Consider the following 64,043-nt stretch of genomic DNA (forward strand, 5'->3'; position numbering starts at 1 on the left):
TTTGGTTGGTTTTTATTTTGTAAGCTTTTCCTGGTTTATTGCCTGTGTGTAGTGGTAGTGGCACCAGCCACTGGTTCTTTACAGGTTTAGAGAGACTCAATAGTGCCTTTAATGAATTGAACTTTCAAGAATATGAGCAATATCATCATAATCTTACCCCATAGTCTTTTTTTTTTTAAACTTACTGTGGAAAATTTCAAATACATTCAAACATAAAGAGAATAATATTTTTTTCCATATACCCATCATGCAGCTTCAAATCATTGTCAACTCATGGCCAATCTTGTTTCATCTGTACATCCGCCACTCACCCTGGATTATTTTGAAGCAAATCCCAGACATCAAATTACTTCATAAATATTTCAGTATGTAGCTTTAAATGGGTTTTAAAAAGTTTAACCACAGGACCGTTATCACATTTAAAGAAATGAGTAACTCCTTAACATCACAAATACCCAGTCATTGTTCAAATTTCCCTATCTCATAAATGTTTTACATTTTGTTCAAGTCAGAATCTAAATACAGTCAATATGTTGTTGGTTGGTGTGTGTTAAATTTCTGATAATCTCCAGGTCTCCTTCCTGCTCCCTCTTATGTACTTTTATACTCTGTCACTTTTTCTTTTTCCCTTGCAATTTATTTCTTGACAAAATAGTTTTTCTAAAGAGTTCCCACGGTTTTGGTCTTGCCAATTGCTTCCTTGTGATACCATATCCGTCCATGTATATCCTATAAGTTAGTGTTTAAACCAATATGGTAGCCACACACAGCTGTTGAGCACTTGAAATGTAACTAGTTTGGGATGTGCCATTACATAGATGGCTCACATTATGTTTCTATGGGATAACACTGATCTAGAAACTTGATCACATTTAGATTGGAATTTTCCAGCAAGAATATTTCATAGATGTGATGTGCGCTTCCATTCAGGAGGCACTAATGTCTGGTTGTCTCTTTTTGTGATGTTAGCAGCCACTGATAAGACCTAGATTCATGAATTCATTGGGGCATTGAAAAATAGAGTTTAATTGTCATTCTTCAGTTATTAGCTGGAATACTTCTAAAAAGAGAAACTTCCCCTCATCAACTATGTGATCCTGGAGTACAATTTATATAGAAAAAGCAAGAGATAAATACTTGGTTCTCTTTATTTATTAGTTTTCAAAATAATGACCTGGTTCCCCACCATCCTCTAACGGTAGCCAGTGAGTTTTGTTTGTAAGTATAATTATGAGTTTGGATCTTATATTTTTTTGGTTCATTGTTATCTTTATTATCTAATCTTTGGCCAATGGGAGCCTCTTCAGCTAAGCTCCTGAGTTCCCACACAATCCCAGTATTCTGTCCCAAGCTTCTCACATACATTTCCTCCCCCAGACCTGGGATCTATCATTTCTCCAACAAGCCCTGGTTACTCTTCAGTGGAGAAGGTATTTACAAGACTACAGCCGGCATGATAGGAGTGCTTGTTATTGTTGGTCGATTCTTGTTCCTTTCAGTTAACAGAACCAGGAACTCCAATTGTGTTGGGCCTTCAGCCCTTTTCTAAATCATGTCTTTTTTATACATTTACTTAAATTCTTCATATATAGAACATGAATGAATGGAAATAGAGAAATAAAATCATTCATAGACTAACCAGAAAGTTAACCAATTATATGTTGATTCATCATATCCTATATGCAAGACTATTCTTTAATTTCCTAGGAGGAGAGACCCTGGCCTTGTGAAAAACTCTAACAAAAGCATATATTTTTAATAAATTAGGTAAATACAGGAGAGATTAGAAGGCTATGAGAGAAATAGATTAGTTATATGTTAAATACTAAGGGTACTAAACCCAAGTAGCTGAGTTTATGATGTCAAAGAATTTGCTGCCACAAGCTGAACAAATTAATCACTCTAAAACCATTCATGTTCCTATGTCCACGTGACGTTTGTAACAAGAAGCTTAGCGAGGATTATACCATCTGTTGTAGCAATTCACTTCTACCGTGCTTTGAACACAGGGAAGTTCTGGCAATTATAAGGTAAGTACAAAGTATATCTTGTTCCATTTAAATAAGTATAATATGCTATATATAAACAGAATGTGAATGCTATGAAGTATTAGTAGTGATTTGGAGAATAGTGATTAAATGGGACATTTCCAACGAAAAATGTTTTTAATGCTTAGAACCAATAAACTATTCTCATATAATGAGCTACTTACCTTTGTGTGAATCCACACAGTAGTTCCTGACTTGCCACATCTGGCCACCCGTGAAGAATTTGTTTCCAGTGGAGATTCCATTTGCCTTTTGAAATAAACTTGGTTTCTGATAGTCCCTGAAACAAACTTGAGGTCTTTGAGGCAAGTGGTGGTAGAGGGCATGACCATGCAGAACAATAGACGCTTTGCTCAGCTTTATTCATCCATGCCTGTCAGAATCTGGGTACCAGGATTTGAACTGTTCTTTGGGAAATGGTCTTTAATTTGCCATTTTCCAGGTACTGCAGTTAGATGCTAGAGACATAAACAGGAAAAAACAGGATTCCTGCCCTCCTGGAGTTTGAGTCTAGAGTGGAGAAGCTTAATGATTGATTATACAGATAGTCATTAGTTATAGTTGTGGTAAGTGCCACAAGGAAAAGTACTTCCTAACCAGTTTACATTTTTCATTGTCCAAATATTGAAGTTCCTATTGAGGCTAAGCAAAATACCAAATACTCCCTAACCTCATAGAAAATACAGGTTATGAGGAAGACAAATATTAATCCAGCAATCATTAAAAGTATGCTGAATGCTTTGAAGGAAAGGCATAGTTCTATGAAATGATGAATTAGGATTTTTTTTCCAAACAGAGTTCTGTAATACATTTAGGTGAAATAATAGAAAATATCTATGTAACATATAGTAATGGTAAGAGTCATCATTATTCATTTTGCATATGTATATGCTAGGTCACCAAGTGTACTATGGGTCACAGTAAAAAAAAGAAAATTCTAGAGTGCTGGCATGTATCTGTAGTCCCATAAATAAAAAATATTCCTGAAATCCACCATGCTAGGTAAACCTAACCAAGTTTGGGGGTCAGGGAAAGCTTTTTTGAGGAAGTGATGTTTCAGCTGAGCTCTGAAAAATGAACAGCTCTTAATATAGTTGGGAAGAGACAGGGAAGAACACAGCGAGTATCTGAAACAGCATATGCAAAGGCTCTAGTGGGCCAAGGGACCACAGCAGTTGAAGCTAGCACGGCTGGAGTAAGATGGGCGGCGAGGAATCCGGGACCAGACATTGCAGAGCTTCAGAAGGAGTTTAATTTTTATTCTGAAAGCAGCCAGGAGCCATTGAAGGGTTTTAAGCAAGGAAGTGGCTTTAGTTCTGTGTTTTGAAATGATCTCTCTTGCCTTGGCATGTGGAACAGAATTGTAATAATAGAGCATGTGAAGATACATGCAGGCCAGTTGTCCAAGTGAGAGATACTCTAACAGGGGCTTGGATTCCCATGGTAACAATGGAGACAGCATGACGTGTCTGGAGTCAAGAGGTTTGAGAGATAAAACTCGGCATCGGTTTTGAGATGGGTGATGGCAAAGGAGAAAAAAGTGTCAGGGGTGACACTGGTGTACCTGGCTCAATGTCACCATTCCTTGAGACAAGAAACCGTCTGGTGGGGAGAAGCAGTTTGGGAGAGAGAAAAATCAATTCACTTTTCATATGATGAGTTTGAGACAGCTTGGGAGAGATGCCTTGTAGGCAGTTGTGTTTATGAGTTTGCTCTCAGAAAAGAACTAGAGAATTTGTGTGAATCATTGGTAGGTAATTGAAGCTGTGGGCAAGGATGAAGTCATTTAGAGAGTATTAATGCCATTGCCTGGGCTCCACCTAGACCAATTACCACAACTTCCACCCACCCCACTCCCAACCCCTATGCTCAGATGCAGCCAAATGGGCACAGACCCATGCACTGGTGTTTGAGAAGTCCTGAGTTACAGTCTGATGAAGCATGCACAGCCTTGCTTTGCTAAAGTTCCCACCCCACCCTACACCCTCAGGCCTATTGCAAGCTTTCTCTACCACCTACTGAATAGTCAGCACTCTTCCTAAAGCTCAAAATCCTCCCCCACTGTACTCAGGCGCACCGCCCGCCCCTTTCAATCTTGCCTCCCACTGCTTCCCAGCACAGATCGCTCACTCGCTTGAGTCAGCAGCTGCTCATCCCCTCACTCTGCAGCTTCCTGCCTCTGCTGCCTTGCTCAAGCTCTCCCTTCCCTGGAGTCTTGCTGTCCATCTGACCCTTTCCCTGCTCACAGACTGCTCCAGGGTCCAAGTCAAGTCCCATCTGTTTCCTGAAGCTTCTCCAATTCCCATAAGGATTAGAACACTCCTTTCCTCTGGAGAATGTTATCACTTAATGCTCTGTACCTCTCAGTTCGTACTTAGCACTCGTTGAGAATATGTTCTAATTAGATCATACCTTTCACTGTAGCCCTTGCCGTTCTTAAGAGATATGTTGCCAGAATCCTCAACCTCTTAAATTATTCCCAAAGCAAGTATAGGGCTAAGTGAAGAATGCCTACTAGGATGCAGATGCTGGGTGGAAGATGGAGGAGACGGGTGCCCTATACCTGCTAAGTAGATAGGCAATTCACACCTGGTCTCAGTAGAACTATGGCCCTTCCCCATAGCTCAGAATTCAAATGATAGCTGAAAATGTGAATAAATAGATCTGAGAATGCCAAAACTTGCTGAACTTTCCTGTGTCTCCTATAACACCCTCTACGTTCCCTTATAAAAGAACTGGCTGACGAGGGAGATAATTTATTGGTTACACTGGGACCTGCCTGATCCTGTACCATGAAGGCAGCATGAAGAGCTGCTTCCTGACATGCAGTGAGACTGGCTCCAGGCGCGGGGTGGAGAAGCCTGCTGAGTCTTAGGTACAGTAAGACACTGACAAGAACAGGCAGCTGGGGGAGGAGAGGAGGGAATTAAAGGATTTGCCCCCTGCCTTCATTTGACCTGTCTGCACTCAGATTACCCACCCTGCCTCTCCACATGGTGCTCTCATGTGGGGAAAAGGATGACCGCTGTGACCTCAGGAGCAGGGCTTTGCGTCATCCTGGCAGGGGTGACAGATTGTGTTGAGCCAGATGCGCTCCCTGGTAAGCCTGATTGTTTGCAGAATGCCGGACTGCAGCCAGGAGTCTAGATTTAATTATATATTCTAGGCAGTCAAGAGCTTAAATTCTATGTGAATGAGTTTTTTCCTTTTTTTTTTTTTCCAATGCAACAGGCTTAATATTTAATGTGGTTTAAAGTACATTAAAAATCAAATTCCTGGCTGTTGTATGACTAAACTAAGAACAGATACTATACTTGATCTTAGCCAAAAGGCCAAGAAGTGATATGTGAATGAGTTTTTAATTCTTGGATTTTAGCTTTAGTAGATACTGTTGACTAACACTAATTGACTTTCTTACCAATAGTGTATGAGAGTTACAGATGTTCCACATCCTCATCTTTTTCTTTCTTTCTTTCTTTTTTTTTTTTTTTTTTGAGACAGAGTCATGCTCTGTTGCCCAGGCTAGAGTGCCATGGCATCAGCCTAGCTCACAGCAACCTCAAACTCCTGGGCTCAAGTGATTCTTCTGCCTCAGCCTCCCGAGTGGCTTGGACTACGGGCATGTGCCATCATGCCTGGCTAATTTTTTCTATATATATTTTTAGTTGTCCAGATAATTTCTTTCTATTTTTAGTAGAGACGGGGTTTCGCTCTTGCTCAGGCTGGTCTCGAACTCCTGAGCTCCAACGATCCGCCCGCCTCAGCCTCTCAGAGTGCTAGGATTACAGGTGTGAGCCACCGCACCCGGCCTCCACATCCTCATCACACCATTTTAACCATTCATGGTTGTATGTGTGTATAGTGGTGTCTCATTGTTTTATTTTGCATTTCCCTGATGACTAAAGAAGATATACAACTTCTATGTTTATTGGCTATTTGGATATTCTCTTTTGTAAAGTGCTTATTAAAATCTCTTACCTATTTTTTTTTTTTTTTTGTTTTTTTTGAGTCAGAGTCTCACTCTGTCACCCCGGCTAGAGTGCAGTAGCATCATCATAGCTCACAGCAACCTCAAACTCCTGAGCTCAAGTGACCCTCCTGCCTCAGCCTCCCAAGTAGCTGGGACTACAGGCGTGTGCCACTATGCCTAGCTAATCTGTCCATTTTTTGTGGACAGGGGTTGTCTCTCTTGCTCAGGCTAGTCTGGAGCTCCTGGCCTCAAGCAATCCTCCCACCTCAGCCTCCAAAATGCTAGGATTATAGGCGTGAGGCACCACACACAGCCTATTTCTTATTGTTTGTAGAAGTTCTTTGTATATATTGGATATAAATCCTTTTTCAGATAGATGTGTTGCAAATATATTCTCCCACTCTGTGATTTGTTGTTTTGTTCTGTTGTGCTCTTAATGGTGTGTTCTGAAGAATGGAAGTTCTCAACTTTAATATAATATTATACAATTTATCAGTATTTTCCTTCATGGTTAGTCCCTTTTGCAACTTAAGAAATGTTTGCCTATTCCAAGGCCATGAATATAGACTCTCATTTTGTCTTCAAGTTTTATTATTTAACCTTTCTCATTTAGATTTATAGTCTGCCTGGGATTGATTTTTGTGTATGATGTGAGGTAGAGGTTAAGATATTTTTTCCCCCAGGTAGATATCCAATTGATTCAGAACCATTTATCAAAAATATCTTCCCTTTCCTACTGCTCTGCAGGGCCAATTTTGTCATAAATCAAGGATCCCAATATGTGTGGATCTGTTTCTGGACTTAAGTCTTCCACTATGTTGCTTCTTCAAGAGTGTCTTGGCTTTCCTTGGCCCTTTACATTTCATTTAATTTTAGAACTAGCTTGCCAATTATACCCCCAAAATGTGATGGAATTTTAATACATGGGATCTATAAATCAATTTGGGGAGAATTGATATCTTTAAAATATGGAATTTTACAGCCCTTCAATATGGTGTGTTCCTCCATTTAATCTAACATTTTATAGTTTTCTGTGTAGAGGTCTTGTGTTAGATTTAGTCCTAGGTAGTTGATGCTAATATAAATGGTATCTTTTTTTTTTTTTTTTTGAGACAGAGTCTCGCTTTGTTGCCCGGGCTAGAGTGAGTGCCGTGGCATCAGCCTAGCTCACAGCAAGCTCAAACTCCTGGGCTTAAGTGATTCTACTGCCTCAACCTCCCAGGTAGCTGGGACTACAGGCATGCGCCACCATGCCCGGCTAATTTTTTCTATATATATTTTAGTTGGCCAGATAATTTCTTTCTATTTATAGTAGAGACGGGGGTCTCGCTCTTGCTCAGGCTGGTCTCGAACTCCTGACCTTGAGCGATCCACCCGCCTCGGCCTCCCAGAGTGCTAGGATTACAGGCGTGAGCCACCACACCCGGCCAAATGGTATCTTTTTAAAATGTAAATATCTAATGAAATTTTTAGAAGATACTATTTACATGGTTTATTGTTTGTACATGGAGATATAATTGATTTTTAATATTGACCTTGTATTCAATGACTTTACCAAATTAACATATTAATTCTAAGAGTTTTAGTCATAGATTCTTTTGGATTTTCTTCATATAGTAATGTCATCTATAAATGATAGCTTTATTTCTTTTTTCCCAATCCTTATTTTTTATTTTCCTTCCCTTTTTGCACAGGCTAGTACCTCCAGTGCAATGTTGAACAGAAGAAATGATGGAGACATCCTTGTCTCATTTCCAATTTTGGGAATATCTTTCAGTATTTCACCATTAAGTGGGATGTTTGCTATAGATGTTTTAGAGATACTCTTACGTTAAGGAAATTCCCTTCTGTTCCAAATTTGCTAAAAGGGGTTGTTTGTTGTTTCTTAAAATCATAAATGGATATTGATTTTATAAAGCATAAAAAAGTATCTGTGGAGATATGTAACTATAATTTTTCATCTTTATTCTGTTGATATTTATCTTTATTCCCATTGATTGACTTTGGAGAGTTAAGCCAATCTGTCGTTCCTAGAATAAACTCAACTTGTCAGGATTGTATTATTCCATCCATAAGTATTTTTTAGAGACAGAGTCTCATTCTGTTGGTCAGGCTGGAGTGCAGTGGTGTGATCATTGCTCACTGCAGCCTTGAACTCCTAGGCTCAGCGATCCTCCTACCTCAGCCTCCAGAGTAGCTGGGACTACAGGCATGCGCCACCATGCCCAGCTAATTTTTTTATTTTTTGTAGAGACAGGATCTTGCTGTGTTCCCCAAGCTGGTCTTGAACTTCTGGTCTCAAGCAATCCTCCTTCCTCAGCTCCCCAGAGAGGTGGGATTACAGGCGTGAAACAATTATTTATGTCATTATTTTTTTATCTACGTTCCCGAGAGGTTGGCTTCTAATTTTCTCGTCAAGTTTGGTATCAAGGTTATGCTAAAATTCAAATGAGTTAGAAAGCATTCCAGGCTGGGCATGGTGGCTCATGCATGTAATCCCAGTGCTTTGGGAGGCTGAGGCTAGAGGATCACTTGAGACCAGGAGTTCAAGTCTAGCCTGGGCAATATAGCAAGACCCCATCTCTACAAAAAAAATTTTTTTTTAAATTAGCCAGGTGTGGTGGTACATGCCTGCAGTTCCAGCCACTCAGGAGGCTGAGGTGGGAAGATCCCTTGAACCCAGGAGTTCGAGGTTACAGTGAGGTATGATCATACTATTGTACTCCAGTCTGAACCACAGAGTGAGATCCTGTCTCTAAAAAAGAAAGAAAGAATGAAAGTATTCCTTATTTTCTTCTTCTCTGGAAGAGTTTATGTAAATTGATGTTATTTGTTTCTTAGACATTTGGATGACCACTCTTATGATGCAATGCTTTAGAACTAGTGTTGTGGACCATGTTTTGGAAAACGGTGGTCTAGATCATGACTTAAATATGAAAGTGTCAATTCCTGTCAGTGTGAATGCTCTTGTTTTTATTCATTTCCTCCCTTATGCAGCACACCTTTCCTTTCCAGCTGTGTGGGGCTCAGCTAAGTGACCACACAGGACAGCAGTGAGGCCATTTGAGACCTGAGCCTGGTCCTGGGGACTTGACAATCTCTCCCTGCCACCAGGTGACCTGCCCCAGCCCCGCTCAGCCGTCTCCACACTCCTCTGACAGGATGAACGCCCTCGACGGTGTTCCCTTCAAGGTGCCCAAGGGCTTTGTGATAGACACAGAACCTCTCCCTGGGCCAGAGCTCAGTGTCCTAGCCTGCAGGGAGCTTCTGCTGGGTTCCATGGTAAGTGTGTCTTTGTCTACCTCCTGGGTCTGTGGGTTTGAAGCTGAGCTCCATGGAGCCTTGTTCCTTGATTTTAAAGGGCAGCTAGGCCTGTTATACAGTCTATAGAGTTTGGAAATAACCCAATAGAGGAAAATGTGTTTCATGAAGAAGGCTGGTGGCTACGTGATGAGGATTGTTTAGTGGGTCTTGTTTTAAGCTTAGGATAATTGGGAGGCTGCCCCCGTGAAGTGACTGAAAGTCATTGCAAGGATGCTCCAATTCCTCTCTTCCCTATCAGCCTGCTGCCATGTCTAAAATTCCACGATTAGAATCATTTCTTTGGGCTCAGACACTGTCTCTGGAATCCCCTGTTAAAATGCAGACAGTTACGTGGGATGCATTAGAAGGGATTACTATTCCACAGCCCCACAGCCCATCTGCCCTGGAGGTGGCCCTGATACACCTCAGGGACCCACACACTGGGATATGCACACTCCCAGGGAATGCAGTCATATCACAAGTGACCTCAGGATAAAAGTGATTAAACTTCCTGAAGGTTCAAGTTTACTTGAAGATTTAGGGGGGAAACCTATTGCATTTACATTATAACACAGATATATCATGGGGTAGGATGTAAAATTTGCATGAATTTAAGAAAATCAAAGAACAATATTGCAAGGAGCTGGAGCTGGCGTTGGCCCCTTGGGGCTGGGTCCTCAGACTCTTGTATATTTACTCTGCACTGTCTACAGGGTACTTCGCAGAAAAATTTGCGAATCTGGTTTGGCTCTCACTCATTTTGCCTATGAGGAAGCTGAGGCCCAGGGAAGAGAAATGATTTTTCAAAGGTAGTGGTGGTGATAAGACTAAAACCCAGATCCTGACTCCAGGTCATTTCATACTAGCTAAGAGTAGGACTGGAATATGAGAGATACAGGGCAGGTAAGGTTTGAAGGCAAAAAAAAAAAAAAAAAAAAAAAAAAAAAGGCAAGGGGTGGCTGTTGCAGGGAAGTCAGAAGCAGAGATCAGTCCATCAAGAAGAGACCTGGGGAGGGGCAGGTGGAGGAGCTTGGGTGGCCTGGCGGTGCACGGGAAGACGGTGCAATTTTGCTTCATCTGCAGACCCTAGAGTTGCGCTGAGGCTCCTCAGGTCCGGGGTTTCCAGAACGGAAACAAGCTTTGTAAAGCTCAGAGCACAATGTCCAGGGACCCATGCTCTGTGGGGCAGGAGCTCTCACTCTCCCTGGCAGCCTGTGCTGTGGGCTCATATTCCCACACACGGCTTTTGTTGTTGAGAAGGGGAACGTGCTTTACTAAGCCTGCAGTAGAGGTGGATTATCACAGCTTTTCCCTCCCTGCTGAGCTCAAGCCACGCTGAGAAGAGGCTATTCTGAAGGTTACTTTTCCTAGAAGCAGAAATGGACAACTTTCTGCCAAGGCCATGCCCACATGCTGACCCTGGCTCTGCCCCCTATGCTTGGGGTGGGCAACTGGTTTCCCTTGAGCCTGTTTCCCTTCCTGGGCCTCCATTTCTTTTACTGCTGGGCCAAACTAACAAATAGAAAAGCAGGGGACTCCAAATATGATTTACAGCCTCCCCTGGTCAATCCTGTAGCTTCACCAGGATGTATTCCCAGCATTTGGAACTTGAAAGATGTTACCCCACAACAACGTTATAGACAGTAGTTAGATTACCAGATCAATACACAGTGGCCTAAAGGGAAAAAAACAGCTACCATTTATTTATCTACTGTGGACCAGGCCTGTGCTAGGTGCTCTTCATACATTTGCTCTTCTCTCCTTTTTCATGATGATCCTTTTAGAAGGTGAGTATTCCTATACCACAGCTCAGGAAACCAAAGCTCCCGCCCAAGTGACCCACAGGGCCACATGGCTTATGAATGACACAGCCAGGATTCCAGCACTAATCTGTCAAACCCCAAAGCCCATGTCCATTTCCTCTGCCCTGTTGCCTTCCCAAGAAGCCCTTCCTTCCATAGTTAAAGCTTCAATAGGCCTCTTGTTTTCATAGTTTCCATTTAATTAATTTCCTTTTTTAAAAATTTAATTTTTTTGTGGTTTTAAACTTAAAATTTTTACATATGTGTGTAAAATGGTATAGAGCAGACGTTGACAAACATTTTTTTGTAAAGGGCCAAATAGTAAAACTCTGTGGCAATGACTTAACTCTGCTGTTGTGGGGAGAAAGAGACATAGGCAATACGGGTGGTTATGGCTGTGTTCCAATAAAACTTTATTTACAAAACAGGGTGGGGTCAGTTTGGCCCACAGGCAGTTTGCCTACCCCTGGTTGAGTGAAAAGCCTCCCCCTGATACCTTCCCATCTGCCCTGTTCCCCACCTCCACCCCCTCCCTGGTGACCTGTTATTCATTTTTAATGCATTCTTCCAGAGATTCTTATTTGTATATATAAGCAAATACAACTATTTCCTCCTTTCTTATACAACAGGTAATATTTTATATATAATATTGTTGATTTTTTTACTTAATATATTTTAAGATCTTTCTATATCAGTACATAGAAAGCTGCTTCAATTTTGTTTTTCACTGCATAGTATTGCATTATATAGATATATGATATTTTATTGAATTAGTCCCCTCCTGATGGACATTTTGGTTGTCCCCAGTCTTTTTTTTTTTTTTTTTTTTTTTTTTTTTATTTTACAGAATCAAAGAGTCTAACAGTATATCTTGTTAGATACAGTATGTCCTCATAATGTATACATTATTTCTTGTACAATGATATGAAATAATATGGGAAATATTCATGATAAATTATTAAGTGAACAGTGCAAGTTAAAAACAATAGTTTCATATTTTTTTCCCCACCCCCCCTTTCCCGAGTCAGCACCTTCAAATGTTACCACTCCCCAAACGGTGCGCAATGCACTCATTGTGTAGGCATACCCCCATCCCCTCCCCCACCCCCCTTGTCCCCAGTCTTGACATTACAAACAATACTGCGGGGAACCATGACTACATGCAAATGTTCTTTTGAATTTGTGTGAGTGCATCGCCAAACTGCCCTCCATTGGCTGTGCTGACTTACATCCCAGCTGGCATTGCAAGAGTGCCTTTTCCTCCCAGCGCCCCGACAGGGCGTCAGCAGACTGGATATGCCAAGGGATAATAAGCAAGTGGGATCTCAGTGCAGGTTGTTTTCTTTATTGTTGTCCTTTTTTATGATATTTTCTCTTCCTTTTTCTTTTTTATGTTTCTCTTACTGTCTCTTGTCCTTGATGCAGGGTCAGTGTAGTTTTAATTTGCCTTTCTCTCCTGATGAGTGAGGTTTAGCAGTTTTTCATACGTTTAGGAGCCATTTGTGTTTTCTTTTCTGTGGACTGCCGTATCTTTTGCCCATTTGTCTGTTGGACTGTTGGTCTTTTTCTTATCTATTTCTCAGCACTTTGTATTAGTGAAGTTAGTCCTTTGTCTGTGACGTGAGTGTTAGTTTGTTACTTGTCTTTTGACCTTAGGAATGTATTTGCCATGCAGATTTTGTGTGTGTGCGTGTGTCTGTGTGTGTAGTAGAATTATCTTTTTTTAAAATGGCTTCTCAATTTTGATCCAAAGTGAGAAAGGCTTTGTCCTCCTGAGATTATAAAGGTTTCTCTCTTGTTTTTTAATAGTACTTTTATGGTTTCATATCATACATTTAAATCGTTGATCCTTTTGTATATATGTACAGTGTGAGAATGGATCCAACTTTTTTTTTCTAGCTAGCTAACGTTATTTATAGACCAATGACTTCTTTTCCTATTTCTTGAGATGCCACCTTTATTATATACTAAATTCCCATATATTTTAAGATCTATTTCTGGACTTTCTACTACGTACCTTTAGTCTGTCTGTGCCAGTACCATAGTTTTAATTATTGAGGTTTTATAATATATTTTAACATCTGGTAGGGCCAGTTACCCTTATTTATATTTTTGTCCCCAGAGTTTTTCTGGCTAGCCTTGTTTTTCATATGAACTTTAGAATCATCTTGCATAGTTCCAAAATCAAGTGTTGGTATTTTATTGGGTCTTTGTGTCTTTTTATCCCTCTAAGACCCACTGGCTGTCTCTTGTTTTCTTGGGCTCTTTCTCTCCAAGTATGCCTCGTTAGCTCTGAAGTTGTCTTTTTCCCTCCTCTGTCCTTCACAAACCTCCTATTTTGTTCCAATCTCTTTCCCTAGCCATTTATTCTGCACATGCTTACAAATGTTCACTCTGTGCCAGGCCTGCCCTGGGCCTTGAAGATACAGAGAAGAATAAGACATGGTCCCTGACGTCAGGCAGGAGTCCCACTGGAGCAGCTACCGTATGCTCCTCTCTCTGAGGCGGGGTCCTGTTGGGGTCAGAGGGGCCAGTGCCTATGATCTAAGTGTCTCAAGTGTCTATGCCTATCTTTCTACCTACCTGTCCCCCACTCCCAAACACCACTTCCCTGAGCCTCTCTCTCTTAACTGGCCATGGTACAGCAAATTGCCTTTAATTTTTTTTACATTTTTATTTATTTTATTTTTTTTTTTTTATTGAGACAGAGTCTCACCCTGTCACCCCGGGTAGAGTGCAGTGGCATCATCATAGCTCACTGCAACCTCCAACTCCTGGGCTCCAGCAATCCTCCTGCCTCAGCTTCCTAAGTAGCTGGGACTACAGATGCACGCCACCACAGCCAGCTAATTGTTCTATTTAGTAGAGACAGGGTTTCACTTCTGCTCAGGCTGGTCTCCAACTCTTGACCCCAAGCGATCCTCCCCCCTTAGCCTCTCTGAGTGCTAGGATTACAGGCATGAGCCACTGAGCCCGGCCAAAAATTTTTTATATTTTTAATGGAGTTTTATGTTTTATGTTCTTAGTTTTAAAGGTAGGAAACAGGAATATTTTATTTGCCTCATTTTATAAACTGTCAAGTTAGATTATGTGGACTCCAGATTGGTTTTTTAGGTGGCCTGATAAGTAGTGGAGAAAGCACTGTGGTCAGGTGGACAGAGGAATACCAGCTCCGCCACTCACCACCAACCTGTCCGCTAGCAAATGAAATTTTCTGAGCCTCATTTTCATAATCTGGAAATAGGAATGACAGTAGAACATACTAAGTAGATAGAGTTCAACAAAGATTAGCGATTATCACATTTCCTGGGCCCCAAAAGAACCTGGGATAGCAGAAAGGGTATGGGGTCAGGGATTACTCCATAGGGAGGTTTGTGTGCCTGGCCGCCCTCGACGATCTCCAAGGTGACTGACTATTCAGTGACAAACAGTACTGGGCTCCCGTGAAAGCTTCTTTGCTAACAACAAGTTTTACTGGAGAATTTTTTAAGCAGCTGTTGTTTAACCACAAACTGAATGGCAAAGGGATTTAGATGTTGGATTCCACTACACTTCATTCTAATTTCTCACTTTGTCCTTCATGCCAGAGTTTGCCATTAAACTGTCATTGATATCAATCGACCACAGTGTTGGCTAAAACCGAGGGTGGGTGCGGGCTGCGATGGGTGCCCGGGGCTCAGAATCGGAAGCAGTCCAGGCCTAGGCAGTCTTTGGCTGAACAGGGTGCCCCAGGTCGGGGATTAGGGATGCGCCCCTGGGGTTCTGGTTTGCCCCCCTCAGCCGGCCTTATGTCGTTGCCTTCTCTCCGCAGCATGACTTCAGCCTGGAGAGGAGGGCGCTCTTCTGGGTGGAGGCCGCCGTCTGGGGACCCTGCCCATACCAGTGCAGTGACCCGGGGACTGCATCAGCCCCTCCGGCTTGGTTCTTGCTGGTCAGCCCCGAATACGGGCTGGCGCCTGAGCCTGCCGCAATCAAAGACCCGGAGGCTGGACCCCAGGAGTGGCCTGAGGAAGAGGAGGAGGACGGGGAGGACGAGGAAGAAGACTCCTCTGCCAGCGAGGAGGAGCCGGGCCCCTGCGACCCCCAACCCGGCTCCCCGGCGAGCTCCGGCCCCGGCCATAGCCTGGGCTCGCTGGACGTGCTGCGCGGCCTGAGGTCGGAGCTGGCCGGGGCGCGGCGGCGGCTCTCCGAGGGCAGGCTGGCCGCTCGTCCCCGCGCCCTCCTGCACCGCTTCCGGGGCCACCGGGCGCTGAGCCTCTGCTCCGGCCCCATGACACCCCCGGGTCCCGCGCCCCAGCTCCCCAGCGCCTCCGAGCCGGCCCCGCGGCCATCCACAGCCGGCGCTGTGCCCCCGCTGCGGAGCCACGAGCCCACAGTCGTGGTGAGGACGCCGCCCGCCCTTCTAGGGTCGCAGCTCAGCAGCCGAGGCCCCCATAATCTGGGTCCCCAGCCGGGCCCGCAGCCTCGTCCCCTCCTCCTCATGCTCCTTCCTGCCTTTGCCTGCTCCCACCTGGGCCCTGTAGCTCTGTCCTTCCCGCGTCCCTTTGCTTAGATGCTCCCTGTTCAGAGGCCCCCAGTCCCTCCGTTTCCCGTCGTGGCTGCCTTGCCTTTAGCCTTTATTAGGGCGCCTGTCACAATGATTGTGATTATCTAGTACCTGTCTGTCTCTCCTACTGGAATTTGAGTTTTAGGGCGGGGATTGGATCGCAATTCAAATTTGTTCCCAGAGCAGACTTGACCCATAGGGGGTGCTCCGTGAACGAATGTTGAATGACGGCGACTGAAATCAGGGCATTCCCGCTCGGAGAGGTTTGCTGCAGGCTGGTGAGCTGGAGGCTCTGTCAAGGAGTGCCCACCGCACAGTCACTTCCTGCCAGACACTGGGCTGGGACAGAGAAGGTCAAACCCCAGGGCAAAGAGAGTTGGCCAAGGGGGTGTGGGACAAGGCCCTGCACTGAATAGTGGGGTGGGTGTTGAGATGGATAAGTGAGGGCTGCTGCAGGCTGGGAAGGCTTCAGGATGGAGGAGGTGAACCCGGAACAGCCAGCCGGGAGCAGAACTGAAGACAAAGAAGTTTAAGGCCCCTCACATTGTCCCCTCCAAGGTCTTGTATTAATATTACCTAATTTTTTAAATTCATAATTGTCCTTTTTCTTTAAAAGATCTCTTCCAAATTGTATGAGTATCAGACTCCGCAAAACCTGGATCCAGAGCAGATGGGGGTGGGTCAGGCTCAGTAGCAGAAGGTGGCAGTTGGGCATGGCTTTCTGTCCCCTGGCAGCCCCGCAGCAGCCCAGGAGATGCTGCAGAGTAAGGCCAAGGTGAAATTCAATCCAAAAGACAGAAGAAAGTTGAGAGCTGGCTTTTCCTCCTCACTGGTGTGTGAGCTTAGGCAAGTCACTGAGCCACCCCTTCTCTGCCTGTGAAGTGTGCCAGCAACGCTTCCCGCAGTTGTTTAGAGCAAATGTGGTGGAGGAGGAGAGGCTCTGTGAGCTGGACGGGCACTGCCGACATCAAAGACCAGATATTGATACTGGAAAGGCTCTTCCTGGGTCAAGATTAGTTCAACTCTAGCAACAGCCCTGTGGGAGGGATGGGACAGTATTCTGTAGATAGGAAACTGAGGCAGAGGGTGGCTAAGAATCTTTTCAAGGATACAAGAGTAGACTAAGCTCCTACAATTGGTTATTGTCCACCCTGGAGGCTATGGACAGAGCCCAGGGCAAGTTGACGGCAGGGAAACCCCTGAGAAGAGGGGGATGGGTGGGAATTCATATCCCTCATGTACTCACTCCGGCCTAGGAGCCAGGGCAGCAGCTGGGCTTTCCTTGGGAGGAGGGGACAGGGTGAAATGTTCAGGGCCAGCAGAGGGGGGCTTCCTACAGGAGATGGGTTGGCTAAACAAACTGAAATGCCTTCAAGCCACCGTGCTTAATCCAGGGTCTGTTTGGGTCTCTCTAGCACCAAAGCTGAGGGGGTGGGGGGTGCCCAGTTCCTACCCGGCTCCATGCCCTGCCAAACCCCAGCACAGCCAAACTCAAGAAGGAGGGTCTGGCTGGGAAGATCCACCCCTGGCCTCCCCTCACTAAGTTGTGGGATAAAAAATTCCTGTGAATAGGGTTCAGGTCCCAAGCCCATGTTGCTTATCAAGTCATTAACTTCTCTGAACCTTCATTTCAATATCTGTAAAATGGGATAATAGGATGGACCTATCATATTCCTTCTGCAGGGTGTTCTAAGCAACAGATGACATGTTAGCATTTGCTGACAGTCTCTGTGTGCCAGACCCTTGATAACCCCTTTTCTCACACAGTCTTATTTAAGCCTCATATCAATTCTAGGAGGTAGCTTCTGTGGTTGCCTTCGTCTTGCAGATGAGTAAACTGAGTAACCAGTGGGGAGCAGGGTCTGCAGGACTCCATGCCCTCCACAGTGTCAGCTCTTACTCTGTATAGAAAGGGGTACCCAAAGGCACCTTTTAAAATGTCCAGCCTGGCCGGGCGTGGTGGCTCACGCCTGTAATCCTAGCACTCTGGGAGGCCGAGGCGAGTGGATTGTTTGAGCTCAGGAGTTTGAGACCAGCCTGAGCAAGAGAGAGACCCCCGTCTCTACTAAACATAGAAAGAAATTACATGGACAGCTAAAAATATATATAGAAAAAATTAGCCAGGCATGGTGGCACATGCCTGTAGTCCCAGCTACTCAGGAGGCTGAGGCAGGAGGATTGCTTGAGCCCAGGAGTTTGAGGTTGCTGTGAGCTAGGATGACGCCACGGCACTCTAGCCCGGGCAACAGAGTGAGACTCTGTCTCAAAAAAAAAAAAAAAAAAAAATGTCCAGCCTGACTGGGTGTCACCTCCTGTGATAACTGACATGTCCAGCCTGTCTGAATTTCAGTCCCTCAGCCCGTACACCTGCCTGCCACCTCCTGGGGAGGCACCCCAGCCTCTCAACACACACAGATCACACCCTGATGCCACGGCTGACCTGCTGTCCGCCCTGAGCCAAGAGGAACAGGACCTCATCGGGCCAGTGGTCGCCCTGGGATATCCCCTGCGAAGGGCCATCGTGGCTCTGCAGAAGACAGGGAGGCAGAGCTTGAGCCAGGTGAGTGGGGGACCCGGAGCTGAGGGGCTGTGAAGCTGGAGCCAGGTGAGTGGTCACGTGGTTTTCATCTTTAACCTGAAGTTTTGTTTCCTTCTAGAGGCAGAACCCCAGCCTGGCTTTAACCAGGAGGGTTTATAAGCTTCTAGACCCTAATGCTGCCTCCTCCACAAGATTTTATCAGGACTCCCCATGCCCACTTGAGAAGTCTTAGCATTCGACTCCTGTCCTGAACCCTGCCCCAAATACAGGGGGACTGGAGTTTGGACAATCAAGAATCTCTCCAGAACTGTCCAACAGAACTTTCTGTAATGAAAGAAATGTTTTCTATCTGTGCTGTCCAAAACAGTGGCCACTAGTCAGGTGTGGTTACTTGGAATGTGGCCAGTGTGATTGAGAAACTGAATTTTAAATTTTAATTGTAATTAATTTAAATTTAAATTCAAATAGCTACATGTGGCTAGTAGCTACCATATTGGATGGTGCAGCTCTAACCACTTCCCTCAACAAATAGTTTATTCATACCCACATCCCTCTTTCTCCCTTTTCATTTACCCATCCATCCTCTCGTCAAGAGTATTTCTTGGGCACTTCCTGGGTGTTTATATATAGCTAGGAGCTACTGGGAAAACCAAGGTACATAAAAACTAGTGTTGTGGGCTGGGTTCCTCAGAAAGCAGACTCAGATGGAGCTTGGCATGCAGGAGTAAGGAGGCCCTTGGGATCAACTCCTGTGGAAGGGAGGGGACCAAGCAGCAGTGGTCAGAGGGAGAAGTTGAGCAGTAATGCGGGCCAGTGACAGCGTCAGCCAACCCCACAGCTCTGGAGCATCTGTGGCCTTCAGAGTTGTCCTAAGTGGGGCTGAGATGGTCAGGCCTTTATTCCCCTGCCTCAATCAGGCATTGCATGGGAGAAGTGGATCTCTGCAGTTAAGGAGATCCCTGGAGGGTATCTCCCAGTTCTCAGCATTTGGGGCAATAAGTCCTTCAACGAAGGGGTATCTGGAAGGTACATTATAGAGTCTATCACACCAGGTTCTATTCTTGAACAGTTTACTCTATTGGAAGAATGGTGGACACTCATGGTGACCTCAGAGGGTAGCACTCCAAGTCACTCTGATGTTTGGAAGCAGATCTTGATCCTCAATATAAGCCAAGAATGTGACAGCACCTGCAGGGGAGTGAAGACCTCCAAAGTGCCTTTAAAAAGGTGCTAATGACAAGATGCTAGGGAGTAGAAGGGATATGAGGGCTACAGGGGTGTTTCTGTCATCTATTGCTGTGTAACAAACCACCCCAAAACTTAGTGGCTTAATATAAAAACAATTTATTTGCTCATGATTCTCTGGATTGGCATTTTTGGGATTGGCTCAGCTATTTGGCTCTTCTGCTCATCTCACCTGGGGTCTCTCGTATGGGTAGTTTGGTAACTCAATTGGGGTTAAATGGTCTAAGATGACCTTACTCTCAGTCCAGTGGTTGGTGACACTTGTCAGGGGTCACATATCTCCAGCAAGCTAGCCCACTTAGTTCCAAGCATGCAAGAGTGAAAGGTGCAAGGCCTCTTGAGGCCTAGGCCAAAACTATACACAGTCACTTCTGCCTTATTCTATTGGTCAAAGCATGTCTTAGACCATCCCAGATTTATTTATTTATTTTTAATTTTAATTTTTTTGTGAACAGCAAAAGATACAAGATTTATTTATTTTTTAAAGACACAAGGCCTTGTTATGTTGCCCAGGCTGTTCTTGAACTTATGGGCTCAAGTGATCTTCCCACCTCAGCCTCCCAAGTAGCTGGGATTACAGGGTTCACCGCCATACTCACTCACTTTGCTTCCAGATTTAAAGGGTGGAAAAACAGGCTCCACCTCTTGATGGGAGGGACTCCAGAGAATTTATAGCCATTCTCAATTTACCACAAGGAGGTTCCAGTGATCAAGAAAGGCTTCATTAACCACATTCCCACAGCTGGAAAAAAGAAAAGAAAAGAAATGGGCTTGTTGAAGTGGCAAGCATTGAGCTGGACTTCAAGAATAGATAAGATCTGACTTTGAAGGAAGGCGAAGAGATGACATTCCAGGCAGGAGGGACAGTGTGACCAAAGGAGCAGAGGCAGGAAGGAAGTGTTTGGGAGGCCCTAATCTGAGCAGTCTCGCTGGAGGAGAAGGTGCATGAGGCGGGCTGGGGGGAATAAGACAAGGGGAATTGTGGGCAGACCAGGGTGCCTTGAGGGCTGGGCTGAGAATTCGGTCGATGATCCAGTAGGCAAAAGGGAGGCATGGAAGGACTGACTGTGAGCAGGAGGGTCAGGAGGTGACATTGAATGCCATTGCCTGCACTCCCATCCTTCCTCCTGAATGTAACATTCCCCTTTGCGGTGCTTTTTTTTTTTTTTTTTTTTTTAATTTCAGCATATTGTGGGGGTACAAATGTTTAGGTTATGTATATTGCCTTTGCCCGACCCAAGGCAGAACTTCAAGTGTGTCCACCCTCCCAGATGACGTGCACCACACCCATTAGGTGCCTTAACAGAAAGATCAGCTTGGCTAATTTTTAAATATTTTGTAGAGGTGGGGGTCTCACTATCCCCCAGGCTGGCCTCAAACTTCTGGCCTCAAGCAATCCTCCTGCCCCGGCTTCTCGGAGTGCTGGGATTACAGGAGTGAGCCACCGCTCCCGGCTGGTTGCTATTATTATACTTTCCTGACCACTTTGCAGATGAGGAAACTGAGGCCAGGGAGGTTCATACAGCCAGTCAATGGCAGCACTGGGGTTCAGGCCAGGCTGGTCCAACTCTGCATCTTGGTTGCACAGTGCTTTTTCTCTCATTTTCTGTGTGAGAACCTCCTAGGACATCATTCCAGGCTGATAGGAGATTTAAGAGCAGATGTAAAGTTGCTCCTACCTTACGCTGCCACTGAAAAACCAGGGCCTTGGCTAGGAAGCTGGCCAGGAGGGCTGTGAAGGGCCAGGTGCACAGTGGGGTTCTGACATGTCTCTCCAGTCCTTCTAGGCCCTGTGACAAGGCTGCGGTCTCAGGCCATCACGGTGGACTGGTCTGAAGATCAGTAAGAGGCAGCACAGGGCACTGGGCTCCCAGCGGGTGGGCTGGAAGGATTTCACTGCATTGGGAACACTGTGTTTCCAGATATAGACTGGCCACCTGCCTGGCCCCCTGGATCTCTGGCTGGCCTTCTTCCCCAGTGGGCAGTCGGGCACCAGGCTCCATCTCTCCTCCCCCACCAAATAAGTTTTTCTTTCCATTCTATGAAGTTCCATTAACTGAGCAACTCTTTTGGGTTCAGATTCCTTCTCCCATTGAAAGGCACACACTGCAGTAAATCCTTTTTGGCCAAGATAAACAACAGATGGCCCAGGAGGGAGGACATCAGGTGATGGAGACAGGGTCCTTAAAGTCCAAGAGAGGAAAGAGACACAGAAGAGAAGCTTTGTCCGTCACTCCTTCCTTCCTGCCACAAGGCTGGCTAAGCAGCAGAATCTTAACAAATGCAGACTCCCAGGCCCCATCCTGAAGGGTCCCAGTGGGTGGGCCCAGGGGCCTATAATTTTAAAAGATCTGCAGATGGTTCTGACATCCAGCCTGGCATGGCCCAAGGTCAGCTGTCCCTGCTCAGTGATTCTTAGCCTTGGGTGCACACTAGAATCACCTGGAGAGCTATAAAAATCCCAAGGCCCAGTCTGCCCCTAGACCAATTATATCATACCCTTGGAGGTGAGGCCCAGGATCAGTAGTTTTAAAACTCAGAGGTGGCTGCAGTGAGCACTGAGGCTGAGAGCCGTTGCTGTGGGTGAGTCACAAGGTGAAGAGAACATCCAACATCTGCCCTTCCTGCCCTCCTTCTGAAGGTGAAGGTTTTCCCTTAGAAAACCCTGTCCTCTAGCGCCGGCTCAAAGCCCTCCTCTAGCAGCTGTTGCCTCTGATGGACAAGGCATTAAGAGGTTAGGCAGGAGATCTGGGCCTTAGTCCTGCACCCCTGGGCAAGCCACCTGCCCTGCCTGGACCTCAGCTTCCTCAACTGTGAAAGGAGCGCTTAGATGAATGGTTTTCAGAATGTCCTCAGAGCAAGGTCCAGGTGTCGTGGGCAGTACCTCCAGGCAGCAGCACCGGACTCCAGGCTCCCATGCCCCCTGGCCTCAGTTCTCCCAAAGCAGCTCTGATCTTATCCTGTTATTATTGAAGCTTCCTTGAGCTTGGACAAGCAGTTGAGGAGCTAAAACAGTTTGAAAACGATTAGTCTAGGTGATCCATGCTTTCAGCCCAGCTCTGAAGGTCTGCAGAAACCCGACCTGTTCCTTCTGCACGCACATCCATAATTCTTACCGTCTGGAGCCTTCACTTGGCACCCAGTCCCCATAAATCCTGCTCTGATGTGCCTGGCACTGATGTTGTCCCGTATCTGGTTTATCTCCCCCACTACATTGAGAGTTCCTTGATATAGTTCTTCCTTCATTTTATAAACACAGCATGCATTTATTGAGCTGCTTCTACCCGCCATGCTGGGTGCCGGAGACACGGTGGTGAACAAGACACAACCTCTCCCTCATGGAGGGAGAAGTTGGTGGGTGGGAGAGATGAGAAAGCTTAAGAGAAGCAATTACGAAGTGAGACGAGCTGTGCAGGGGAAGCACAGGGGACAAGGACTGAGGGGCAGGGAAGGGGCCTTGGCTGAGGGGGCCGCATATGCAGATGCCTGGCGGGGGTGAGGGGGAACTGAGGCTGTGGGCAGGTGAGCAGGGTTTTGTGCCCCGGCAAGGAGGCAGCTCATTATCCTGAGGGTAAAGTGGCCCCTGATGACTTTAACAGGTTTCAGGCCTGCAGCCCTTCCCAGCACGGGGACAGGACTGCTGCGTCCTAGGGGCTCAGGGAGTCCCAGATGACAGAGCTGTCTGGGGGTGGGGTGGGGGTGCACGAGTGTGGATGGGAGAACAGGCCAGGGCGAGTGGGTGGTGCAGGTGTGCAGGAATACCTGGGGTGGCAGGTGAGACACCTTTGTTTGAACCCTGTCTTGCTCCCTACTTAGGCTCTGTGGACACCCTAGCCCACCCTGACAGCCCTGTTCCTGGATCCCAGCCCCCAGCTTGGGACAGGTGGTGAGGACCCACTGTCCACCTGTCCCCAGATTGTCAGAAGAGGCCTCTGTTCCTCTTCTGTTGGTTGCATGAGGTGGGCTGCCCAGTGAGCCTGCCCGCCCCGCCTGCTGCCCACACTCCTCTCACCACCCCTTCCTCTCTGTCCCCTTCCCGCCCAGTTTCTCAGCTACCTCAGCGCCTGTGACCGGCTGCTGCGGCAGGGCTATGAGGAAGGCCTGGTGGAGGAGGCCATGGAGATGTTCCAGTTCTCCGAGAGCCAGGTCAGCAGGGCCTCCTGCCAGGGCCCCAGGGGCCGGGAGGGCTGAGGGTGCTGCACGACCCTGGTGGCAGAGCCAGCCTGGGGCCCCGCAGGAGAAGGCCTGCCTGCCCCGCCCTGGGGAGAAGGAGCCGGCCAGGGAGCTGAAGCATGGGTGAAGGCGGGAGGAACAGAGGAAGAACTGGAAGAGGTAGAAGGGAGACAGGAGGCGGAGGGGAGAGGGGGCTTTGTTTTCTTTAACTGAGTCAACACGGCAGGTATTACTGAATGTCCACTTTGTCAGACACCCAGATAGGAGCCACGGGCAGCGCAAAGATGCTTGAACTCTCTACTCAGGGAGTTTGCCGCCCACCCAGAATGCATGCAGGTGTGTGCCCAACAGTAAATTCTAAGTGCCCGATAGACGCTTGGAATCCTGTCTCAACTGGCAGAGTTCTTCACAGAGGCTGAGGGGACAGAGGAGTGGGTGACATGCCCAGGAGGAAAGAGGGAGCAGAGGGGAAGTTTCCAGCTCCGGGGTCAGAGGAGAAAGGCAGGCAGAGGCTGTGTCGTGGGCCCCCGGCAGTGTCTGGGGCACAGACAGCTCCCAGGCTGTGCACGCTCTGGGCACCGATGTGCCACCTGCCTCTTCCTGCCCCAGCGCCAGAGCACAGCGCCCAGCGGGAGGGGTGGCAGTGCAGCTGGGACAGAGCCCCTGGCCAGGCTGGGCTTTCTTTCCTTGGGAAAGGAAGGTGCTCCCAGGATCATGTCACCTGGCCTGGCAGGGGGGACCACAGCTTGCTGCGACTAGGCACAGCAGGCGCTGGGGCGCGGGGGCTCCCCAGGGCTGAGGCCAGGCCTCTTAGAGCCCCCAGCGCCCTCCTTGCCTCCTCTTCCCCAGGCAGGGGAGTTCCTGCGCCTCTGGGAACAGTTCAGCGACATGGGCTTCCAGCAGGACCGGATCAAGGAGGTGCTGCTGGTCCATGGCAACCGCCGAGAGCAGGCCCTGGAGGAGCTGGTGGCCTGTGCGCAGTGACCGCTGGGCACTCCCCAACGCCCGGGCATCCCCGTCCAGGGCCAGACCTGGCAATCCATCCTAACTGTATTATTAAACCAAGTAAGAATAGCAAAGCGATGCACGTTATTCAGTATGAAAACGCAAACAATGCCAAGGGGGAGTAAACACCAAAAGAATCAGCTGGAAAGAGTTGAAGGTGGTTGCCTCTGGGGGGCTCAGATGGGAGAGCAGGACAAGGAACTGTGTTTTTCATATAAGCCTTGTAAAACAACCTGTATTTGACTCTTAAACTGTATGCATTAGTACCTTTGATGTTAAGAAAATTAAAACAACTGAATGATGGACAGCTCTTCTGAGTCCTGCTGGAACCTGGTCTTGGTGTGGAAAGGACATGGAACTGCAGGTCAGAAGACCTGATTTCTGATTTTATGTCTGCTCCTGTCTGGCTCAAGGCCTCTTTGGGCCTCAGTTTCCCCAGGAAAAGTTCTGAGATTTGACAAGGTCAAAAGTTTCCAGACCTGGCTGCTATCCATTATAGTCCCTGGGGAGTTTGTTAAAGAGTCCCCGGCTCCAGCCCCGGATATTCTGATTCAGAAAGCTCAACTTGGCAGCCTCCAGGAATCTGTTTTGTTTCATGCAGGAAGCTCTCTGGGGATTCTTCACAATGTAACAGGCCCATGGCCAGCGTGTGTGACCCTCAGGACCAGCCAATCTGGGTCCTCTTCTGCTCTGACAATCTGTGGTCCTATGTCAGTCTTTCCTCATTTGGGGGGTAGGGAGGTGGGGACCAGAGTTGTCTCCAGTCACCCCAGGTCTATCCTTTAGAGGCCCCCAAGGATTGAAGGGACCTGTTTCTGGAGGGCTGGTGAACTCAGGCAAGCAGAGGTCAGAGCCCAAGACACCGAAGCCCCGGCCCTTCCTAGCTGGCCCTCTGCAAGGACCGATGGCGATTAACACAGAATCAAAACCTCTCGGCCCCTCCACCCTGAAAACAGGGCTGGACCTGGAGCTCAGACCTATAAAAAAACAAACAAAAACTTGCACATTTCTCAGGGCTTCAACCCCACCAAGCTCAATGCCCGCTAACTTGAAATCACATTAAAAATATTCTTTGGCCTTAAAATTTGCTTTGAATAACATGCAGGCAATGCAAAACTATTTGAGAAAATGGGCAAGATGGCATAAAGCTGGTCATGTGTCTGTTGCCCAAAATAAAACTACCCTTGGAAAAGACAGCAACATTAAAGTTTAATTCCTAAAATGCAATGTTAGGTCCTCAGCTATTATGTTTATGATAAGGCAATCTGGCCTCAGTTTGCCACTTTGACCGGTTGGCAGGCCTTCACCCGCTCATTACTCCCATCCTTCTCCCACCTGCTCCAAACCTTTCCATTTTTAGAAAATTATTGCTTGTGGCCGGGCGCGGTGGCTCACGCCTGTAATCCTAGCACTCTGGGAGGCCGAGGTGGGCGGATCGTTTGAGCTCAGGAGTTCGAGACCAGCCTGAGCAAGAGCGAGACCCCACCTCTACTAAAAATAGAAAGAAATTATATGGACAGCTAAAAATATATATAGAAAAAATTAGCCGGGCATGGTGGCGCATGCCTGTAGTCCCAGCTACTCGGGAGGCTGAGACAGGAGGATCGCTTGAGCTCAGGAGTTTGAGGTTGCTGTGAGCTAGGCTGACGCCACGGCACTCACTCTAGCCTGGGCAACAGAGTGAGACTCTGTCTCAAAAAAAAAAAAAAAAAAGAAAAAAGAAAATTATTGCTTGAAAATGAGAAGATGGGAAAATTAGTTTCAAATATTTTTTATGAGGCACAATAGTGTGGTAGTTAGAGGCAGGGACTCTGAAATCAGATCTGAGCTGAAACTGCAGCCTTATCACTAGCTAGCTGTGTGACTTTTTGAAAGTCACATAACCCATCTGTGCCTCAGTTTCTTTTCTCTAAAACTCAGACGCTGAAACTTTCCAACTGTGATGATTGAGTGGGATGGCACACAGGAAGCCTGTGGTATGGTATCTAGTTGCTATTTACTTATTTATACGTATCTATACCCTTCCCCATCCCATAACCACTACTGCCTTTACTCTGATCGTCCTCATCATTGTTATGGTCAACAAATCTTCAGCATTTATAATCCAACTTGGAAAATCCAGGAGAACCTGTCCACGCTTGACTCAGCCTCTCTGGTCAGCAGGGTTCAAGAAGGTGGCTGGAGCAGAAGATTCTGGGAGTGCTGCCTGGGAGAAGGGCAATCTCTACAGCTAATATTAAGGGTCAGGTGGCTGCCTTGGTGGCTTCTTGAAATAGCAGATGACACACTCAAGTGACCTGAAGGAGTGATCTGGACAAGGTGGCCCCTGGAGATGAGGCCAGGAGGATGGTAGTGTCCTGGCTCCATGCAGCACACCGAGGCCTGGCCCAAGCGTGTAGCATGAAGAACATCCTGTCTCGGTTCATGCTCTCCCTTCTGGCCGCTATACTCTATCTCCTCTTCTGTGTCCCCATCATGTTCCCTCAGAGGCCAGTGCCAGCAGGTTGACAAAGGCCTCCCGACTGGCCGGGTATCGTGGCTCACGCCTGTAATCCTAGCACTCTGGGAGGCCGAGGCAAGTGAATCGTTTGAGCTCAGAAGTTCGAGACCAGCCTGAGCAAGAGCGAGACCCCGTCTCTACTAAAAATAGAAATTATCTGGACAACTAAAAATATATATAGAAAAAATTAGCCGGGCATGGTGGCACATGCCTGGAGTCCCAGCTACTCGAGAGGCTGAGGCAGAAGGATTGCTCGAGCTCAGGAGTTTGAGGTTGCTGTGAGCTAGGCTGACGCCACGGCACTCACTCTAGCCCGGGCAACAGAGTGAGACTCTGTCTCAAAAAAGAAAAAAGACCTCCCAACTGACAGCAGGGATGTCTCCTAAGCCATTTCAGGCTGAGACCACGGGTTCTTTGTGTGTTCCCTTCCCAGGGAATGTGCCCTCAGTCTAGTTGACCCTCCACCTCTGTATTAGAAGGACCCTCATGATTACCTTATGTCCACCAGGCTAATCCAGGATAATCCCACATCTTGAGGTCCTTAACTTAATTACACCTGCAAAGTCCTGTTTATCAGAGAAGGTAACATATTCACAGGTCCGAGGGATTAGGATGTGGACGTCTTTGGGGGGCCACTAGGCAGCCTACCAAAAGAGAGGCACTGCTTAACCCCAAATTATACATGACTAGTGGCGGGATTTCAGGCAATCACGTAAGGGAGTTTTGTTGTGTCTTGTGTTTGCATAATACAAGGGACATTTCTATTTTAGGACAGAAGGACAGCAGAGCAACCCCCCCCCCCCCCGTGTGGCCCTCTGAGCTTCTACTCTAATAGCTGCGGTGCAGGTGTGGCAGCCCCTCCCTGAGTCGGGCACGGCTGGGCCCTCGCTGGCCCTCGCTGGCGGCTTGAGCAGATACAGCTGGCACCACTCATCTCTCACCTCTGGTAGGAGCCTTGGCTGCTCTTGCTTCGATTTGGCTTAACCTTCTGCAGCTGACAGCAATCTCCTGGCACCGGGAGCAGGGCTGGCTGAGGGGCTGCCAGAGGCTCCTCTCAGCCCTGACCCTTCCACTCTGGGCATGGAGGAGGGGGACACACTCTCAGGTCACAGCTGGCCTCCGAAGATCATGTGGAGAAGTCAGGCGCCCCTTCCCTATCCGGGACCCTCCTCCCCTCTCAGCCTCCCCTAACCGCAGTCTGACCTCCAGCTGCCCTGTCCTGTTCTCTCTGGAGACTGAAAAATTCCTTTGTTGACCTCTGCGGGGAAACCATTGCCTTCTTTTTCTTTTGAGACAGGGTCTTGCTCTGTTGCCCAGGCTGAAGCACCATGGCTCCATCATAGCTCAGTGCAGCCTCCAACTCCTGGGCTCAAGTGATCCTCCTGCCTCAGCCTCCTAAGTAGTTGGGACTATAGGCACTTGCCACCATACCCAGCTAATTTTTTTAAAAAATTTTTTATTAGAGACAGGGTCTTGCTATGTTGCTCAGGCTGGTCTCGAGCACCTGGCCTCAAGTGATCCTCCTGCCTCATCCTCCCACAGTGCTAGCATTACAGGCGTGAGCCACCGCACCCGGCCCCATTGCCTTTTAAAAGAGGACTTTGGGAGAAGGCAGTGCCCACTTCAGAATAATGGCTCATAAGTGATAGGGTTTCAAGCACAGCAAAAGCTGGCGAAGGGAACGGGTGACGATCCATTGTCTCTGCGTCAGACCCACTGAGAGGAGGACTTGGGGCTTCAGGGAGCTCAGGGACGGACCTGTCCTAATGAGGGCTTGGGGAAGGCTTCCAGAGCCCCTCTTCGGTACAGGACCTCCTGGCGCTGCCCCCCTGCCCCGCCCTGATCCCAAGGGCCAGGCCCTTGTTCCTACACATGATGAGGTTAGAAGAATCTTAAACAACGAAGACTCTCCCAGAAACTCCCTCTCTGTCACACACACTCTGTCTTCAGCAGGAGTGAAAGCCTGCCACAGGCACTATCTGGAGGGCGTTTGGGGTATGTGTGCCTTCATGTTGGGGACAAAGGTGATCCTGAGCAGGGCAAAAACTGATCACTTAGCTCTACGCAAGGGCACTGCCCACTCAACCACCACGTCCTTTGTTAAGCACCTACTCAGCCTGAGCTGGTCCCTCTGAGAAGAAGCTGCCCTGAGTTCCAGGTGCTGCAGCCCAGTTGATGAGCCAAAACGGCCACCAAAGAGCCATTCATTTACTGCTTCTGTCGCCCTGCAAACCTTTATTGCACACCCTACCAGCTGTGGAGAAGGTGGGATGGAGCACAGGAAACGCCTCCGCCCTGGAGGGAGCTGAGAGCAGGTCGGTGCCTGTGCTGGTGGACACAGTGGAGGTGGAGGGTCAGGCAGGCTTTGGCCCAGTGAGGGCCTCTGGAGGTTGCGCTCTGCCAACTCCCCCCATGGAATGGGGTCCTAGCCAGGCACCCCTGCGGGCTCCACACCCAGCCCAGTGGTGGGGCACCCACCCCCAGCCCAGCCTCACACTCCCCTGGTGGGTGGCCCTCCCTCCTGCCCATTCTCCTCCTGAACCTGTCCTTATAAGGCCACCCACTCAGGAGACGTGCGTTCTATGTCCTCTGGGTAGCTGCCCACACAACGTCATCTGCTGTTTTACAGCTCGAGATTTTTAACCTATGATTTTATTTTGTTGTTAAGAAAATGTTTCCAGGTTGAGCAGAGACATTAACTGGGTACCAGATGAGGACAGAAGGCTGGAAGCCAGGGAGCTGGGGACAGCCCCAGGGCATGGCTTAACCACAGGTTCCAAGCACCCCCAGCAGCCAAACAATTTCAAGAACTTCAGCAGGCCCTGGGCTGCCCTTGTCCCCTTATTCTTAAGTGACACCTAGTGTTCTTGTTCTTGGGGGAATTACCCCTCCCCCTGCTGTGGGCCATCTTAGTGTGTTGTTCATCAAAGTGCCTTGTGCTCTCCTGACCAGGGGGTAGGCACATGTCACCCACACAGAGTCAGTCCGACTCTGGCCTGGAGCCCTGGAGTCCTGAGCACACTCATTCTGCCTGTGGCCTCAGTGGGACTGTGAACAGCTCCTGCTGCTGGGGCCCCTGTCCCTTTGCAGCCAGGTGCTCTGGCCTTCCCCAAGGCCTTCCAGTAAGATCCTGCTCTCCTGAACTTAGCCAAGGGAGGTTTCCCTCGCTGGCAGCCAAGCCACCCTGCTGGATGCAATGAGAGCACGAGTGAAGGCAGCGGCCAAATGGGTCAGAGTGTGTCCTGACCCCTGCGAACCCAGAGAGAGGTCTAAGACCGTAAACCTGGATGAAGGACAGTTGCCCCCCACAGGCTGCCAGCAGGAGGTCTGGAAGCCCTGGTTCTCACTAAGGGCGTCTGTCCAGCGGGAACTTACCCTGTGGTCCTGTAACTGCGGAAGGGGCTGCCTCCTTCCTGCTACAGTGAGCCCTGGGGGCAGGGACTGAACCTGGCTTGTCTCTCTGCCGCTGAGCCTGGCCCAGCCTGTGGTCAGAGGAGGTGCTCAGAGGGGTTTGCTGGATCAAGAATCGGGAAAGGAGGGAAGGAAGGCAGGAGGGAGACCCAGGGGAGTTAGCCCTGAGGAGTGGCCCGTGCTGAAAGGGAACTGCCTTCCAAAGAGCTTTCACCGAATTCTCAGGGCAAAGACCTGCCGGAAAGTATTGAGGGAGCTCCAGGTACTTGGCATGACACTATTAGGGAGGTGATTTCGGGGCACAAAGGCAGCCCCCCAATCCTTAGTGCCCAGCCCCTCAGAGCCTGGAAGGACTGCAGGGCTGGGCCTGGAGTTAATCTGCACAGGCCCCTAGTGCCCAAGGAAGGGAGGGAGGTGCCCCCTGGCTCATGACCCCTGTGACGTGCTCCTTCTGGATGGCAGCAGGGCAGAGCAGAGACAAGCATGGGTCATTGTCTCTGAGCAGGCCAGAAGCAGTGGCCACACTGTGAGGACCAGGCTGAGCGCTGGAGAGAGGAGCGGGTGCTGCTGGCCAAGGATGCCACCACCCCTGCATCTGTGAGGAGAAGCTTTGCTTTGTCACCCCAACCCCAGGCCATGTGCAGGCAGGTGGCCAATGAAATGGCCTACTGGCAGACCAGAGGTGTTTGGGGACTTCAAGGTAGGAGGCTGAAACTAAGAGAAGCATCTTGAGCTCCCCAGGAGTTCAGGGACCTCAGTTACAGGGCTGAGGCCCAAGGGTCGTAGGGATGACACCCTCTCCACATCTGGATCTGTGGTGGGAGGGCCATCTGCACAGGCCAGGGAGGACTCACGTGCCGGCCCCTCCTCCCTCTGCCAGAGGGAGCACTGTCCCATGTCCCTAAGGTGGTAAGGGGCCAGGGGTTATATTCTAGACACAATGCTGTAATTAGGAGGAATGGTGGGACATGCTTTCAAGGCCAAAATCTCCTCTTTGGGGCTCCCAGACGCACCAGGTAGTCACTAATTGCCTTCTCCGTCTGAAGCCAGACCTACGCTATTGCCAAGGTAATCCACTCGCCTGAGGGAAGAGAGCTCTCTGACCCTTACTGTGGGCCCTTACTGTGGGCCAGGCACTGCCCTAGGCCTTTTCTGTGCACGACCTCACTTAGCCTGTGAGTTTAGGCTGAGTTTAGTCTCACCTGAGACTCAGAGAGGTCAAACAACTGCCCAAGATCACACAGACAGAAAGTACTCAAACTGAATTAGAAGCCAGAAAGTCTGAGTTAGCAGCTGGAGCATCCCTCCCACTACACCGGCTCCCCTCACGACGAGCCTGCACGCATGTCCCCTCACCTGACCCCACAGCCAATGTATGCATTGACACATCTGCAATGACGGATGCAAACGTGGGCTCAGAGAGGTGAGACAACCAGCCAATGTCACCCAGCAAATGGATGGCAGGGCTGGCCCTGGAGCAAGGGTCTCCAAAGCTCCCCCTGGGCCCACCCCTTGGATAAGCCTGGTAACGGGCAGGTCTGGCCAGGGCAGTAGAGAGCCCGACCCTGCCTAGAAGCCGGGGCTGCAGGCCTGCCTGGCCCCGAGTTGGGAACGGCAGCAGAGTGTGCACCCTGGAGCTCATGGATCTGGTCCTGTTTCCATTCCCAGCCACTCCTCAGAGAGCGTCTAAAGGCCAATTTTTTCCCCTCAAATTCAAGTTGCTTGGGAGGCAAAGCCCCCGCTTCCGGTCACTGAGTCACCTCCTTTACCCGTAAGACACTCTTCTGGTTCCCATCACTGTGTAATCAGGCCAAGGCACTGAGATGGACGTTTTCCAGTATCCTTTCCTGTGCCCGAGCCAAGCCACTCAGTGACGGATGCCCAGAGAGCTGAGGGTCAGAGGGGACAGGGCACATATCCAGCATGGTCTTGGCAGGGAGGAGATGGCACACTCCAATCAGGTCATCGGAGGAGAGCTGAGGAAAGAGGCTGTTTACACAGGGGGGAGGGCCCCTACAGGGACGGTGCAAGGCTAGTGACCCCGGGACTCTCATCACTCCTGGGCCTGAGGGAGAGGGAAGGGGGCGGCCACCACGGCCTGGAGACTGAGACGGCTGCACGGAAAGGGCCACCTGACAGGAGCTGGGACTCAGGTCAGTGAAGGAAAAAAGGTCAGCACAAGACGACCCTGCAGGGAGGGAGCCGGGAAATAAGTCCCCTGACCTCACACTGCTCCCGCCTCCCACCTCCTGCTGGTGCCCCCATCATGGAGCGTATTCATGGGAGCCAGTGATGTCACCCGAGCAGGCAGCCTCCGAGGCACAAGCAGGGGGAGGAGCAAGAGTGGATCTGGAGGGACAAACAGGAGCAGCACAGGGCTGGATGAGGGCCTTGGTGTCCGACACAAGCAGCCTCTCTGTCATCCTCACCTGCTCAAAGGCTCGCTGTGGCTCCCCACTTCCTACAGAGTAAAGCCCAAGTTCCCCCGCCTGGCACTGATGGCCCTTCACACTCAGACGCCAGCTTCTCCGGCCCCACAACTACAGGTGCTTCACAGAAACTGCACGCCGGCTCTGTATAAAGAAGTATTACTGGCCTGGCGTGGTGGCTCATGCCTGTAATCCTAGCACTCTGGGAGGCCGAGGCGGGAGGATCGCTCAAGGTCAGGAGTTCGAGACCAGCCTGAGCAAGAGCGAGACCCCTGTCTCTACCAAAAATAGGAAGAAATGATTTGGACAGCTAAAAATATATATAGAAAAAAATTAGCCGGGCATGGTGGTGCATGCCTGTAGTCCCAGCTACTTGGGAGGCTGAGGCAGGAGGATCGCTTGAGCCCAGGAGTTTGAGGTTGCTGTGAGCTAGGCTGACGCCATGGCACTCTAGCCAGGGCAACAGAGAGAGACTCTGTCTCAAAAAAAAAAAAAAAAAAAAAAATGAAGTATTACCGTCATCATCTCCATTCTATAAAGAAACCAAGTTTGTCCAGGATCACACAGCTGGGAAGTGATGGCACTGGAACATGAAGCCAGGTCCCCCCGGCGCCTAAGCCCAGGCTTAACCGTTCTGCCCCCCTGCCCCCCTGAGTGATAAGCACAGACTGCGGGAACGGTGTCCGTTCGGGGGACCTGCGCCTTCCCCACAGCAGGGGTCTGTCATAAGGATGGAGGGAAGCAGTGTGGAGAGCGAGGACTGCGTATGCTGGCCTGTGGGTTCTCACTGCACCCTGACGGCAGCACTCTGGGCTAGGAGCTGTCATCTCTGGTTAGTTGAGACACCTTAATTTCAGAAAGGTTAAGGAATTTACCTTACCCATGCTCAAACAGCAGTCCCCGTCAGAGCTGGGGTTGGACTCTAAAGCCAGCCGGCTGGCGGCTGGCAAGCAGGACTGCCCTCTGCGGAGTGGCACCCACGAGCCCCTCAGGCCCTTGTTTCCACCCCAATCCAGAGCTGTTTCCCTCGGAGCACCCGAAATGCCCTCTGCTAAGAGGACTTTGGGGTTAGGAAGGTCTTTGTTAAGACCCCAGTTAGAATGAAAATGTCACCTGGAAAGAGAAGCATACTGGGCAACGGCTTCCAGCCTCCCTTAGCGTTGGCAAAAGAGTGCGTGCACGCGTGTGTGTGTGTGTGTGTGTGTGTGTGTGTGTTTACACGCGCATGCGCACACATGTGAGCTTTAAGGGCACAGGTGCCCAAATACCACCATTAGAAAGAAACTCCTTTGTTTCTACCTGCTGAATCAAAGTCGAGTGCTGAAAGAATGGGCCACCGCATTGCTGTGTGGCTCCAGGCAGGTTGCTTGGCCCCCTCGACCTCATGTTCCTCCCCTGTGCGAAGAGAGGGGTTGGACTAGATGCTTATGCCCTGCTCCCAGACCCCATGGCCCAGCAGAAGGCCCCCTTTACTTTTGTTAGTGGCTGAGACACCAGAGAGAGGGACTCCCCCTTTTCGTGCTTCCTTACTCCAGCTAGGACAGAATCATGAGGGCCACAGGGGACACTGCTGGGATGAGACCTCCTCCACCGGGGTCCCCTCCTATGCCCATCGTCCATGCTCAGGAGCAGCCTGTCTTCCGACAGCTGTGTCTCCCACCAGCACAGTTAATTTGCTGCCATTCCTGGGAAGTGACAGCAACTTGAAGGAAAGCAATTAGGATGAAAAAGAGGCCCAGCTGCTTGGGGCCAAAGGAAAATAAACAGAGCAGCCCTGTGTGTATTCCACGGCCAAGAGGAGCAATTCCTCACAGGATGATTAGTGTTTCCAATCCCAGCCTCCTCCCTTCCCGTGGAGGAAGGGAAGTGACCCACAAGTGGCTGCTGTTCCCAGAGCCCACTCTTCCCAGGGTGGACCTGACAGCTCATCACCTCCTCAGAAAAGTCTTCCCTGGCCACCTACCCAACCCCCACAGCCCTGCCAGAAATGATACCCCTCTCCTCCGAAATCTGAGGGCCTTTCTCTGTACCTCTCCTATGGGGTTTCCCTTGATTGACTGATCGATTGATTCATTCATTCGTTTTTTTTCAACAGACATCCATTAAGCACCATTCATTCATTCATTCAACAAGTATTTCTTAAGCCCCTACTATGTTCTAGTCGCTGTTCTGGGTCTTGGTGATACAGCAGTGAACAAAACACACAGAAATCTCTGTGCTCGTGGAGCTCAAATTTTAGTAGGAGGAAACAGACAATGAACCAGTGAAAATGTAGCATGGAAGATGATGTTGAAGCTATAGAGGAAAATAAAACAGGAAAAGGCAGTAGGGTATGCAGAGAAGGGAGGTAGATTTTAAGCAGGGAGGTCGGGAAAAGTCTCAGCATGAAGGTGACATCTGAGCAAAGAGTTGTATGAGGCAGGGGAGTAGCCAGGCGGCCAAGTGAGGGCGGCAGGCCAGGCAGAAGGACCCAGTCCACAGACCCTGAGCTGGGAGAGTACCTATTGTGTCTGAGGTAGAGCAATGAGGCCACAAGGAGAGTGGCAGGAGATGAAGTCAGGGAGGAAACGGGGTGGGAGATTCTGAAGGACCTTGGCTTTCATTTGAGTAGATGAGGAGCAGCAACATGACTGACTGGAGTTTCATTAGGACGGCTCTGGCTGCCATGGGAACACACTGACGGGGGGCACCCAAGGAAGCAGGCCCTGCAGAGTGTGGGAAGGACTAACTTCTCCAGCCTCGTCCGGGCAGGCTACGTAAACAAAACAGGATAATCCCAGGGGAGGAAAGCCTGGGTGCAGGGCATCCAGAGTCAGGGTCAAGGAGAATGTGAGGAAGACTGGAGAGAGCTCCAGCGGTTGAGCTGCAGGGCTGCCACGAGGTTTGGGGAAATGCTCCCTGCTGTTTTAAGCTGGGTAGCTCTCTCTGGAAGGACAGACTTCTTGGAGTGGCCTCTGGACTGGACAGAGATTTCAAATCCTGCCTTCTGAGCTTAGTAAACCCTAAGTGTGTCTGAAATGTGCACACCTGCACCTGGTTTGTGCCCCTAAACCCCTTCACACGGTGGACAAGTCTCAAGTGCTAGGGTATGAGAGGCTGAGAGCATCCCAAGTCCTGGGTTCAAGACCCTGCTCTTCCATTTAACTGGCCATGTGACTTTGGGTGAGTCATTTTGGCATTCTGCTGGATTCCTCAACTGCAAACCAGGCATGGTAACCATCCCTGCCGAGGGTAGTGGGCAGTGAAGACACACACTGGCTGTGGGTGGACTAGGAGCCCTAACAGTGAGGCCCTTAGGCTACGGGAGAAAGTGGGCTGGGTCATGAAGGCCTCCCCCACACTTCCTGAGAGGGAGACATCTGAGAAAGTGCAAACATCCCCCTCTGCCCCACCCAGGGCCTAAACCACTCATCAACACCCTTGGGAAGTGAGCCACAAGTCTCCCAGCTATATCCTAAGGCAAGAGAACCTAGCACAGTTAACTTTCCTACAGAGGAGGGAGGAGCAAGGTCCAGGTCCATGGGAGCAAATGACCCCCCAAAAGAGGTGGGGGTGTAGAGAAGGGGAAAAGGGAGGGGAGTGTTAAGGAGACTATCAGCAATACCCTGTCCATCTTGGGTCAGCCAAAAAGAAAACAAGCATATGCCCCTTCCTAGCTGTGCTGCTTCCAATCACGCACTCTTTAGTTTTGTTTTCCTTTAAGAGGGGCAGTAGGGGCATTGCTGAACTGTCTACCACTTAAAATCCTCAAGTGCAAATAAGTCAACTGTGGGAAAGCTCTCTGTGAACACTGATATTATGCACAAAAGACAGCTCAGAAAGGGCTTCACCTGGATGAAGAACCACCAAACACCAGGAGCCAGGAGGCCCCATCGCAGCAGCCCCAAGTGCAGCCAAACAAAGTTCTGTGGGTTGCGAGAGCCTGTCAGCAGACACGTGTCCACGCTGCAAGTGTCAGGTTTTCAGCACTGGACAGGAGCCATAAGCAAGGAGGAAAATGCTCCACTGTTACGAAAAAATATCCATAACTTGGAAGTAAGTCAAAAGGAGGACTGCATGTCCTTTCAATGCCACTTTGGGACAGGGTTGAACAGTAAAGAGTTATCTAATTCTCAAGGGAAGTGTACCTTTGTTTTACAATTTGCTATTGATTAGGCCCCAGGCTTTGTGAAGTCACACGCTAACTTGCAGGTGCATGCACAAGTGTGTACGCGTGTGTATGTACAGATGCAAGGGAACTCTGTCCAGTAGAGAACCACAGAAATTACAGTTTTATTGCCCCATAAGACATCAACCAGCTTGCTCTTTAACATAGCAAACATATTTCACAATGTCTTTTCCAACTAAATATACAAATCTCTGTCTCTCAAATGCTTTTCAACCAGCTTTGCCTTTCTATGGTTCCCTTATTAGCAAGTTGAGTCAATCTTTGACACGTAATAAAAATCATAGTTTGATGGAACCACAAGTGAGGGACTCTGCTGTGCCATGTGGCTTTGGGCCGGTCACTCAGCTTCTGAACTTCACGTATCTCCTCTGCCACGGGGTGAGGGTACCCAACTCCCAGGCCCAAGGTAGGTCTGGAGGGGGAAGGTGGATGTGAAAGTACTTTGCACATCATTCACAGGATGCAAAAGTCAGGGTTTACTGCTGTGACTCATCAGACTAGGCTACTCCAGGGCTGGAATGTCCCAGGCTTTTCTGAAGGCAGCATTCTCCAGACTTGGGATGGGGGCAGCTAGGGGCAACCCTGATACTAGCCTCCCTGCCCAGGAGGTGCCATGCTGATGCTGCCTTCTCCACTTCTGATGAGGCCAGGATTTCCCATGGGCCTCAGGTCCTGGAGGATGGAGACCATTCAGAACCACTCAGAGAAGTCTGCTGGAGGGCTGGGGCACGCATCAGCCCAGAAGCCAGAGCTGGGTATTCTGGACGGACAAGAGTCTTCATCTAACAACAGAGGTCAGCACCAGACCCCTAACTAGTGGCCTCTATCGCCTGGGTTCTCTTAAGACATCATCATTTTTCTCTGCAGGTGGGGCAGTGCCCCAGCTCAGTTAACAGCAGGGGATCTCTGCCCTTACCATCTGCACACGCGCACGGCTGTGCACACAGAGTGATGTTACAGCCAGGGGGCAGGAAAGTGAAGATCTGGATCAGCCAATCCTGCAAAAAGGAGGTTGGTATAGAGCCAACAGACAGGAAGAGAAAAAGGTACTCCAGGCCCAGGGGATGGCAGGAGCAGAGGCTAGGACAAGAGGGCGAACCTGCAGAATGTGGAGGAGGGGATACAAGTGAGGAAGATGAGGCAGGACTGGGCTGGTGCCTTGAGTGATCTGAAGTCATACAGATTAACAGTCCACTGCCCCTGTGGTGGGGCAAAAAGGAGACGGGCATGGATGCTCCCCTGAGGCTCCCCATCCCCAAAAGGGGGTGTGGGGAATCCTTTCTCTCCCCCACAGGTTCAGCTCAGTTATCTGCTACAAGTCAACCCAGCCTCACCTGTTCCCCAGACACCTCCCCCTACAGCTGCTCGGCCCTCAAGACTGGGCTCACAGAGACCCTTCCCACCTGCCCTGGCCTTCCCCACCTCTCCTCCTCTTCTGAGCTCATTCTCCATGGTCTGAACCTCCCCTTTCAGCAGCTAACTGTACCCTGCCTGTCTCTTACATATAGTCTGTATACTCTCCTCCTTCCTGGAGTTATGTATTTTTCCTATTTTCCCTTTGCCCTGACTTCTTCAGTACGATCTTTTGTCATATTGTGGGTGGGTTTTTAAAATGCTGCATGTTGCCTTCAACTCTTTGTGGATTTACTTACAAGTGTGCGTAAACCTTTTTGTTGTCCTATAACTGTTAAGATTTTTTTCTGGGCTAGACTCTAAGCTTTGTGGACCCCTGTCTGACAACTAAAGCTCTTGTTAGGCCCAGCACTGTGCTGGGCACACAGTAAGTACCTAACTCTTGCCTACTGATTGGCAGTTTAACATCACTTAACCCACTCCTAGCCATACTCAATTACTGACCCATTACATGCAAGTCTGGATTACTCAAATCCTAACACCCCCTCTCCCAATCCTTTTCACTGACATGGTGACCCACCAGCTCTCAGCAGAGCCCAAGTGATTTGAAGGCTCAGACCGGGGCATGGTGATTGCTCCCTGAGGTTCTTGGACATGCCTACATCACCAGAAGGCACCAGACCTGGCTGTGTCAACAGAAAGTAGTTCCCAGAAGCTCCTAAGGCCAGCCTCACACACTCAGCCTGGCTCAGGGAAGACTCGGGGCGTCCCATCCTAAAGCCAGCCCAGGGGTCACAGTTCTGGCAACGGTGAGGCCACAGGCCCTGGAGCGCCAGAAGGCAGCCTGAGAAGAAAGGTCTGCAAGGATCCAGGCCGTGGGAAGCCGATCTTCTCCCTAAGCAGTCGCCAGGTGCCGCCCTCGATGGCATAGAGCAGTGTGAACATGCGGTTGACCGTATAGACGGTGTCGCCGCGCACCACGGCCGTGAAGAGCGCTCCCTTGCTGTTGACGAACTGGCCGGGCAGCGCCGTCCATTGGCCCGTGGTGAGGTTGAGGCAGTCGATGGCACAGTGCAGGAAGTCGTCGGAAGGTCCGTTTCGCACCACGTAGAGACTGTCGCGGTGGGCCACCATGCAGTGGCCGTAGCTCTGCGAACGCCGCAGCTCGGCCACTGGCAACCACAGGTCGCCGCGCGCCACATACTCCACCACAGCTGTGGTGTCGGCCGGCCGCCACAGGCACACGAAGAGGCGGCCACGCGCATGGGCGCAGGGCGCGCCAGCGGCCGGCTGCGGCAGGTCGGCCACGAAGCTCCAGCAGCCCGCGGCCGGGTCGTAGCACTCCACGGAGCTCATGGGCGTTCTCTGGAACTCGCCGCCGATGGCGTAGAGGCGGCCGTCGAAGCCGGCCAGCGCCGTGTCGTAGCGCGGCTGGTGTGGGCTGGGGAACTCGCGCCAGGTGCCGCCGTCGGGGTCGTAGCAGAAGCCCAGCTCCACCACCTCCTTGTTGGGGCCACGCACGCCGCCCACGATGTAGAGCTTGTTGCCCAGCGTGGCCACTCCTGCCAGCAACGTGCTGGCCTCCAGGGGCAGCGGGGCCAGCGTGCGCCACGCGTCCTCCTCCTCGTCCAGGTAGCACATCGTGCGCGACGCGTCCTCCAGGAAGCCGGGCGCGGGCGCGTGCGTGCTCACGGCCACGTAGGTGCTGGGCCGCTGCGCCGCCACGTAGGCGCGGGCCTCGGGCAGCGCCAGCTCGGCCGCCAGCTCGCGCGCGCCGTCGCGGATGAAGAGCGCGGCGCTGTGGAGCACGTCTCGCAGGCCGAAGGCGGCGGCCGCGTCGCACAGCAACGCGCAGTTGTCCGACGTGAGGCTGTGCTCCAGGAAGCGCGCCAGCGCCGGCGCCTGCAGGAAGGCGGCGCACTCCACGGCCTGCAGCAGCTCCTCGGCGGCCGCCAGCGCCGGCCGCTCTCCGCGCAGCACCTGCAGCGTGGTGCGGAAGCCGCCCGCGCTCAGCACGCCCAGGCGCACCTCGGCCGCGCGCGCCTCCCGCATGCCGGAGCGGAAGAGGCCGCGGAAGAAGCCGCAGTGCTCCACCAGCAGGGCCTGGTCGGCCTGGAAGAGCTGGCCGCCCACCCACACCTGCACCGGCTCCTCCGGGCCCCGCGGCATGGCGAGCCTGAGGGCCGGAGGCCGTGCACTCTGGGGCTCTCCCTCCAAGAGCGGAAGAAATTTCCCCGGGGATATAAATATCTCCCTGGCTAAAGATAGTACGGCTCATGTGATGTGGTGGCTCGCAAGCTGAATGGCTGCGGGCCCGGAGGGCATCTGGAGACCTGCGTGGTCACTCATTTCCGTAGGAGAAATAGTAGTAATAGTGACCATATGCCGAACACCTGCATACTGGGCACGTGAGGGCTGCTAACAAAGATATCCCATTGAACCCGCATCGTACCAGCTGTGCGCCCTCGTGCATGTCCCGTAACTCCCTGACTCTTGGTGTTCTCGTGTTGGAAATGGGACCAATAATACTTATTTCACAGTATCGGGACAATATCTGTGAAGTGTTCCTAACAAGGCCGAGAGAGTTTAGGTGACTTGTCCAACGTCATTCAGCTGGGAAGAAGCAAGGACGGGTAATACACAGCCCATCCCTTCAGCTCAGAGCGGTGGGACATGCGGGTTGGAGGGAGAGGCGGAGATGGAGCAAATACATTGGGCCAGGCTGGAGCCCAGGACCAGGGTCTTAATTTGGCCTGAGATTCTGCCCCTGACTCTCAGCTAGTCCAATCTCTTTTTGAGACTGAGTTTCCTTCTCTGTAAGATGGAAAGGGTAGCCACTCGCTTTGTAGGTGAGCATCCAGTAAGCTCCTGCGTGTGGGACCTGACTTGGGATGGGAATGGGAAGCTGATGTCTATTCCCCATTTGCCGGGCTTCTGCGTTGCTCAGTGGCTCTGGGAAAAGGAAAGTGAGGCTGCAGAGGGGATTATATGCTTGTGGATGTGAAGAAGGGCTTCTTGAAATAGTAATAGCAACGTTGCCCTATGTGCCAGGCACCGTTGTAAGTACTTTATATTAACTCCTTGCAACAACCCTGTGAGTACATGCTATGATTCCCCCATTTAACAGATATTATCCATTTGTTACTTATAGCAACACTATGAACTAGATATTATTAACAGCCTCGTTTCATAGATGAAGAGACTGAGGCACCAAGAAGCTTGGTCACATGGTCAGAGAATGGTAGACCTAGGACTGGAATGCAGCCAGTCTGACTCTAGAATGTGTGCCCATACCAATGTGTTCTGCTGCCTTTCTGTGCTCCCAATGCTGGGCAGTCCCCTGGTACCAGGAGGTCACAGCTGGAAGGAACCTCAGGCTTGGTTCAACCATTTCATTTACAGTGGAGGAGCTGGGGCAGAGAGGGAAAGGGAATTTCCCAGGGTCTTGTAGCTTGGTGCAGACAGCTCCTGGCCTCTTGCTGCCCACCCTGTGGCATTTTTCCCACTGCACAGAACTTTGGTGGGTGGCCAGCTAAGACTCTGGGTCCCAAAATGTCAACTGGAAGGGAGCTTAGTGATTATCTTCTCCTCCCACCTTATTGTATATGGAGGAAACTGAGGCCCAGACCTGTGTAGGATGGTATTCATCATTTAGAAGATACTCAGCTGCCCCATCGTCACCTGCAGGCCTTCTTTGGGAGGATGACTGGCCCACAATGACCAACCAAGCAGAAGGTGGAAAGAGGGGGGAATCTCTTTCCCTCTTAGGACAAACATATGCATAGACCCTCATGTATAAATCTGTAGACCCAGCACCAATGTGGCTCCCCTGCTAGGGAACTCCCACCCAGTTCACTCCATCAAAGTGGGGCTGGAACATGGGGACCACTTGTGTGAGCTTGGGAAGCCAGACGCCTGGAGGAGGTAGCCAGAAATATCTCTGATGCTCTGCCCCAGGGACCAGACAGGAAGAGGAGGAGGAAATGGAGGGGGTGGGCAGGGGTCCCCATGAATACTATCCCAGGCCCTCTGCCAGCTCTTTCCTTCCCTGAGGCTAGACATTGGCTGAAAGGGCCAGGAATGTCCAGGCAGCAGGCATTACAGTTCCCCTCTTGGGGACAAGTGGGCTTTCAGTGCTGGGTCCTGGCTGTCCTTTTTGGTGGCCTTAGTGATATAGAGAGAGGGTGTCTGACTTCCCATTTCACAAATAAGGAAAGAAAAGCTTACAGATGAGCTGGGCTTTTCCTTGGTTATGAACGAGGATGTGGGGTGGACTGAACCCTGACAGCTCCAGCCCTGCTGCCTCCTTTCATCCGCACTAGCCTTGCCTCAGAGCAGAGAAACAGCTGCCTTCTGCAGGGCTCAAGTAATGGGCAGGACCAGGGAGGGACTGACCCCTAGGGGGCCGGGGCTGCTGCACAATCCTGGGGCCACAGTTTTCTACGAAATGGCCTGTTCTAGACACCCAGTAACTGGGAGACACAACCAGATGGAACCATCGCCTGGCCCTCTCCTGAGGGCAGGAGGGGGAGGGTATGCAAACCCTTCAGCAGAGCAGGCTGAAGTTTGCTCTCCGCTCCATTTTTCCCCAACTCCAGCCCTGGCTTGAGTGGGTTGGGGCTCATACACACACCCAGTTTCCACCATCAGCAGCCAGGCAGTAGGGAGAGGGTCACCCAAGGTAGGGAGTTAGGTTTCTGAGGCTGGGCTAAGGATCAGCTCTTTGGCCCTGCCCCCAAGGCCCCAGTGGGGTGTTGTCTGCAGCTGGGAAGAGTTTCCTCCTCCCAGACACTGAGTGTCCCTCTGGGATTTGAAAAGGACAAGGAACTATCCTGGCTGTGGGCAGCCCACAGAGTTCCCAGGCCCTGCTCGACCCTGCACCAATCTCCCTTTCCACTTTGCATCCCCCACACTGTGCAAGGTTGGGGGTGGGGGCAAGGAAAGGAGTCTGTGTCAGACCCTGAGCTTTTCTAGAGCACAGACCCAGCCTTAATTCATCCCTGTATCCACAATGATTGGCACACAGTAGGGGTCTGTTAAGTGGATTCCTGGACCCTAATCTATGTCTTCTCCATCAGACTGCAATCCCCAGTCTGTTGGCGAAGACACAGCCGTGTCCCACGAGAGCCTCCAGTCTGATGGAGGAGACATAACCCTTGCCCTGGGAGGCACCCCCACGCCCCACAGTCTGGTGGGGGAGCCCTCACCCTTGCCACCTATGGTGGTGTTTCTGCACATAGGGGACTGAGTGTCTTGTACTGCCTGGACTTGGAGAAGGAAGAGCACTGGAGATGGGAGTCAGGGTTCCTGCCTGGGCTCTGATGCGGGTACTACTACTGATTTGCAAAAGCTACCAACTTCTTTAGGCCTCATTTCTTCATCTATAAAGTGAAATTTGAATCTGACTTCTTAGGTTGTTCAGCTTTGACATCTGAATTTATTATTGAACAACCACAGAAGTGGTTATCATGTTGTGCCTCCAGAAAAGGCAGCAACACCACAAAGGGATACCAAAAGCTTACCTTTGTGTGAAATGGTTCCTGGAGGTGGGTGGCAAGGGTAGGACTTGCCATTGGGAAAACCTCCCAGGCCCTGCATGTCTAGACCTGACCATGCTGCACTCATTCACTCCAGAGATACCTATTGAGCACCTGCTGCATGCCCACTGCTGAGCTCGGTGCCACATCCTCTGCATTTTGGGTGCCTGAGGGCCTCCTATGAGGAAGCCTTCATGGAGGGTGAGGTCAGGAGAGTTGAGCTACTTGCCCTAGCAGAATAACCTCTCTCTTGACCTGAAGTGTCCAAACTTCTAGTCACTAAACAGTTGTGACTTCTTGGTAGGTAGATAAGAAATGTGTGCTCTTCATATCCAGGGGGAGTGGAGGGAACTATCATTTGCTTTTATGGGCCATGGGCCAAGCTCTGGGTAGGATACTTCCATGCTATGTCATATATCCTTAATGTTATTCCTATTTTAGGCTAGGTGTAGTGGCTCACACCTGTAATCCTAGTACTCTGGGAGGCTGAGGTGGGAGGATTGCTTGAGCTCAGGAGTTCGAGACCAGCCTGAGCAAGAGCGAGACCCCATCTCTACTAAAAACAGAAAAATTAGCCAGGTGTTGAGGTATGTGCCTATAGTCCCAGCTCCTTGGGAAGCTGAGGCAGGAGGATTGCTTGAGCCCAGGAGTTTGAGGTTGCAGTGAGCTATAATGATGCTACTGTACTCTCCCCAGCGTGACAGAGTGAGACTCTGTCTCAAAAAAAAAAAAAATTATATATGTGTGTGTGTGTGTGTGTGTGTGTATAATTCCTATTTTAAAAATGAGGAACTGAGGCCCAAAAGGGCAAAGTAGCTTATTCCATGGTCTGATAGTGTGACTGATCCCCGAGGCCTTTCCAGTCCACAGTGGGCACTTCTGGGTGCTGGATAAGCAGCCCACCGGTGAGGAGACTGAGGATGGGGGAAGGGACAGTTGCAGCCATGAGGTGGGCACTGTTTTCCTCCCAAGACTTAGAGGAAGGGCAGACTTTGAGCACTGAGTTGTCACAGCTGAGGGCCTGAGTAGCCAGCTGGCTACTAATCTTTAAACTATTAATAGAACTAGAAGGAAATTAAGGGTCATCTCATTGCATCGTGCAAGTCATGATGGTGTCTCCTCTGTAACACCTTTTGAAGTGGTCACCCCCTTGGTTGCTGCCAATGTCAGGGAACTCACTTCCTCCAAAGACAGTCCCCTTCTAACTACAGACAGCTCAAATGGTTAGGGAGTTCACCTTCACACAGCCAGAATCTGCCTCCTTGCAGCTCCTGGTTGGTCCAAGTTTTAAAGATGAAGAAACTGAGAACAGATAGAGGTCAAATAACGTCCCCAGCATCACACAAGCTGGAAAGTAGCAGAGCTCAAATTTATACGGGGTAGGACCTATGCGGGTCCACAGCTTGCCCTCCCTCCAGCAGTCCTCCAGTGAGATTAATTCTGTCCCCAGGGGCCCCATCCACAACCAGTCTGTCTTCACAGGACTGGGGCCAGCCCAGGGTTGTGGCTGGAACTTGGCTCCCACTTTCTCAACTCCTACAACTCAAAGGAAAACCCTTGGTCATTAGCTGTGGAGCAATTCTGGCCTGAGGGTGTAATCTAAACAAATTCCTCCCCATACCTTAGAGTCTTCATAACAGCTGGTTTACCATGCTCTCCCTGAAACACAATTAGGCTGAGCCAATATTCATGTCCTATCCAGGAAAATAATTTTCCCTCTTGGTGGAAGAGAAGTTATAGCCTTCCAGCTCTGCCGGGGACCCTGCCTGGGTTTCCATGGTTTCTCTTGTGGGTGGGTGGGTAGAAGAGCTAACCCTCTGGGGGGAGAGGAAGGAGAAGCACTGCAAAGAGAGGTCTCTGAGGCCCCCATTCCCCTCCCCACTCTAGCTTGAGTGTATTCCAGAAGAGAGGCTTCGTAGGGTCCTAAAATGTCCTCAGAGCTGATTCCATCATTCTCTATTAGGCCTGAGTCACATCAACGAGTTTTGGATTTATTTTCTCCTTCCCTTAGTATTTATAGAGGGGGACACCAGAGCCCAAAGAAGTGAGGTGACTTGCCCAAGATCACCCAAAGGAAGGAGCTAGCACTAGATCCTAAGTGTCCAGGTTCGCAATGTGGGCCCTTTGCGCTGTCTCCACATTTACCCTGAGTCCCAAGGGGAATGACCAGGTGACCCCTGCGAGGCCCACCACCAATCCTAGAATTGCTGTGGGCAAGTGGGAGTGCCAGGTTTTAGAACAAATACCCCATTTACACAACAAGCCACAAACACATACAACTCATTAGCTCTCATCAAGGAGAAACAGTAATCCAGGATGGATTAGGTTTCTTGAAGCTGAACCTATATCGGCCAGGAAATCTCAGTAAGGGGTTCTCACTCCCCCTTCCCAGGAGCCTGGGTTCTGCAGTGATGTCTCTAGAGTCACCACACCCAAGGGCAGGACAATGTGATGGGGGAAATAGAGCGCTTAGGCTGAGCTGGCTGTGACCTAAAGAAAGGAGGAGTCATGGAGTTGAACCCCAGAGGCTTCCTGGAGGAGGCGAGGGAGGCCCGGCTTGATAGAACAAAGGGAGGGGTGGATTTTCTTGCTGGTGGGAAGAGAATGAGTAGAGGTTAAGGAAAGTCTGGAAACATCCTCCCCTTTATCCCTCTACGCCCAAGATTCCCTCTCTCTGTTTCTTCCCAGGCGGGTCTGGGGGCGCCCCGAGGATGGAGGCGCCCGGGTCCTCGAGGCGGAGCACGGCGCTGGGGGGCGCGGCCGGCTGGAGCTCCCTCCCTGCGCAGGGAGCGGGATGAGCGGGCCGTGGGGGGCTCCTGCAGCCCTTACAAGGAGTTTGGTGGCGTCCGGGGCGGCCCCGCCCGCCAGGCTCCCCCGGCCCCTCCTCCCTGCCGAGTCGCAGCCGCTAGGCGCTCGGTGCGAGGCCGGCGGCGAGTGCCAGGGACGCCGCGTCCGGCTCCCGAGGGCCCCGACGGGAGGGCGCTCTGCTCGGGGCCCATCGGCCGAAGACCCGTGTCGCTCTCCACGGCGTCGCCATGTCCTCGGTGTTCGGAAAACCCCGCGCGGGGAGCGGGCAGCAGAGCGCGCCCCTCGAGGTCAACCTGGCCATCCTGGGGCGCCGCGGGGCCGGCAAGTCCGGTGAGTGGCGCGAGGGCAGGGGTGTGGGGGGGACCCGAGACACGGGAGTGGGTGGAGGGAACGCTGTGGACGTGGGGGCAGGTTCTTCCACTGGTTTGGGGGGCTTCCTTCACGCAGGTAGGTTGGGTGAGACACCGTGATTTTGTTCTTTGCCTCAGTTTCTCTGTTGCCGCGTTCTCGCTCTCTCTTCTCTCGGCTTTGTTCTCAACTCCTCCATCTCTTTCATCTGTCTTCTGTTCCTTGCCTGTCTCTTCCCTTTGTCTTCCCACTGTGTCTCTGTCCTCCCTGTCTGTGACCCCTGCTGTCCCCCTCCCTCCGTCTCTCCCCTTTGTCTTTCTCTCTGTCTCCCAGTCCTCTCCCGGTCTCCCTTGCCACCAGCCCCCCGACCCCTACCCCCATTTCCTCTCCTGGGACCAGCAGTCAGTCTTGGTGACTGGCTGGCTCCAAAGTGACTGCTGGGCGCTGATCTCCAGCCGAGGGCTCTCTTTGAGCTTTAGTGGCAGCCTTGCTACTCCCTGATTTAGGCTTCGTTGAAGTTGTCCCTTCCACCCCCGCATCCACACACCTCAGCCTGTCCCCACTGAAGGAAGTTGGTAGAAGTTACTAGCTAACTGGATTTCTCCCGGAAGGGCCACTCCCCCACTCCCCACCCCAATTCCCTGGGATTCTGGGACGAACTGTGCATTCTTATCAAATGTGTTTGTTTCAGGCCAGACCCCTCTCTTAACTTTCTGGAAACACATTGAGCTGTGGTCCCAGGTGCCTGGGACTTGTTCTTGATGAACCAAGATCTTGGGCTTCCATTGAGATAACTTCTGTCAACACTGAACTCTGGCAGCTGGAGCCCAGGGGGATGGAGGTGTCACCAGAGAAAAAGGATCTGCCTCTCCCCTGCCACCCAGTCCCAGACCGCCGAAGGTGCTGGGGCGGAGGGGCTCCTCCACTGGCTGGTTTTCTAGTTTATAGCTGTTAGTGATGGCCACCCCTGCTCAGTTAGCTGTGAATTTCCTTCCCCATGGTGTTCTTGGAGACTCACTGGGGGCCTACTCTCCGATTTTGAAGCCAGCCCTCCTGACTCAGAAAGGGGACTCCACATCTGGTTTTCCTACAGAAAAGATTTGCTTCTTCCCTTTGAAAATCACATTGCTATCTGTAGCTCTGTCACTAGTGCAGTTTAGCCAGTGACTACATGAATGAAAGAATGTAAATTTTGAAGTATGTATTCCCTGGGTATTAGTTTGCAAAATGACACTGTTAGGAATCCTAGGAAAGAATTTTAAGGATTTTCTTAACAATATCATATTACTTTTTAAGAATCCAGTATAATATTAATAGCTGGCTGGCCCTTTATGTAGCTAACCTCCGAAGCAAAGTCAGAATTCTGTAAATGTGTTCCACTGGGGAGAACTTCGTTCTAGAGTTTTACATTCTGCTGTGACACCCATGATGAGTGTGGAGGCCCTGGAGAGAGCCAAGACTTGGGCTGTGGAGGACCAGGACTAGAGTGTGTTTACTGGGGGCTGAGGTCTCACCTGGACCTCACCTGGAAATCCCTTCCCAGGGATCACACACCCACGATCAATTCTGCTCTTACTCTCTCTTTGGCTTGTAGCCAAAGCTGGAATAAATGCTCCGCACTTCAGAATCTTTGTGGCTTGTCAGGAGTGGGCCACGTCTCTCTTCAGTTGGGGTCTCAGCAGGCTGACCCCGAGGTGACTGGTTGCAGGGGTCCTGACCCCTGCACTCGGTCCTCACAAACACCCCTGTAGGCTTGCCTCTCATCGCTTTTCTTGGCATTAAAAAACAATCCCAGGGTGCAATTAGAGGGACTCAGCTTTTCATATTTCTGGTTTCTTCTGAGCTTCTCAAACCAACTTTTTAGTTCCCCAGCCACATTCCCTGAGAGAGCTGAGCGTGGTGTCAGCCAGGGATCAGGGAGGTTAGCTGTGGCCTGCCTAAAATGAGAGTGGCTGGCAGCCAGACACAGCGGGGAGACTGAGCTGACCTCTTTCTGCTTCTTGCAGCCCTGACCGTGAAGTTTCTGACCAAGAGGTTCATCAGCGAATATGACCCCAACTTGGGTAAGAAACCACTCCTTCCTGTACCTCCTGCTGCCTGTGCCCCACCTGGAGTACTCCCTGGGACCTACCCCGTGGGTGGGCCCTGGCCAGAACTGCACATCTAGGGGCAGAAGGAAGGAGCCACCAGGATGACTCAGCCCATGGGGGAAAATGTTTTAAGTGTCAGAAATATCCCTTTCACAGCCCACCCAGGCAACTGGGGCTGATTTGCCCTAAAATATGAGGTGTGATGAGATTTTAAAAAAATAAAATAAAATATAAAAAGCAAATATAACAGGATATCCACATCTAATAGGTGTCATTCTTCAAGATGATTACTCAGTGTTCTTTTCCAGAAAAGCTGGACAAGACATTTGAGAAATTCTTTTGTGGTGCTGGTTTCTGAACCAATTTTTGAACCACATGAGACAACTAGTCTTGTTTTATAGCTACATCCTGGTATTTGGAAAAAGGGATGTTTGTTGTCACAGGGCTGAGTTTGAATCCTGGCTCTGCCACTTACTGGCTGTGCAACCCTGAGCCAGTCACCTAACCTCTCTGAGCTAGTTTCCTCATCTGTAAACTGGGCATAAAAATACCCATCTCAGAGAATTACTCTGAGGATTAAAGAGATGACACGTGAAAGATCAAGTGCAGTATTTGACCTGCAATAGACGCTCAGTGCATATTTGCTTTTCCTTCTTCCTCAAATGGTTTCCTGTGCATACGATTAATCGGATCAGTGTTTCTGCAAATTATTTTTAGTAGCAGGACCTTTTCCTAAAATAACCTCTTACATGGAACCCTAATATCTAAAACAAATAAAAGCAGGATTTTATTAGTGCAAATATAACTTAAAGCTCACATTTATATCATTTGTTTATTGTAAACTGTCCACTGGGAACAACAGGGTATCTGGATGATCTTAGGCTGTTGAAAATGGACATTGCAGTCTAGGATTATTTTCTCCACTCATAAAAACAGAATAAAGCATTCGTGGGTCCCCCGAGGGCCCTCTGAAGACACCAGGGCTCTGTGACACGGGTCAAAAACTCACCACACTACCTGCAGCAGGTCCCTGATCGAATGCCACTACCGTACTTGGAAGAAAGAGCACCTTAACCCAGCAGTGCCCACCAGCCCCTTAGTTCAGGTGGGGGCAGAGTACTGAATCCTGGTGTTGGAGCAGGAAGAGACCTCGGGGCTGTTTAGTCTTATGGTTAAAAAAAAATTTTTTTTTCCTTAGGTAGCAGAATCCCTTCATCCAAATCTTAAACAGAACTCCAGGTGTCAAAAAGAGAAAAAAGAAGGGTTCCCTTGGTTAAGTCAGGGGTACAAGGCAGGCGAGGCACTGACAGTCCCTAAGGAGTTTGTTCCTCAAAGCCCTGTACCTTGGTGCTACAGTGGAGGAAAAAGGCCCACGGAGCTGAGGCCTCTGGGCCGAGGTCACACAGCAGGTCTGAGGGGAGCCCCTTTGGTTAGCAGAGGTCAGCTCCTGAGAGAGGGGGACAGGGTGCAATGGCGTGCCGGCCAGGGAGGTGCCGGGGAGGCCAGACCAGGGCATCAGAGACGGGGCAGAGGAGTTGCAGATGGAGGTGAGGTGGCAGCGCGGCAAGGAAAGGCACACGGGCAGGTGGGGGGATCCCCACGAAGCACCTCAAAAGATACATTCTGCCCAGTTCAAATACTGCAAGGGTCACGCTTACGCGAAAAATGATTCCATTTTATCTGAGATTCAAGTTTCACTCAGCATCCTGTATTTTTTCTGGCAATTCGCCTCCAGCCTCTCTTCTTCCCTGCCCCCAGTCCAAACCCTTACATGGGGTCCCACCGGATGAGCCTATTACAGTGGCGGTTTGAGCTTCCTGACTGAGTAATTTTGGAGTTCGGACCTGGTAGTGGAATGAGGGGGTCAGGCTGTCTGGGTGAGGGACAGCCCTGCTGTGGTTAGTGCCCTCGGTCTTGGTCTCAGCCCACACTGAGCGCCCACAAGCTAGAGAGGCGATAGCTAGAGACACACAAGCTAGAGACACTCTACTCTCAGACGTTATAGGGGACGGTGCCGTTCCTCAGAGGTTCTCCTGGGAAGGGCCTAAACATTCCGCCCACTGTCCCAGTGCTGGTTCCAGAAACAGCAGAGACTGTGGGACCAGAGCTTTTCCTCCTGAGGAGAAAGGGCTGAATGTTCAAGGGGAAGGTTAGCCACCAGGCAGACGTTGGCAAAACAACTCTCCACCCTTTCCAAGGTCTTCTAAGAGCTTGAGCTCATTCTGGGAGCCTCTTGATGGTGGAGATTCACTCCCGTTTCCGGCATGTAGCACAGTACTAGGCACAACATAGATGCTTTTAACTGTGGTTTTAGGACTTTTGGTTTTAGGGTTACCCTTTAGGGAAGAGCTCCTATTATTATCCCCATTTTGTAGGTGGAGAAACTGAGGCAGAGAGGGCTCGGTGATTTGACTAAGATCATGGAGACCCCCGGGTACAAAGGAAGACGAGACAACTCATCTCTTTACTAGGGGCAGCCTCGTGCTGTAGCGTACAGAGGGCCTTATGCTAGCGAGAGATCTGAGTGGCACTGGGCCCTCGGATCCTCGATTTCCCATTCAGTGCCTGTGGAAGGGCTTTGCCTGTGCTGAGCCCCCCAGGAGGAGATGGGGGTCTCCAGGAGAATGTTCTCCTCTCACAGAAGGGCTGGGGCATCTCACCTGGCTTGCCCAGTGGATAATGTTAGCTCTCACCTCTCTTGCCCTCATTCTGCTCCGGTGAGACACGAGCACCGTTGCTGTGGCATTACCCTGCACACGCTCTGACCAGAGCTCAAGAGAAAGACACTTTGGGAAACAACTCTTCCCTCAGCATGGAAGACTACAGAATACTAACTAGCGCTGGGAGTTGTGAAGCCCACCAGAATACCCCGAGGCAGGGACTTGGTGATGGAAAGACTGGACATCAATGTGACTGGGAAAGGAGCCCCCCTGACCCCGCCCCAGCCCCTGAGGCCAGTCACCCCATCTGTAAAGGGGAAGCTGGACTAGATGGCCTCTGAGGCTTCTTCCAGCTTGCCCCGCCATATTCCACGTCCCCAGCTGTTCTTCCCTTGTACTCTGCTCAGGGGGTGGGGGGGTGCCAATGGGGAGGCAGCCCAGCCTTGGAAGACCCGAATTCCAGTTGCTTCTGCTGATAGGATGCTGTGTGGCCTTGGGCGAGTTCCCTCCTTCTCTGGGCCTCATCTTGTCCTCTCGCTACAGTGGAGCTAACAGCAACCTCAAAAGGCTGTCGTGCTGTAAGGGCAGCGGGAGATCAAGGTTGGGCTAGAACCTTTTGTGGGCTGGGCAGGACACTGTGCCTGTTGGGGGAATGCCTAAAAGGGATGCATCAGACAGCTTTGGCAGGAAAATAAAGACAAATCTGAACGAGATGTAGGCATCTGGGGGCAGGTCTTCTTGGACCAAATATAGTTAAATATTTGGGGCATAGTTTCCATTAGATTTTTTTGTCTTTGCATAAGAGCAGCTATTTATCCAAGTTCCCAAAGCAGGCTGGGGACAAGAAGCTGTCTGTGATTCATGCTGGATGTTAGTGGACTTGGAGTGTGTCCAGGCCTGGCTTGGCTGCCAGTGGCCCTCAGAGAGACGTGTTTGACTGTGAATCCAGCCAGGGTTGGGAGGGTGCCCTTCTCACAGTGGATGCTGCCAGGAAGGCAGAGAGCATCTCGGTTCTGCCAAGAGGGGTCGTTTTTAAGGTCACTGGGGGCAGGGGACCACCAGGAAAAGATGAGGTGCTCCAGTGGCATAGGCAGAGATCGGGGGTAGGGCGAATGATTGCCAGTGTGTCTGTGAGGTCCTCTTTGCATGAGTGGCCACTTGCTTGCTGCTTTCTCAGGTTTGAGGTCATGAGAACTAAAAAAAAAGTGATAATTCATGAAATTCAAATGAGGTCAGTAGCTTATAATATGGTACCATGGTACCAATGTCAGTTTCTTGGTTTTGGTCATTGTGCTATGGTTACGTAAGGTGGTAACATTGGGGGAAGCTGGGTGAAGAGTACATAGGAACTCTGTACTATTTTGCAACTTCTATGTGAGTCTAAATTTTTTTCAAAATAAAATGTAAGAAAAAAATATCACCTGTGAATGTGAACCTGCCCTGCTAACTTGGAGCACCACGGTCCCCATTGCCCTTTACCAGGCACTTCTAGTGGCCCAGGCACCATGTCCTGGGGGCCTGTCCACTCCTGACACACAGAGCCCTGGGAGATAAGACTATTAAATGAGCTAATGTAGGGACAAGCACTTAGCACAATGGCTTGGAAATGGTTAGCCAGTGTTACTGTAGTATTCCCATTTTAAATTGAGGAAATTGCCTCAAAGGGCTGAAGTGACTCAGCCAAGTCACGTAGCTAAAAAGCAGCTGAAGTTGGATTTGATTCCACATCTCCAGCTTAAAACATTTTCATTATTATTATTTTTTTTTAAGAGACGAGGTCTCTCTCTGTTGGCCAGGCTGGAGAGCAGTGGTACAATCACATCTGACAGCAGCCTCGATCTCCTGGGCTCAAGCCATCCTCCTGCCTCAGTCTCCTGAGTAGCTGAGACCACAGGCATGCACCACCTGACTAAATTTTAAATTTTTTGTAGAGATGGGGTCTTGTTATATTGGGAAAGCTGGTCTCAAACTCCTGGCCCCAAGCAATCCTCCCACCTCTGCCTCCCAAAGTGCTGGGATTACAGGCATGAATCACCCGTGCCCGGCCCCAACTTAAAACTTTTGACTACACTAGACTCCTCTGCTGTCATGTTGACAAAGATTACTTGTAAAACCTTCTTGGAATGCTGCCTCCATTGTGTTGTGTGCTTCTGTCTCCCCTTATCTCTTCTCCCACTGGGGGCAGGAGGGCTGTCGTTGGGGGCCTCCTGCAGGCCAAGTACTGTGGTCGGAGGGGAAGAGGGTGGAGAAGGTTGGGGTTTGGGAACGGAGGGGCCGGCAGTGCAACTCCTGAGCCTGTGCTGCTAACTGGGCCTGTGGACCACACACTCCATCCTGCCAGCTTTGTGCATGGGCCCAGACACAGTCCTGTCCCCCGAGGCATGTTCTGTGAGTGGCTGCTGATGCTCTGAGCCCGGCGGGAAGAGTAGCATCTCCTTGGTGGGAGGTTCTGCCCACATCTTCCATGTGGGTGAGAACCAAGGACTTTACAGCGGTCCCAGCTCAGCCCGGGACCCAGAGCAGCTCCCGAGGGCCCCCTGATGCCACACAAGGGAAGCTCAAACTTAGACCTAGTTCACTGCGTCTGACCTGCTGACCGTCTGTGTTGCAGAGGACACCTACAGCTCCGAGGAGACTGTGGACCACCAGCCTGTTCACCTGAGAGTCATGGACACCGCAGACCTGGTAACGTTACCCCCATTTACCCGTGGAGAGCTGAGAATCAGTGTAGGCTCCTAAGAAGTCCTGGTCCAGAGTGGGGGGCCTCACATGGGAATTTGGATCCTTTTAAATTACATTTTGCTGCGGGAACCTGAACAAGGCGCTCACCTTTATGGGCCTGAATCCTTCATTTGCCAAATGAGAAAGATGAAGCGGGCTGAGAGGCCTGAGGGCGGCCGGCATCAGCTCTGAGATCCATGCAATGGGGCGTTCTGCTCACGCACACATGGAGACAGGTGCACACCTGCTCACACAGATGCTCCTGGTGTGAGGCCCTCGCCCAAGCCACCCCCAACACACACATCTGCCCCCATGTCCTTGCCGCCCCTACCAAGGCCGGATGCCAGTTATTCTCAGAAGCCAAAGGAGCAGCACGAACCTGACCCGAAACCAGGGACAGCCAGGTCTCTGTAGGGGCCATGCCAGAGTCTTTGGCTCTGTGCCCAAGGGGCCGAGGTCTCCAAGTCTCTGGCTGGGTGGTGGGAGGGAGCTCCATGAGACAATGTCTCCTTTCACGCCAAGCCAAAGCCACACTCAAGTGCCCCTTTGAAAAAGGGTTCTGCTGGGGAACAATGTACAAAGACCCGGGGAGTGCGGAGGTGGGACAGGGCAGCTCAGGTGAGGGCCTTTCCCCTGACCCCCTCGGCCCCTGAGGGGGCTTCTCTCCTTACCCCAGGACACCCCCAGGAACTGTGAGCGCTACCTGAACTGGGCCCATGCCTTTCTGGTGGTGTACAGCGTCGACAGCCGCCAGAGCTTCGAGGGCAGCAGCAGCTACCTGGAGCTGCTCGCCGTGCACGCGAGGGAGACGCAGCGCAGCTACCCCGCCCTGCTGCTGGGCAACAAGCTGGACATGGCCCAGTACAGGTGAGGCGGCCAGTGTGGGCCTCATCTTCAGGGATTAGTCAGCTGCTAAGAACAGTAATCCCCTCAAATTTCAGTAAGAAGGATTGTGTTGTAAGGGTCCAGTGGGCATTGGTCTTCCAGTCAGCCAGGGACAGGAAGGGCAGGGCATCCGGGTCACACAGGGGCTGGCCCCTGAAAGTCAGAAGAGAGGCCACTCCTGTCACCCTTTTGGGTCTCTGTGGTCTCTCTCAGGCTCACCCTTCCTTGCCTGAGTCTATAGGACAGTCCAGTCCCACTCCCAGCACTGAGGGGCAATCAGTGCCAGTTCTGGTTTGACTGGCTCCTCGGGTCAGGTGGCTGCTCTGGTTCAACCCACTCTGGCCTCACCCAGGCTCACTCCCACAGCTGGCCATGCCAGGGGCAGGTTCTCTTAGACAGGGCTGGACCTGAATCAGAGGTCAGAGACTGGGCCAGAGGGCACATCACCACAGAATGCTGTAGCCATATTTTGCTTGGCCACCACCTTGTTTTAAAAGACCTGTAATTGGAATGCTTTGAGGTGGGGCATGCTCTCTCCAGCTGACCGCAGGCCTCCCCAGGCCCCATGGCTTACCTCCACCCTCTCCACATGCTGGAATTGCCTGCCTGACCCCGAGGCACTGAGGCTGTGCTGCCTGAACTTGATGAGTGATCCTACTGGATTTCTCCAGCACTGACATTTGTCCTGTGTGGCCGATCTGCCTGCAAGGTATGGTAGCTTCCACCAGCCTTGCACCCTGGCTGGTCAGTCCTGCTCCCCAAGGCCCCAAAGATGCATTGACTGGTGTTTGTTTAGAAGGGTCAGAGGGGCAGTGGGAAAAGTGAGGTGTGGGCTCATGAAGGGGGACCACAGGAAGGGGCCTTCCCAGGCAGTCAAGCCCTCAAACCCAGACAAATCACATCTCAGGGAATGAGGAAAGTCATGTGTTTGTACAGCCACTAAAGGTAGTCTTTCAGGAATAACGGGCCCTGGAAGAGGGGTCAGAAGACTGGATTGTGGAAGTTTGAGGTTGCAGTGAGCTATGATGACACCACTGCACTCTAGCCTGGGTGACAGAGCAAGACCTTGTTTCAAAAAAGAAAGAAAAAGACTGGATTGTGAACAGGCCAGTTTTTAATATGGGGAAAAACACTAGACCACTGTTTAGACCCCAATCTTTGTCAAAGGGGTTGTCTAAAAATGATTTGGGAGCAAATGACAAAGAATACATGGCTGAAATGAAGTAGCATCAGTTCCCTAAGAACAAGTTATGACAACTTATCCCCCTTTCATTCTTTGCTCAAGTCCCAAGGTTAGTAGGTTAGGATTTGGTAAGTGCAGTAAATCTAACTTTTAGCTGAGCATTGGTCATTGTCTCCCATGACTGTCTCGCAGCTAACAGGATAAAATGTGGGTCAGGGCTATGTATCCCAGATCTCTGATAAAACTCTCATTAGAAGTTTGAGACCAGCCTGAGCGAAATAGTGAGACCCTGTCTCTACAAAAAATAAGAAAATTAGCTGGGTGTGCCGGTGCACTTGTAGTCCCAGGCAGGAGGATCACTTGAGCCCAGGAGTTTGAGGTTGCAGTGAGCCATGATGGCACCACTGCACTCCAGCCTAAGTGACAGAGCGAGATCCTGTCTCAAAAAAAAAAAAAAAACCCAAAAACGCACCTCAATAGACTGCAACAAAATAAGAAAAAGGACAGTGTTATATGCCTGTGTCACCAACTCACACACATACATGCATGCCAGGGGTTCTTCTTTCTGAAAATTCATTATTCTAGCCCCATAATGACAAAGTTGCAGATTCAAACTCATAAAAGCAAATAATACCAACCATTCTTTCAAAATGGGTTCCTTGGGAAGCAGTGAGCTTAAGGACAGGACGGCAGCCCTGGGTGGGGAGTGGCTTAGATGCTGGCCCCTGGCCCTTTTTGTCCCAGTCACCCTCTCCCTCTGATACCCATTCCCCTCCTTGGAGCAGCACCCTGGGAAACCAACCCCTCTCAGCCCCCTGCTCCTGCCACACTGACCTTGGCTCAGAAACCTTTTCCCACCACTGCCCAGCCTAGTGTCTCCTCTCATCTCATGGGCTGTGCCGTCATCCCCAGAAATGGTGGGTGGGGCAGCTTGGCAGTAGGTCAGGAGGATTCAGCCAGTGGAACCTTGGCCCCAAGACCTCAGGGACTCTGTCTCTTCCCCCTTCTGCACAGCTGACCTACTGAAGAGCCAGTCTTCTCTTCCCTCCCACCTCAATCCCCATGGCTCTCAGGTCAGAAGCTCCTAGGACCTTCCCAGTTTCAAACCTTCTGTCCTGCCATCACAGGAGGTGGTATAGGACCAAGCTGGCATAGGTGTTCTCCACCTCTGCTTTTCCCAATCCTCACCATGACATGTTGTCACCCCCTGGGCAAGCAGACAAAACTCCCCACGAGCCCTGAGAGCTCTGCCAACCACAGGCTTCCAGAGTCACCTCTGTGGTCCAACACCCTTCAATCCAAACAACCAAACAACTGCTTCTCTCCAGAGCTGATCCCACAAGCCAGGGCTGTGGGTGGCCCATTTCCTGCCCCAGGGACCCATGCTGGGGTGGAGGAGAGGTGGGGCTGGGAATGGCGTTCTTAGTGTCTCACATGGAGTAGCAGTTTCTCTCATCTCATCCCTAAATTCTGGCTGTGGTGACATCAGCCATGATTTATTAAGCCCTGACTCTGTGCCAGGTACCGTGCTAAGCACTCAACACAAATTGTCTTAATCTTAACAACTCTGAGAGGCAGATGTCATCATCCCATTGTACTGATGAGAAGACTGAGGCTCAGAGATGAAGATGACCCCAGACCGACCACCCAGCTAGTGCGTGGGGGCTGGGTGTAGAAGCTGATCTGCCTAACTTGGAACAGCGTGCGCCTAACTCCCTGCCCTGCCCTGCTTCCTCACCAGGCAAGTCACCAAGGCAGAGGGTGCGGCGTTGGCAGGCAGATTCGGGTGTCTGTTTTTCGAGGTCTCTGCCTGCCTGGACTTTGAGCACGTGCAGCACGTCTTCCATGAGGCAGTGAGAGAGGCGCGGCGGGAGCTGGAGAGGAGCCCCCTGGCCCGACCCCTCTACATCTCTGAGGAGAGGGCCCTGCCCCCCCAGGCCCCACTCACCGCCCGGCACGGGCTGGCCAGCTGCACCTTCAACACCCTCTCCACAGTCAGCCTGAAGGAGATGCCCACCATAGCCCAGGCTAAGCTGGTCACCGTGAAGTCGTCCCGGGCCCAGAGCAAGCGCAAGGCACCTACCTTGACTCTACTGAAGGGCTTCAAGATCTTCTGAGGCACCTCTTCAGGAACCCCAGACTCGACGGCTGGGCAGGGCTGCAGGACAAGCGCTGGCTTGTCACCACTGGCCTTTCCCTCTGATGGACCAATAGCCCTCACCCTCTGGTGGACACCTGACCCTGCCTCCAGCACCCAGCAGTGTCCCTACACTTAATGCACCATGTGAGCTGGAGGGACAAGCGGGGATGCTGCTCCTACTCCCCCCAGGCCTTGTTCTCCATGATAACCACAGCATCTGTGACCCTGGAAGGAAAACAGCCACTGCGACAACCCAGACACCTGGGGACAGCCGTAAGCAGGAAGAAATTGCAATGTTCGTCCTGCTACCATCACCCCTTCTGCTCCGGCTACTGTTGGGCCAGCTGTGGCACTTAATGGACCGTCTGGGTGGAGAGCTCCCAGGAGTCCTGTCACTGTGGAGGCCAGAGAGCAGCCAGCGGGAGTGACAGCCCTGAGGTCCTTGCGCCACCTGGTGGACGAGAAAGGCAGGGCAGCTGCAGGTTTCCAAGGCTAGAGCCTGGCTCTAGAGCCCCAGGCAACAAACCCCACGGTTTGCCCAAGGAGAATCTAGTTAAAATAATCCAATGGGACAGCCTGGGCGGGACAGAGAAGTCCCAGGAAAGGCTACTTCCCTCACTGTGCCTCTCAGTGAGGGCAGAAGGCTGGGCGGGGGCTGTGAGTTGTGGTCGTCCAGTGTGAAGAGCCTGAACAGTTCTTTCACCAGCATACAGGGTCCCCTCATTTCCCCACCGCTAAGGACTCTGCCTAGACCCTCGGAACCAGCCCTCTCAAGTTTAACGCTAAAGGCTGCAGACCAAAGTTGTCCTGTCCAGTGACAACTACCCAGGGCTCCTGGCAGTAGCAACGCATCCAGTGGGCACTGGTAGCCGGCCAGTCGCAGGTAGGAGCACCGTTTACCTGTTTGTAGTCTGGTCTGGCAGGACCCAGTACCCCCAGCAATGGGTCTGAGTGTTCACAGCGCACTTTTGTAAGATAGAATCTAAAGCATTTGGGGCTAAAAAAGTAATTTTTTTGTATAAATTATTTGATGGTGTCACCACAGCTTAGAACACCATGCTCAGACACAGGATTAGAACACTCCTGTGGGATCCCGCTGTTGGGAAGAAAGGGCTCTCAGAGGCAGGCAGTGCAATCACTTCCAACGTTGTTTGCCGCAGGCCAGGTCCGAAGGAAGTCCTCACAGACCCTTCGCAGGTAAGCAGGAGAGGGCTCTGGAAGGTGGGGGCTTGAGAAGAGGATTCTGAGCCCAGAATCCTGTTCCTTCCCCTCTGAGCCATCTCAGGAGGTTGGATTGAAAACTGTGTCTCTGGCTGGGCGCAGTGGCTCAGGTCTGTAATCCCAGTGCTTTAAGAGGCCAAGGCAGGAAGATCGCTGAGGCCAGGGGTTTGAGACCAGCCTGAGCAATATAGCAAGACTCCATCTCGACTGGCCCACTGGGTGTAGTGGTGTGCACTTGTAATCCCAGCTACTCAGGAGGCTGAGGCAGGAGGATCACTTGAGCCCAGGAATTCAAGGTTACACTGAGCTATGATCAGGCCACTGCACTCCAGCCTGGGCAAATAGAGACAGACCCTGTCTCTTAAAAAAAAGTAAAAGAAAACAGCATCTCTAACCCAATCTTCAGCCTCATTCTATAAATGGAGAAGCTGAGGGCAAAGGGAATCTGTAGCTACTCAAGACCACATGCTGAGAGTCCTGGCCAGGCTTCCTGACCCACAGGCTGGCAACGGGTTTTGCACTTTTGCTCCAAGCCACTTGTGTGTGCGTGTGCGTGTGTATGTGTGTGTGTGGACCACTACTATTTGAACAAACTATGCAATTCCAACAGCTCACTTCCAGGAGCATTTTAATAAAATATTTTTTTTAAATAATAGAATTTTAGTTTGCTTGCAGTTTGTTTTATCTGCTAATCAAAAAAAAAAAAAAAAAAAAAAAAGGCTGCTTGGAGACTGTAAAACCTGAGAGATTTCAGGCCATGGAGCTGAGCTCAGATCACGTGCCCAGGCTGGGGTGTGCGTGCTCTGAACTCTCCCTAGCTCTCAGCTTCTGGTGAGTATGGGAGGAGAACCAATGCGACATCGCTCTCTTTTAACTCATTTTCCACCATAGCCATGTTTGGCTTTTCTGAGAGCAAAGGCTTGCTTAGGTTGTTCAGGCTATTGTGATCCTTGATTCTGGCATCATCCAAATACAGGACTTCTGGAGTTTCCTCTTCTGTTGGCTGCATCTTTTGATTTCTGAGAAGACAGGGAACAGTGTTGATCAGAAAGCCTGAGTGGGTGGGGCAGGACTGGATCTCCCAGATGGCTTAGAGTTGGAGGGGAAAACCCTACACCCAGTCTGGGAACTGCTGGGGGACAAGCAGCAATGGTTGGATGTTCCTTTGGCAGAGAGACACCTTACACTTGTGTGGGTGTCGTCTCAGTAAGGAATCCTTACTGCCACTGGTGAGCTCAGCTATTACTGCCACCTCCTCCCCTCACAGGTGAGGAAATGTGGTTCAAAGAGGCCAAAGAGCACATACCTGGGATGTTCACTTAAGTTTCCTGCCTCTGAGTCCTGTGTTCTTTTCACCAAACCACACTGCCTCTGGCTCCAGGATGCTCATCCTACTCAGTGTAAGTTGTTGTCACCCCACACCCTGTGCCCCACACTACTGCAAGAAATTCCTAACTCTTCTCCCTGCCCCTGAATACTTCCTTCTCCAAACCAGCCTACACACAACACCGGTCATGTTTCTAAGACCCCACAGTGCACACTTCACCCCCACCTTCACTGGCTCCCACTGCCCACTTCCTCAACCTGACATTCCTGCCACTAACTCCCGCAAGTCTATCCTCCAAGTCGGTGTTACTCAAGGTGCCCTGAGACTCCCTGGTCATGGTGGAGGGACACAGCTGTGGGAAGCTGGCTGTCCAGGGAATCTGCTTGGGCCATAGCGGAGCGGGTTTGCTGCTGTCATGGACAGCCACCTTGTCTCTGAGTTGACCTTGTTGAGGGGGAGGCTTCCTGACAGGGTGAGAGAGGCAAGGTCACTTTCTTAATGGCTACCCTCCTCCAGGTCATGCCTACTTACTGGCCACAGCCCAGGGGTGATAATCAGGGATAGTTGCTGGGGTGTTTTTGTTTTTATAACAGCTTTAGGTTCTCAAAGGACCCTGAAGGCTGCATTTTGCTGTCCCAGAGGGCGGGCAGCCAAGGTTCCTAAATGACCCCTCCCTAGATTTTCCTTTGAGAAGGCAGGGCCCCTACCTTCCAGAGTCCCCCACCCCCACCCCAGATCAATTCCTCACCTGTTTGCCTGGATGCTCCTTCCCAAGAGGACCATGCTTATCACAACCACGACGGCCGCCAGGGCAAGGATGGAATAATTCCAAGGAGATGCTGGGGAGAGACACACAGGACAGAGCCTTGAGGAGAGGCCAGGTGCCTCTTAGACCCCTAATAATTGGGGCTTGGGCTCAGACCCAGCTCACAGCGCTGTGGAGACCCGAATCAAAGATAAGCCCCTTGCCTCAGAGGACACAGGGGACACACAATCTAACAGGTGGACTTCGGGAAGACATAGTCTCACTCTGGAGAAGCCCTAAGCTAATGGTGGAGACAGGACTGCGGTTAAGTAAGAGTGGGGAAAAGGGAGTGAGGGTGGGGTGGGGAGTAAGGTGGGCCAAGATAAACTTCACCAGCTTCAGTTTTGCCAGGGGCTGGCCCTGTGTAGTGTGAGGAAAAGCAGGACGGAAGAAAGAGGGAAGGAGGAAGGCAGGGAGGGGGAGGAAGGATTTATAATTGCCCACAGATAACACATAACACATAAAGTGGCCAATCTGCATTTGGATACTCACGATTTGTCCACACTACTGAAATGACGCAGGGTCCAGCCTCAAGGTTTTTGCATTTGCTGTTCCCTCCGCTAAGAATGTTCTTCCCGAATATAATCTGCATGACTATTTCCTTCACTTCCCAAAAGTCACTTTCCTGATTATTAAAATGTCATCTTCTTAGTGAGGCCTTCCTTGACTGCCTTACCTACCCTTGCTGCACACTTCCTATTCTCTTTGGTCTGTTCAATTTTTCCTCCTATCTCTTATCAACACACCATGCATTTAATTGTTTAGCTTATTTTCGATCTCCTGCACTAGAATGCATGCTCCACTAGGGAAGAGACCTTTGTGTTTTATTTACTACTGTCACTCCAGTGCTGAGAACAGTGCCCAGCACACAGTAGGAGCTTAATAAATAGTTGTGATGATTGGATGGCTATGTCGATGAGTGACCGCTCCCTGAGAGGAGGGTGCGGTTCGGCCAGACCCCGCGGGGTGCTGAGATGCCCAGCCTCCGTTCCTGTCTTGGATGAAGGTGCCGCCCGAGTGGAGGAGATGACAGTGTCAGGGGGCTTCAGCCAAACTCTGCTCTGTGTTGAGAAGCGCTCCCATCCTCGCCATCAATCTCCCACCACTTACCATCTTCTACACGAAAAAACCAAAGCATCTCCTCCAGCAGCTCCTGGGGCACCACAGTGTGGGCTGGAGCTCCAGTAGCCCCTTCACGGTGCACCATGACCCTGCTCCCGCTTAGCTGTGCTTCTGGACACCACGTCGTCCTCAGGGCCCTCAGCTCCAGCCGCCCTCCTGGCCTCCTAGCAACAAGCCCTGCAAGCCCCTGAAAACAACGCAGAGAGCATGACCAGATAGCCCACCCCAGTTTGACCTCCCCTCGGTGCCCAAACCCAGGTCTCCTCTGGCCCGTAGGACCAAAATAGCCCGAATCCCCGAGCAGGTGGGGCGCAGAGGGGCAGAGACTATAGGAGTGACTCAAATCTTTATTGAAATCCATCACGTGTGGAGGAGCACTGATCTGGGAGTGAGGAGGACAGAGCCACTGGCGGACTGTGGGACCCTCGCAGAAGACAGCTCAGGTTTTCACATGCGCAGCGTGCCCAACCCCGCCCTCATACAGCCCACAGCACGCCAACGCGTTTCCTTAGCAACTTGTCCCACCCAACGCCCTTGAGGCTCACGCAATAGCCAATCACAGGCCTCTGTCTCCCCACGTGTCAAAGGCTGGGCCTATCACGTCTCTTTCCTGGGATTTGCACGCCTGCTACCCTGAGCCGAAAGAAGGAAGTGCCCAGAAAGGCAGCAGCCGGTTCCTACTGGGGAGAGCCCCCGCTTCCCTA

At 50.8% G+C, this 64,043-nt stretch overlaps 4 protein-coding genes and 1 pseudogene across 5 annotated transcripts; 2 read left to right on the forward strand and 3 right to left on the reverse strand.

Moving 5' to 3' along the window:
* Nucleotides 1-5,291: 5,291 nt before the first annotated feature.
* LOC138380955 (U2 spliceosomal RNA) lies at nt 5,292-5,392 on the reverse strand (annotated as a pseudogene).
* A 3,623-nt stretch (nt 5,393-9,015) lies between these two features.
* On the forward strand, nt 9,016-24,948 carry UBAP1L (ubiquitin associated protein 1 like). Its single transcript, XM_069458887.1, has 5 exons — nt 9,016-9,300; nt 14,935-15,504; nt 18,020-18,229; nt 23,498-23,599; nt 24,476-24,948. The coding sequence occupies exons 1-5, from the start codon at nt 9,181-9,183 to the stop codon at nt 24,608-24,610; spliced, it is 1,137 nt and encodes a 378-aa protein (XP_069314988.1). The 5' UTR covers nt 9,016-9,180; the 3' UTR covers nt 24,611-24,948.
* A 14,336-nt stretch (nt 24,949-39,284) lies between these two features.
* Nucleotides 39,285-40,661, reverse strand: KBTBD13 (kelch repeat and BTB domain containing 13). Its single transcript, XM_069458900.1, has one exon. The coding sequence runs from the start codon at nt 40,659-40,661 to the stop codon at nt 39,285-39,287; it is 1,377 nt and encodes a 458-aa protein (XP_069315001.1).
* Nucleotides 40,662-46,982: 6,321 nt separating this feature from the next.
* RASL12 (RAS like family 12) lies at nt 46,983-60,684 on the forward strand. 2 transcript variants are annotated; one of them, XM_069458913.1, is made up of 5 exons: nt 46,983-47,167; nt 49,192-49,248; nt 54,547-54,620; nt 55,333-55,523; nt 58,466-60,684. In XM_069458913.1, exons 1-5 carry the CDS (start codon nt 47,065-47,067, stop codon nt 58,839-58,841), a joined length of 801 nt encoding a protein of 266 aa, XP_069315014.1. In that variant the 5' UTR covers nt 46,983-47,064; the 3' UTR covers nt 58,842-60,684. The 2 variants fall into 2 exon arrangements, with proteins under 2 accessions (XP_069315014.1, XP_069315023.1); XM_069458922.1 differs by lacking the exon at nt 49,192-49,248.
* A 215-nt stretch (nt 60,685-60,899) lies between these two features.
* Nucleotides 60,900-63,424, reverse strand: SLC51B (SLC51 subunit beta). Its single transcript, XM_069491975.1, has 3 exons — nt 63,328-63,424; nt 62,161-62,251; nt 60,900-61,104 (listed from the first exon to the last, which is right to left on the reverse strand). The coding sequence occupies exons 1-3, from the start codon at nt 63,422-63,424 to the stop codon at nt 60,900-60,902; spliced, it is 393 nt and encodes a 130-aa protein (XP_069348076.1).
* Between the last annotated feature and the right edge of the window lie 619 nt (nt 63,425-64,043).

This window comes from Eulemur rufifrons, chromosome 2 (assembly GCF_041146395.1).
Source record: "Eulemur rufifrons isolate Redbay chromosome 2, OSU_ERuf_1, whole genome shotgun sequence".
Lineage (NCBI taxonomy): Eukaryota > Metazoa > Chordata > Mammalia > Primates > Lemuridae > Eulemur > Eulemur rufifrons.

Bases quoted from the DNA above. Each gene is read 5' to 3' on its own strand.
- KBTBD13 (XM_069458900.1), bottom strand. From the start codon at position 40,661: ATGCCGCGGGGCCCGGAGGAGCCGGTGCAGGTGTGGGTGGGCGGCCAG.
- RASL12 (XM_069458913.1), top strand. From the start codon at position 47,065: ATGTCCTCGGTGTTCGGAAAACCCCGCGCGGGGAGCGGGCAGCAGAGC. The intron at 47,168-49,191 runs GTGAGTGGCGCG...TGCTTCTTGCAG, and splicing joins CCGCGGGGCCGGCAAGTCCG to CCCTGACCGTGAAGTTTCTG. The intron at 49,249-54,546 runs GTAAGAAACCAC...TCTGTGTTGCAG, and splicing joins CGAATATGACCCCAACTTGG to AGGACACCTACAGCTCCGAG.
- SLC51B (XM_069491975.1), bottom strand. From the start codon at position 63,424: ATGGTGCACCGTGAAGGGGCTACTGGAGCTCCAGCCCACACTGTGGTG. The intron at 62,252-63,327 runs GTAAGTGGTGGG...GTCTCTCCCCAG, and splicing joins GTTTTTTCGTGTAGAAGATG to CATCTCCTTGGAATTATTCC. The intron at 61,105-62,160 runs GTGAGGAATTGA...CTGTCTTCTCAG, and splicing joins AGGAGCATCCAGGCAAACAG to AAATCAAAAGATGCAGCCAA.
- UBAP1L (XM_069458887.1), top strand. From the start codon at position 9,181: ATGAACGCCCTCGACGGTGTTCCCTTCAAGGTGCCCAAGGGCTTTGTG. The intron at 18,230-23,497 runs GTGAGTGGGGGA...CTTCCCGCCCAG, and splicing joins GGAGGCAGAGCTTGAGCCAG to TTTCTCAGCTACCTCAGCGC. The intron at 23,600-24,475 runs GTCAGCAGGGCC...CCTCTTCCCCAG, and splicing joins TCCAGTTCTCCGAGAGCCAG to GCAGGGGAGTTCCTGCGCCT.